This window comes from Gossypium hirsutum, chromosome D07, assembly GCF_007990345.1.
Source record: "Gossypium hirsutum isolate 1008001.06 chromosome D07, Gossypium_hirsutum_v2.1, whole genome shotgun sequence".
In the NCBI taxonomy this organism is placed as follows: Eukaryota; Viridiplantae; Streptophyta; class Magnoliopsida; order Malvales; family Malvaceae; genus Gossypium; species Gossypium hirsutum.
In genome coordinates this window covers 34,968,508-35,040,596 of record NC_053443.1, presented here as the reverse complement: position 1 = coordinate 35,040,596, position 72,089 = coordinate 34,968,508, and the positions used below count along the sequence as shown (strand labels likewise).

Genomic DNA, 72,089 nt, shown 5'->3' with positions numbered 1-72,089 from the left:
ACATCCAATTAGGACGTTATGAAATGCCCAAAAGAAGGGATGATGTACTCCTCATGACGTCCACTAGTGAGGGGACCTCGTACGCTGCAGATGATTGTGGGTTAGAAGATAACTCCGATATGGATCCACCTCGACAGCCCGGGCCCGATGGTGCAGAAGTTGGCTTATTTTTTGAACCGAAGCCTATTCTAATAGAACCTGAAGATGCTGAAATGAGTTCAGATGAAGAAGAAAATCCACGATTCAGAGTATACTCACCTCCAGCCCACATGTATAATGTTGATCTGTCTGCAGATGATGCGTTGGAGTTTTCAGATCTATTACACTAGTTGCGTGATCGTACAAGTTCGGGGCTAGATTCAGGTGAACTTGAAGTTGGTAATCAGTTTATCAACAAGGATAGTTTTATTGGTGCTTTGAAACAACATAGCATAAAAAACGGCGTTAACTACCACGTCGTTAAATCCAAATCTGATAAGTTTGAGGTGAAGTGTGCGGTGCAAGACGGCACATGTTCATGGAAAATCTACGCCTCGTTAAGGAAAAGGACAGGGTTGTGGGAGATTAAAAAGTACAAAGGTCCACATACATGTGCTGCAGGTACAGTATTGACAGTTTCTGAATAATACTGTTATTATGTAATGTTGCATTATTTAATGTACTCCGTTTATAGGTGTTTCACAAGATCATCCCAAGATGGATTCAACTATGTTAGCTAGCTTGATACTATCCACGGTGAAGGCAGATCCCAGGACTTTAATGCTAGTCTTAATTGCCAATATTCGTAGCCAAATGGGGTACACGCCCTCTTACCGCAAGGCTTGGATAGCTAAGCAGAAGGCGTTGGAGAAGATGCATAGTGGGTGGGACGCTTCACATAATGAAATATGGAAGTGGTGTCAAGTGCTAGAGAGATACATCTCAAGTGCCATCACAGACTGTGAAATGAAACATGCATACTACAACAGCCGATTGCTACGTGGATGCCAAGTGTTCAAACGCCTGTTTTGGACCTTTAAGCAATGCCGAGACGCATTTCTATACTGCAAGCCATTGGTACAAATTGACGGTACCTTTATGTTTGGTAGATATACTCATCGGCTATTGCTTGCAGTGGCACAGGATGGCGGTAGGAGAATTCTTCCAATTGCGTTTGCAATAACACTGGGGGAGTCGTCTGATGACTGGGATTTCTTTCTCTCTAGGTTAAGGAGGCATGTGTGCCCCCAACCTGATATCTGTGTTATTTCAGATCGGGGTACAGGTATACTAGTTGCATTTGATCGATAGGGAAGTTTACGGCAGCGCACACACCATCGATATTGCCTAAGGCACGTTGCTTCAAACTACTACAGGCAATATCCATTTAAGAGCGAACGTCGACAAGTGACCAACATGGGTATTTAGTCTCTATCTGTGTTATTTCGTTTGTCAATTTGAATTAGTTGTAAATGAAGATGTGGTATGTAATATTCGCTATGAACTTATTTTGACAGGGTATGAAATAAATAAAGACCGTTTTCATGAGATGTTGGCAATTTTACGTTCAATTAACGGAGAAGGGGCGAACTACCTTTGTAACATACGTTTCGAACAGTGGGCACAAGCATATGACGGCGGCCTACGATATGGTCATATGACCTCAAACCTGGTTGAATGCATAAATTCTATTCTAAAAGGAACGTGCCATCTACCGATAACATCGGTTTTGCGAGAGACATATTTTTGTTTGGCGACGCTATTTCCAAAGCGAGCAGCGAGTTATGTAGGCCAGATGCAGGGAGGCCATGTATGGTGCAGTAAGGTAGTACAAGAAATTAACAAGGCCAAGGTGCGAGCGAACACCATGCACACAGTGTGTCACGATCAAGACAACTTATGGTTTCGCATAACAGAGTTTGACAGACCGCACCAATGTGTTGTTGGCGGGCAATATCGTGTACACTTACGAAACAGGACTTGCGACTGTGGGATGTTTGATGCACTTCGCTATCCATGCACTCATGTTATTACAGCTTGTCAGAATCTTCATCTGGATCCGATGAGCTATGTGGACGAAGTGTATAAATTAGAAAACATGTACAACGTCTGGAGACACGTTTTCCCACCGGTCCTAGATGAACGTAAGTGGCCGTCCGTATCTCTTGCTACTTTTAAGCTGTTACCGGGTAGAGAATTACGTCGCAAACCAAAGGGTCGACCTTGCTCGACTGGAATACGTAACAATATGGATATCCGAGAAACAGCCAGTCAACAAAAGTTGTGCGGATGGTGTAAGAATCCAGGCCATACAAGTCGATCATGCCCTAATCGCAATAGTTGAATGTAATTGTAAACAAATTATATTTTTTTCAATTATTAATTGATAATTGTATTAATTGTTAGTAAAATTATCAAATTATATCAAATTATTAATTGTTAGTACCAGTCAAGGGTTAGGGTTAGGGTTTTTAAGTTAAGGGTTTAGGGTTTTTAAGTTAAGGGTTTAGGGTTTGTTAATTAAATTAAGCATTTAATTATAATTTATAAATTTATAAATTTTTAATAAATTAGTTTAGGGTTTTTAAGTAATAACTCAAAAAAATTTCTATTTTATTACATCAAATAATATCAAAATATTCAAAATGTTTGTACAAATATATTAAAATACATATCAATCTCCGTGCCCGCCAGGTTTAGTGCCATATAGTGGCCGTCGACGGTTACGCACTGGATTCCTCCTTTGTCTAGCTTCCGGCGGCGGTTGTGGTTCATCTGACGGGGATTTTGGTTCCTCCGGTAGGGCATCTAGTTGTCGGAGTTGGGACGATGAGCCACCTTGATAGAATAATGAATGTGGAGGTGTTTGCATCACCAACAGCGGCGGTGTTTGAAACCCATACGGTGGTGGGGATTGGTAAAAAGAAGAGCTCCCCGACGGCCACTCTTGCGATCCCTCGTGCCCCGCTGGACTATACATTGGTGGTCCACTCGGCGTAACAGGAAATGGAACTGAACCGGGTCACTGGCTCCAACTTGCCATAGGACTCGGAAAGAGGAACATATAAGGGTTAGGATACATAAAAGGGCTAGGAAACGCACCTGACATCATCTGAAAAGGCTGTGTCGTGGGTATCGTCGGTTGAACTGCTGGGTCGGGTGACTGTGTCGGTGCTCTCGTTGGGCTTGGTGATTGAATGGCCGCTGATGATGGGCCAGGTGAATGTCTTGGCCTCGTTGATAGGCTGGCGTCATCATCCTTTCGTATTGGATTTAAAGGCCCGCGTCTTTTCCTTTGGACACGTAATTGCCGCTGCCTCTCCTCTGCCGATAGTAAATACGGCTTGCCATGGATCCTAAACCATGGCATGTATTCCGGCACGCACGCTAACTCCGGAACGATGATGGGTTCCATAGTAGGTATATACTCATACCGATCTTCCCACATTTCGATGTAATGGGACCAGAATCTCGGCCAATCCATATGCAGTTGCTGTAGGTCGATTTTGTGGTGATCATCAAACACCTCAGGTGCTACGGGAATCGGTTGTCTACATCTAAATTGCCGTAACACTCTGTCTGACTGGTGCATCTCCATGGTCGCGTAGCTGATCAACGCGACTTTCGCATGCCAAGTGTTTGGATTTTCGAAGAACTCATCCGGAATTACTGCCCGAATTGCCGGATCCTCGTATGGTGTCCATTGAAATTATATGAACAAGATAAAAATATTAGTTATATACATAATACTAAATACTAAATATTAAATACCAATCAACTAGCGAATGATGGAAATATCAATTTTATTTAATACTTACATGTGCTTCCGACTGTTGGTCTAATAGAAGCCGTATATCTTTAAGAGAGGTAGGTAATCGAGCATGACTTGCCGGATGATTCCACCTAATTAAATAAATTTTTAGCATACTATTATTTTTAAAAATCTACATAATAATTGTAAAATATAATATAAAATTTACCTCGTTATGAGCGGGAATGTATATGGGTGGTCCACTCAAGGACGTAGAAATGGAAAGCGAAACCGTGCCCATGACTGTAGTAGTGACAGGCAACCTCCGATTTTTCTTTACTCAGTCGCGTCGCCCCACAGATCTCCCGATATAATGCTGCCAAGACGGCAGACCCCCAACTCAATTTACTAGCTGCTCTAAAATCAACGAGTTTCAGTAGTCATCTTAGATGTACGCGGCTCCGTGACAAGTCCGGCATCAAATAACCTCAAATTATCTGAAGAATGTATGCCCGAGCATATCAAATTCTTTCTACTTCGGTTGAATCATCATCCGGATCCGGGGATGTGTCTCGTAACTAGCTTATCTCTATCCGACCTCCGTCCATTTTCTCTAGAATAGCACCCAAAAGCTCGTAGCACACCACTCCCCAATCGGTAGATTGGACAGACCCGGTAACTGGGTACCCGTCCACCGACAATCCCAATTGCAGACTGACATCTTCCAAAGTGATAGTGCACTCTCCACATGGAAGATGGAATGTGTGCGTCTCCGGTCTCCACCTCTCGATCAACGCACTGATAAGTTTTGGGTCTAACTTGCATCCCCGACCTGCCGTCGCCACGTGCCAAAAACCCACTTCCCGCAAGTAGTTCTCTACCAACGGTGATAGAGGAGCATGCATATTCCGGATATAGCATTCCAATATCCGATCTACAGACTTTTATAACAAATAATAAATTAATAATTATCTAAAAATGCATAAATAAAAAAATCTTAAATAATATTTAAAAATTAAATTTAACACTTACCATTTTCATTTACTCGACGGATATGTGCTGCTTATTAAGACGAGTCAATTTTCAGGCCATTGCTGAAATCGTATAAATTTTTACGATTTAAAAAAAAATTTAAAAATATTTAAAAATAGGGATTTAAGAGGAAATTGAGAGCAAATTGAGATTAAATATAGATTTGAGAGAAATTTGGAAGGAATTTGAGAGCAAATTGAGAGCAAATTGAGAAAATAATTAGTTTGTGAAAAAATAAAGGGTGGGGGTATTTATAGATTTTTTTTTGACCGTTAGGGGGGGCAACGGTAAAAAAAATATCATTGCACTGTTCACGCGTGGGGAAATCGCGTCCCCAAGGGCGCGCTACGTGACATCAAATCGCGTCCACGTCAGCGTAATTTGCTGACGTGGATACAAATCGCGCTTACGTGGACGCGATTTGTTGCCATGTCAGCACAGCGCGCTGACGTGGACGCGATTTGCTGACACGTTCCCTGACTTTGCGTTGACGTGGACGCGCTTTAGGGGGAAAAGGACCTATTCCAGTAGATAATAAAATATCAGGCCCATTTCAATAAATTTAAAAAAATAAGCTTTTAATGGTAAATTGCCAAAAAAAACACATTCAGGTAAAACGACGAAATTAATAATAAAAGGAAACAAAAATCTTTATTAGAAAAAAAATAAACAAAAATCTTGGAGAAATTACCATTTATACATACCAAATATATCTTTCATGTTCCCCACTTCGACTGTAAAAAGTGTATAAAATCTAAGTGCAGGAGCTAGGGTTTCCATCAATTGCAAAAATGGAGGGATTAGTTTCAATGAAAACAGCTCCTGGAATTTCCTTTCAATCTATTCCTTCCCCTAATCAGCGACCTAATTTCTTCCTCAGACGCTCAATGGACCTTCAGCATCGGCGATTCCATTTTCCCTCCATTCGAGCTCAACAGGTTATTAATAATAATCATTTTACTTACATACATTGAATCTAATACTCTTCTTTCTAAAATAAAATTTGTGTGTAGTCGGGGACGATATTTCCGCGAAAAGAAGACGAGGAAGATTCTTTGAAGGTAAAGGAATGGGAAGTTGGAATGTTGCAAAACGAAGTCGCAGCGAGTCAAGGGATTAGAATACGGCGGCGTCCACCGTCGGGTCCGCCTTTGCATTACGTGGGTCCCTTCGAATTCCGTTTACAGAATGAGGGAAACACTCCTCGTAACATTCTTGAAGAAATAGTTTGGCACAAAGATGTGGAAGTTTCCCAAGTAAATTTTTTTAATTTTAATTTTTACAATTTTAATTAGGTCAAGGTATTCGTCTTTGCTTTTTTTTTTTTTGTAACTGTATGGTGATATAATGATTTTTTGGGTTTGGCAGATGAAAGAGAAGAAGCCTTTGCTTTCATTGAAGAAGGTTATCGAGAATTCACCTCCAACTAGAGATTTCGTCGGGTCTCTTAAAGCGGCACATTTGCAGACTGGATTGCCTGGTTTAATTGCTGAAGTTAAGAAGGCTTCGCCTAGCAGAGGAATTCTCAGAGAGAATTTTGACCCAGTTAAGTACCTTTCTTTATTTCTAGTCCATACTTTTTGGAAGAAAATTATCCTAATTTAATAATATACTTATTTTTATAAATAAATATATCTAATGGTACATTTATCATTCATCTAACGGCGTTTATGATACTAGAAATTTTGATACGAAAATTTGACTGGATTTGTCATAAAATTGAGGTTCTTCTCTCAACGAGATTGGAGGACTCATAAAATGTCCTGCGGATGAAAACCCGCTAGTGAGGTTTGAGGGTTAGAATTTATAAACACCATCTGGTATATTTATGATGTTATTAATGAATTAATCAGATATTATTCAATAAACATTTGTCAGCTTTCTACCTCCTGCATGGTTTATAAGATAATACAAGTATAGATACTCTATAAGATTAAAGTTATCTTCTTGGAATTATGGTTGGGAGGAAATTTTGATATTTTAGAGTATGTTTCAATCCGGGTAAAACCTTAGAGAAAGAGTGAACTAACCTTCCATATCTTTTTTTATATAAGATTGAAGTTGTCTTCTTGGAATTATGGTTGGGAGGAAATTTTGATATTTTAGAGTATGTTTCAATCCAGGTAAAACCTTGGAGAAAGAGTGAACTAACCTTCCATATCTATTTTTATTGTATCATTCTATTTCTTTTTATTACTGAGTAATTTGTGATATATTTATGTTTCTTGTGATAGGTTGAGATTGCTAGAGCATATGAGAAGGGTGGAGCCGCTTGTCTGAGTGTTTTGACTGATGAAAAGTATTTTAAGGTAAACATAGTCATTTTTATTTTTGTTTTTGAAGATTTTGTATCCAGTTGCTTAGTCTATTTATTAATTCTCTGACTTGCTACTCTTCAATCAAGGGAAGCTTTGAAAATTTGGAGGCAATACGTAATGCTGGAGTAAAGGTTTGTTGGATAAGTCATTTGTTATTTGATCTATAATCTTGATTTTTTTTCTTTTTATATACACTTGGTTAATCGGTATACATCTTGCCATCATAACGAATGCAGTGTCCTCTATTGTGCAAAGAATTTGTGATAGATGCATGGCAGATATATTATGCTCGAATTAAAGGAGCAGATGCTATACTTCTAATTGCTGCTGTTTTGCCCGATCTTGACATCAGATACATGATTAAAATCTGCAAGATGCTTGGTTTGGCAGCTCTTGTAGAGGTTAGACAGAGCTTTCTTTGTTATTATTATGGTTTCATCAGTTTTGAATTGTTCAGGTTATTTTTGGATTCATGAAACTTATTTCTTTTGGGAGCTAATTTTCATAGTTATCGAGCATTTTGAGGCCGTTCTTTTCCCTTCAATTGGAAATGCTTGTTATGCTTTTACAAGTTGTATGATGCTATGATTTGAACTTATGGCATCATAACCAGATTCTAACATTTGGTTTTATTAACTATTCATATACAATTTTTTCTTTCCAATATATGCTCTTTTTTTTTATTGTTTTCCTTTAGGTGCATGATGAGAGGGAAATGGACCGCGTTCTTGGTATAGAGGGGATTGAACTTATTGGTATCAATAATCGTAACCTTGGTAAGGTTTTTCAAGTTTTTGCAATTGCTAATTGAGTTGCCTCATTCTGATCATAGTTTAAACTTGTTTCTTTGATGTTGCCAACTTGTATGACTTGTTTGAGAAGGTATAAAAGTGTGGATCGGATCCGAATCACAGGCGTTCAAAATTGGTATTTTGAAAACTGGTTTTCTGGGGACAATGCTAGCCAGAGCAGAAGGGGGAAAATGAATTCAAAATAATTTAAAGATTAGTTCAGAACTCTATATACATATGCATATGATCACATCACTTAGAATATTTACATGGATATTATTTCCAATTGTTAAAATAAACGTGTGATAGAGTGAAAAGAGTTGCAGGGTTTTAACCCTTGCACCCACCAAATCTAGAAGGTGAAAAAGTAAATTCCAATAGAGAAGTTCTTGCTAACATCTTTGAAAAATTTTAAACTTGACCTGCCTTTGGATAATTCAAAAACAAGGCTATGATAACATGACCTAAATGTGGTTGTAGGATGTGATTTCATTAACCCCTGAATGATTTTTACTTTATAACAATACTAAGATGATATAACCTGTGTTATTGTACGAAGCATAAGGTTAACTTTTTGACATGTTAAATTTAATGTGTTTAAAATCTTTATATCTTTCAAGAAGGTTTAAATTTAATGTGTTTAAATTCTTGATTGCCTTTAGCCTTTCAGGTTTTGGTTTTCTCCCTACGTTTCTGCATTTTGTGTATATAACATTTTAATGCTTTAAGTATTAGGATTCAACAATTTTCATGTAAATCAACTTCTGAAATAGCTCAAAGTGTATCAATTACAATATTGTTAACAATTGAAGCATCTGTTGATCCCATAACAACAGTAACAAACCAGAGTCTATCAGAAACTAACATCTCTGCCATATCGACCGCAATCACAATTTGTGAGGCATTAAAAATTCATCCCTTTTTTTCCCAGAAACATTTGAGGTAGATATCAGTAACACAAAGAAGCTTCTTGAAGGAGAGCGTGGCCAGATGATTCGCAAGAAAGATATAATTGTAAGGGAGGCTTCAGAACATTCATTTATCTATGTATTGAAAGATAAAGTTAGTGCATGTCCATGCAAACATGTCATTAACTGTTCAAATAATCTTGTTAATTTTAACCATCAGGTTGTTGGAGAATCGGGGCTTTTTACTCCTGATGATGTTGCTTATGTCCAAGAAGCGGGTGTTAAAGCAGTAAGTTATGCAAGTTCTTTAGCATGTTGCATTCTTTGTTTGATATTAATCTTTTTTCCCTTCTGCTGCATATAGCTATGTTATAGAAGTGAAAGTATTTACATACAGAAAAATATTGACCAGTGCCAAGTGGCAATGGTTTAAGTTATATTTAAAGAAAGGTTTTTTTTTTCCCTTGAATTCAATAAAATGATCAAGTCTGTGACCTATGTGCTGCAAATTAGGTGAGAGATTTGAAGTTAAATTGTTATTGAAATCCATGAAATGCAATCTGGCAGGTTTTGGTTGGGGAGTCGATAGTGAAGCAAAGCGACCCTGGAAAAGGAATAAGTGGACTTTTTGGTAAAGACATTTCGTTATGAGTTCACACAGGGAAAAGTGGACTCTGGATGTGTGCTTCCGAGACTTCATTTACAATTACTACAGTGCAGTTAATCGATCAGAATCTTTCAGCATGTTGAATCCATATTTCCAAGTGGAGCATCTTTACATAATCTTTGTACCTTGATTATATAAATTATAATACTAATAGAATAAATTGCGGATGTGCATTTCTGTTCTTGTGTTTTTTAATCATTTACTTTTCCGTATCCTTCCCTATTATTATTTCTACTCTATTATTTTTATGTTTGCTAAATTAGTCATAACTAAAGACGCTAGTGGAGAGTCTGAATTCTAGAAACTTCAAATCCTCTTTCTTAACCAAATGGTTTAATATATTATTAATTCATATGATGTATATTGTTTTTGTCAAGTACCTTAGTTGATGTATAATTTTCTGTCACTATAGATACGTTTATGCCTATTAACTTTAGCATTCGTTTAAGAATATTTTTTTCTAGAAACGGGTTAAAGTTACGTCAATAAAGCTAATATTTATAGCTGACAGATGAATTTTTATGTTGCTACAGTTATTTTGTTACAGTGGTTTAAATATTTCTCAATATGAATTCTTGTCATCCTAAGTAACATTTTCATGTTTCTATAGTTACCTCGTCACTCAATAATGCATTAACAATAAACCATGACAATTTTGGTTTGAGGTAACATTCTCATCATTGTTAGGAACGTTTTAGGAGCAATAGAGTTTTTACAGGTTTAGTTATCATGTCACTATAAAAAGTATTTAGTAATGAGAGTTCACCATTTTTAGCAAGGTAGTTAGTATTTTATTGGTGGGCATACCTTTTTTGTCTTGGTATTGGTACGTATTTATATTAATATCGGCATGTTTCAATATACCGTTTTAAGTTTATTGACGTTTTTAAATATTTTTTCATATATACATTTTTCTAGTATAATTTTTAGTTTCTTGATATATTATATATACATTTAAAAGTTTCACATATATATTTATAGTTTTAGTTTTAGTTTCTTCATAAATAATATGTTTTTTGATAAAAAATAAATTATATATTATATATGCATGCAAATATATCTTAATTATATCCGTATAAATATATTTATATATAAATGTAAGTTTTAAAATTGTTAATTAAGTTGAATAATTCAATTTAATAACTTTTAATTTTAAATGTAATTATGGAGAAATTAAAATGGTTAAGATAAATTTTAAAATTAGTTTAAAATGTCAAATTTTTGTACCAATTGGTATGGGCCGGTATGTACCGATACAAAGTCGATATTAACTGAAACGGGTTGAAATACATCGCAATCGTCGAAACCCATTGAAATTTTGATTGAAATGGGATATAAACTACTTGGTACCAATTTAATATCGAAATGGTACGTACTGATCGATAACAACTACCATAAATTTTAGCGATGATTAGGTTTCTGTCACTGCCAAGAACTATAAGTTTTCAGACGCTAGGGACTTACTTATTAATGGATTAAATATTCGCCACTATAAAGGATATTACAACGGATAATTTTCTTGCTATAAATCTATAATGACTAGGATTCTATCATTGTAACAGGTTTTTGCAACGGTAAATATTTCATTACTCTAGTACTTACACTGACAAGTGCCATCATTTTAGCAGCAAGAACTTATGGCTATAGGTAAATTAGCAGTAAATAACGTCTTAAGCTGTGATGATAAAGTTGTCATGCAATCGTATTTTAGCAACGGGTACTGTGACAAGTTTGGCAGCTACATAAATTCTTAAAGGATGGGTAACTTTTCAACACTAAAGGGTTTTTAGATAGTTATATAGTTTATATTTATCATCGATATAAAAGAATCCGTTTAAATTTCTTTCAATGTCGAAAACTTTTATCTTTAATTAAAACTACCAACCCTTTAAGTGAAGACGGGTCAACGCATAAACACCACTGGGCTGCTCTTCTGTTTCAGGCCTAATTTTTTAAGAGGGTATAAATGACCAGGGTTTTGAAAAGGAAAACGGATTTGGGCTTGGCTGAGCCTAGTTTTATAGCTGGACCTCTAGACACACAAACGAGAGTGGGTGTTAGATCTACTAAGGTGGATTCTGGGCCCGTTGTTTTAAATGGGGTCATAGGGCTTTAAATTTTAAAATGTCTGAGTCAAAATTCAGCAGCTCACTATCCAATCGACAATTAATAACCCCACAGAATTTTCTTTTTTGCCGACTAAGGAAATTCCCAGCAGAGATACTGTTTTGTCTAAGCAAGGAGAATCCCATGACTTTGTGGAAAAAACAGGAGTAACGACTTTGAACTTGGATTGTCATTCGGTCATTAACTTTGTTGAAAATAGAAACCCCGATTGTTCCATCGGTAATAGGCTTCCTATTGTTTCTTCATAGACACAAGATGAACGTACTATTGTTTCGGCTGCGTTGAAAAGTAGAGATACCAAACGCTTAAGGAAAGGTTCCCATATCTTTCGGGGTAAAGGAAACAAATTTAAGGTCAGGGCTATTACTCGTGAATCGGTAGCTGAAGCGATGTCAAAGGTGGTTGAAAGAATAAGGTCTGAAAGTTTAATCATGGACTTAAATTATGTATAGGGGGTTTCGACGGATCCCAGTGAGGTGGCTACCTTGGATGTTTAAGGTGGGTCTGTTAGCTTGTTTTTTTATAACTATTATTGGATGTTACCAAGTATTTATGTTTGAAATTGTCAAGAGTGTGCGTCTCCTAAGTTTGTTCGAATTGTTAGAGAGTATTTTGTGGAGTTTGAGGTTGATATTGTTGCTTTTCTTGAAACAAGAGTTAGTGGTCCGAAGGCCGAAGGAATCATTTCAAAGATTGGTTTGGATTATTCCCATAGGATTAAAGCTCGAGGTTTTGCTGAGGGTTTGTGGATTTTTGGAAGAATAGTGTCCAAGTCCAGATTCTCCAAAATGACCCTCAGTTTGTTCAATGTCGATTGGGTAAGAAATAGGGTTCAAAATATTCTGGTGACGTTTGTTTATGGTTTTCTGGATAAACAGAAACATAAGGTCTTGTGGGATTGGTTGGATCTTGTTGCCCGTTCCGTCAATGAGCCTTGGGTTTTGATGGGGGATTTCAATTCCCTACTTTCTTTGGATGAAAAGAGAGAGGGTAGACATATTTTTTTTGGTTGTAAGTTATTTCGAAATTTTATTCTTAATAATGGTTTAAGGATCTTGGTTTCAAAGGTCTACAATTTACTTGGAGAAGAGGGGTTATTTTCGAAAAACTTGACTGAGCAATTGGGAATAGTGAGCGGTGTTGATCTTTCTCTAACGCGACTGCTTTTCATCTCTCTTGTCTCAAATCTGATCATGGGCCAATCCTGTTATCCATCCACTCTTCTAGTCACACTTATCACTAGGCCTTTTTTCCTTTTAGCTTCTTGGGTATCTCATCCGGATTTTTCACAATTTGTCTGTGATAATTGGGGAATGGGTCGGATTTATCTGTAATCTTATTTCTCTCAATAATGATCTTAAAAGATGGAATTATGAGGTTTATGGTCACATTATTCAAAGAAAACGGTCAAGCACTCATCGTATGGGAAGGATTCAGGTTACTTTGGATTGCAAAAGGGCTAGCTTTCTTCCAAATCTTGAGACCAACATGCGAATTGAATATGAGAAAGTTCTTGGTGAGGAAGAATTATTTTGGAAGCAAAAGTTGAGATTGGACTGGATTCAATTTGGGGATCGTAACACGAAGTTCTTCCATAACAAAGCTCTCATAAGGTAAATTTTAATAAAATTTTTTCTTTGACAATTGGCAATAGTTGGTGCTATGATAATAAGGCTCTCAATGAAGAGGCAGTTCATTTTTTCTTTTCTCTCAACTCTTTGGATGATTCACCTTGTGATCCGTTTCCCTTACATGGTTATTTTTTGAAATTTGATTCTAGCAATTGGGATTATTTATCTTTGAAAATTATTGATGAGGAAGTTCGGAATGTGTTGTTTAGTATGGATCTCTTAAAGCATTGGGTCCAGATGGTCTTCATGCATTTTTTTATCAAGGTCAATGGGACACGGTTGGTTTGGATGTGTGTTCTTGGGTTCGTGGTATTTCTTTTGGATAGCCTTTTAATTATTCTATCAATAAGACGCTCTTGGTTCTTATTCCCAAGATTACAAGCCATGAATGTCTATCGCAATATCGTCCTCTAAGCTTCTTTAACATTTTTTACAAGATTGTTACCAAAATTATTATAAACCGTTTCAAGCCAATTCTCCATTCCCTTATCACTCAAAATCAAGTTAGTTTTGTGGCAGGGAGGCAAATCACAAATAACATTATAATTGCTCAAGAGATTGTGCACTCGTTGCGTACCGAAAAAAAGAAGAAGAAGTCATGGATGACTATCAAAGTGGATTTAGTCAAAACATATGATAGACTCCGTTAGGACTTTATTGAGGAGACTTTATTGGATGTTGGTTTTCCTTCGAACTTGGTTAATGTCATCATGGAATGTATCACATTGGTCTCCATGCAGATTGTGTGGAATGGAAGGTTTTCTAATGAGTTTGTTCCTAAAAAGGGAATTAGGCAAGGCTGTACATTGTCTCCTTACATTGTTGTTCTTTGAATGGAGAGATTAGGTTTGTTAATTCACAAAAATGTTGAGGATAAGAACCCAAAACCAATTGTTTTAGGGAAGGATGGACCGTCCATCTCACACTTTTTCTTTGTAAATGATCTCTTCTTGTTCGCTGAAGTTGATGTTGATTAGATGCATAGAATTAAGGATGCTCTTAATTATTTTGGAGTGGCTTCAGGACATTGAGTTAATGGGCTGAAAACTACGGTGTTTTTTTTAAATATTACGTTATCAATGCTATTGCCATTTATAGAATTCTTGGTTTTCGCCACTTAGATGATTTGGGAACGTATCTAAGATTGCCTTTGTTTCACAAGTGAGTCACAAAGAATACCTTTAACTTTATTGTCGATAAAGTTAGGTGGAAGTTCGATAGTTGGAATGCTAGTATGCTTTTAATGGCTGGGCGGGTCACTTTTGTTCGGGTTGTTCTGTTGTCGATACCTAATTATTTCATGCAAACTGTGAAGATCCCTCATGGTATTTGTGCAAAAATTGAGAAAATTGTCAGGAGTTTTATCTGGGGGAAAATAGATCCTAGAAAGAAGATGTCTTGGGTTAATTGGGAAGATTGTTGCCGACCCTTGTCTAATAGGGGCCTTGGGATACGATGCCTTAAAGAACAAAATGATTCTTTTATGCTTAAGCTGGGTTTTAATCTCCTTACTAGTAAGGAAGCTTTATAGGTTAGAGTCCTCCGGTCCAAATACAAGATTACTGAGGTAAATCTAGACGACATCTATCGTAGTAAATGTTCTTTCATCTGGAGTTCGCTTTCAAAGGTTTGGCCTCTGCTACGCCAAAGGCCACTTTGGTCTGTTGGTGATGGGAATCTTGTGAAATTTTTGATTGATAATTAGATAGTGGATGTGGGTCCTGTTATTAATTTTTTTGTTCTCGTCCTTTATTGATGTTTCTATCACCTTGAGTGAGGTTGTTACTACAAATGGAAATTGGAACTAGGATTATTTATGTTGCTTTTTCGACAGTGATACTCTCTCTTATATTGTGGGAATCTCGACTCTGAATTCTCTGGTTGGACAGGATGCTCTTATCTCGAAATGGTCTCGAAATGGTGTTTACACATTCAAATTCGCTTATAGTATGCTTTTGAAAAATTCTCTTAACCCTCCGGATGACAAATGGAAGCTTGTTTGGTCTTTAGATGGTCCTCAGTGGGTTCATCATTTTCTTTGGTTGGTAATTAAGGAGGGCCTAATGTCTCACATGGAATGTTGTAAAAGAGGAGTTTTGACGGACACTTATTGTGCGATTTCTTCGAGAGACGAGGAATCTTGTATTCATGTATTAAGAGATTGTTGTCAAGCACAAGAGGTTTGGAAACATATTATTCCCTCTAGCCTTTTAGCTCAATTTTTTTCTTTCTCTTTGTAGGATTGAATTTTAGCAAACTTGAGGAATATTTTTGGCTTAAAATATCAAGATGTGACGTGGCAATTTTTTTTTGGTATGTCTATTGGAAGCTTTGGAAACAAAAGAATCTTACGATTTTCCAACGGGTTTATTTTGATTTTTCTAATATATTACAGTCTTCGTGGTGTTTGGTGAGTTACATTAAGTAGAGGCCTGGTAGGCCTAGTGGACCTATGAGTAATCGATGTAGGAATTGTTGGTGGAGTTGTAAAGGGATTTTTGTGCAAGTGTACACAGTCGTTCAAGTAATAAGTAAGTAAAATGAGTTATTATCTCCATAGGGAATGTGTATGTAATTGATTATTTGCAAAATTATAAACTCATAATTTGGTATAAAAACACAATAATTTGAGTGATGATGATTTAACTAGAATAATCTAACTAGATGCAAAATTGATCCCTAATGCAATTTTAAACTGAGTATGCAAAATCATCTAAATGTATGAATGAATTTTAGCAACAGAAACACAACTTCAACAATCAATAACATGTATAGGCTAGGATAATTACATTAATCAACTTAATTTATTTTCATCATGCTTAGCAGTATTCGGAAAACATTCCATGACAACTCGGTCTTTCATGAGTTTAGAAACCAAATTAAGTCCTTTCGGATCTTTTACTTAGTGAAACATGCATTTTACTAATCATATTAAACTAAGGGTTTCTTAGTATTTATGCAAGGTAACAGGGACAATTAAGTTTGAAATAGTTTAATCACATAAACCTAAAAACTATGCAAGATAATATAGCTAACTAAAAATATTATGAACCTCTAATTTAGTCGGGTTTAATGATCTAAATTGAGCATTGCACTTTTCAATTATGTGTCTACCAGCCGTCGTCTGGTTAGGATCGCTCAGCTAATCTGAATGCATCCAATCATGTATGAGTGAAATACATCTTGATTTTAATTGAAAACATGATCGACTAAGGCACAAACACGTCAAACATGAATCAAAAAAAATATTATTGAATTAACATAATCATCCTAGCTAAACAAAATTAAGCTATCATTGTTGATTGCAAGATCGATAAACACTTAGCAAACATGTTTAAATTAAACAACAAGGAGGAAAGAGTAAACTCTAATTCAATTCAGCAGCCTTTCGGATATTTCTGACTGAGGTGTTTCTCCGATCTGCCCATTGCTCCTTTGTTAAGGGTTTCTCAAGGTGGTCGGCCAAAATATGGTCTTGTCAAGGCTTTTGTTGGCTAAAGAATGTAAGGGAAAATGGAGTGGCTAGGCGTGGAGGGAAAAGGAAAGGGAAATGGAATGAGAGAAAAGAATGTAGAATGAGAGATGTGTTATGAATGAATGGATGAAGAATGAGGGATGAGTAGTGTGGTATTTATAGGTGAAGGTGAGGGTGAATTTTACTAAAAATAGAGTTTAAAATCCCTCCATCTTATTCATTGCATGGCCGGCCATAAATTGGGGAAAGGGATGTGGTTTGGTTGATTATTTCAAACATAAAATCATGTTATAATTAGCATAGAGTGGACGATTTCAAAGGCATAGTTTGTGTGCCGATTTGTGATTAAATTACAATTGCAAGAACCTCCAATGAAATATCCCAAAGATGATTTTTTTGGCAACCATATACTTGTGCTGAAATTGGTCTTGACTCCCCCTTGTTGGATGAATTCATGATCCAAAATTTAATCAGACATGTCCACTTTGTAACACACTTTAATTGGGTCAAATTAGCATCCTTGTGACCCAATTTTGCATGATATTACCGTCCAAGTAATGTGGATGTGTACATGCATCCTTATGGTAATCTCATCTTCCATGGATCCACTGTATAATAAAAATCACATATTAATAATTAACATGAAAATAATATAATTTATGCAAAAAAAATATGTAATAAAGCATAATTTCACGTACTTCATAAATTCATGTCTTATATTAACATTTAAGCAAAATCCACTTAATTAATTAACAATTACTCAAGATTAATATAATTATTAAGTCAAAAGGTGGTAAAAATATATAGAAAAATCCTATATAATTTCAAGTTTACACACCCTAAACTTAAACCATTGCTCGTCAGGAAAAATGTTCAGGCACATCACAACTTTTGCTAAGGCAATTTTGCAATATGATAAAGCAGCATCAATCTTTGCACATAATCATGCATAAACTAAATCATGCTAAAAAATGCTTTTTATTGATAAGTAGCTCAAATGAAAATATTATTTCCAAACTTTATACTAAATACAACATATTGTCAACATGAGTCATAGTATGCATGCATTTCAAAGTCATATATAACATTCACCAATCAATAAACTTTCCTTCTCAATCTAAACATGGCAATCACAAGGTTTAATTAGTGGTCTTCATATGTTGAACATAGAAATTCCTTTCCACTAATGTAGTTGGTATAATCATAAAATGAATAGGTCTTTTATTAGGTTATAATAAGGCTAGGCTAAAGGTAGGGATAAAGAGAAGTGAATTTTTAGGTTCAATCATCTTAACCCTAACATTATCTTGGATCTTTTTGCGTCACAACCTTCATACAAATAGGTCTTTGAAACACCCTTAAACTTATTTCAAACTCATGCTCAACCTTTATTTTTTAGACTTTGAGCAAACTTCTTATAATATGGCTTATAATGTAGGTAATTTGCAATATAAACAGGCCATTGAGCTCAAAAGCAAAGTTTCAAGGGTTAATTTAATAAGGTCGACTTGAAATACTCAAAAGATCTAAAGAAAACGTGCCTATATCATGTTTAGATTCTTATACCTCTTAGGATTTCGGAACAAGAAAATTACTAAGTCAATTTTAAAGACTTAAACCTTCATGCATGTCTACTTCCAAAGAAATTAAATTTTCATGGCAAATACTACATAAGACTAACGAGCATACAAGCATTCCATCACTCATTATTACATAAGAATAACTTAGATAAAATCAGAAATCATGCTTATATTTGAACAAACTTATGAACAAAAATTCTCTCTGAACATTCATTCATTTTAACATACTTAGGTAAAAAGATTGAAACATACTTGAAAATTTTAAAAATTCATGCTGCAAAATATTTTCCTTTGCTTTACCACCCTTTAAAAAGAAGCAATGTCCTAATTGTAAAAATAAAATAATGAATGAAAACTGAACACTAGGTAGGGTTGTAAGAAAAGAGAGGTGAGTCATAAAGACTGCTTAAGTACCAAGTCTTTCTCAACAATCCAATCCTAGACATGTTCATTCACATTACTAAATCACTTTGCTTTTCCTAACAAAGAAGAATAGAGCTTATTTTATTCATGCTTGCAATTTATTATGCGAAAGCAAAATTCTAACTAGGAAATAAAAATAAACACACAAAAAGAAATAAATACTAAAGACAAGAAGTTCCCCTTTTTATTTTTTTGACTTATCCTCCTTGTCTTCCTCCTTTGATGCTTTATTCTTGGTTTCATCCTCATCTTCCTTCCATGACTCAAAGATATAATCTAGGAACTCAAGAACAAAATTGTTAGAGATATTTTTAACAGTATTTCATACAGAATCATCTCTAATATTCGCATATTTCTAATAAGCCTGTTGTTGGTTATGCATAAATTTCATCATATCCACCATAATTGAAAATTTTAATTTCTTCATAGTATTTGAAGAAGTGGGCATAGGAACGATCAACTTAGGATCAACACATGGTTCAACGGGATCATCAGCATTCGTCTCCTCTCTTGGTTTAGAAATTTCTGGTTCCTTTATCGGTTCTAGATTGTTCGGTTCTTCTTCAAATTTTGGTTTTTCTGTCTCATCAACTGAGTCAGCTTCCAGTTTGGATTTGTTCGACGACTCGTCAGTTTCTAGTTTGGTTGGTTCATTTGGGTTTAGCTCATGGACATTCTCTGCTAACCTTTTAAGATCATGGGCTGTAATGCAACCTTGAACATACGAGCCCTTCAAGTTTGCTTTTGTTTTAACTTGGGCCCTTAAGCAAAGTGAAGTTATCAATGATGGGAAGTAAGCACTTAATGTCTTCTTTCTAGCACAATTGTAGACCTCCTTAAGAATAATCTTCCCAATATTGATAGACCTTTTTGTCATAATTACTTACAACAAAAGATTTTGCTCCATCGAGATGGTGGAACTATGTGAGATAGGCATGAAACTATATTGAACAAAGTAGAACCATACCTTAGCCATTCATTTTAGATATTCCCTTCAGCAAGAATGACTATCATACTTTCTTATAATCCATTGGGATCCTAGATTTGTCATAACATGAAGCACTTGTTGAATAAAATCTCAATTTATATTTGTCATCATGGAAAAGTACTCAACTTCTTCAACATCAGGTAGGTTAAACAAATCATTAATGGACTTAAAATTTAGGGGTACCTTCTTCTTTTGAATAATAACTTTAGTAGCATCTGACATAGTTAGGTTGGCATAGAACTCTCAAACTAAGTCCTCTTCGGGCAATGGTCATGCATCGCAAAAATAGTTCCAATTGAGGGCATCAATTGTCTTTCATATTGGCCATGACACAACCATCTTATCATTGCTCTCCAAGTTGAAACCTTTTTCCGGCATCATGGGTTGATTTTTAAAGATGGAACCAAACCTTTCTTTTGCTTCCTTATCTTGGATCACAATTGGATTTTCGACAGAGGTCTTAGAAGATCTAGTTCTTTTGTGAGACATGATGAGCTTTCCTGAAAAATAGGAAGAATTTTGGCCAAAGGAAGAGAAAAGAAATCGACAAGGGATGGTAGCAAGATGTTTGCCGCGATGATAGGCATGTGGTGGCGATAAGGTTGCTCCAACAAAAGACTCGCGACGACAAATAACAATGGCTTTGTGACGAGAGATGGAAATTGGGGAAATTTTTTGGGTTTTAGACTGACGGCTAAGAGGAAAAAGAATGAGTGGCTAGGGTTTAAGCTAATTACTTGAAGGGTTGTGAAAATTATTGTGGTAGAGATGGGTTTATATAGTGGTGAATTAGGGAAAACTTGTAGTGGAAATTTAGCTACAAGGGTGACTTGGGTGGCTAGTATAGAGGAAGGGAGAAAGTGCTGGCAAAATTAGGGGTTTTAGGTAACCCTTAGACGATAATGTGGGTAAATTTCTCTTCTTCTTTGTTTTAGGCCTTGAGCCCAACTGTATCACAAACTAGATTGCTTAAGATAAAATAAGCTGATTAGTACTTGGGCCAATTTGACCCCTTTATTAAACAAATTAAATTAAATTAACATTATCATTAACATGAAAAAAATATTAAAATAAAATTTTCAAAGTTAATTAGAAAATTTCTTCTCAAAAAATTACATTAAATTATTTCTTAGGAAAGGTTGGATGGGTCACAATAGTCCCGCTTAAGTTCCAATCTCCTTAGGCAGAATTGATTAAATGTACTAATTTAAGAAAACTAATTTATAATTATTTATTAAAAAGTAAGATCATAAAAATTGAGGGTCTATTAACTTGAATGAGATTTTAATTCGCTCAACTTTACCATCCCAATAGTGCTTGAGACGTTAACCATTAACTTTAAATGTACCTCCATGGTTGTCATACAATTTTACAACTCTATACGGATAAACTTTGCAGATAGTATAAGGTCCTCTCCGTCCGGATTTGAGCTTCCTAGGGAATAACATTAGCCTCGAATTAAACAACACTTTCTGACCTTTGAATTCACGAGGTTTTATCCAACTTTCATTCCATCTCTTAGATTTTTCTTTACACATCTTGGCATTCTCGTATGAAAATAACCTCAACTCTTCCAATTCATTAAACTGTAGCATCCTTCTCTCATCAGCTTCCTTGAGATCCAAATTTAATTGTTTCAAGGCCCAATAAGCTTTATTTTCCAACACAAGAAGCAAATGACATGCCTTTCCAAAAACTAGCCAATAGGGAGTCATTCCTAACGATGTCATAAAAGTAATTCGATAGGCCCATAGAGCATCATTGAGCCTTCGAGACCAATCTTTTCTGTTAGGGTGCACTACCCAGTCAAGAATACCTTTGATTTCACGATTCACCCATTCAACTTGTCCATTTATCTGTGGCTGATAGCTAGTAGCAATTTTATGTTTCACATCTTACTTGTCAAGCAACCACTTAAGCCATTTATTCACAAAGTGAGATCCTTCATTGCTAATTATAGCTTTAGGAGTCCCAAATCGTGTAAATATATGCTTATGTAGGAATCACATGACTACCTTAACATCATTTGTTGGGTATGCCTTGGCTTCAACCCACTTGGATACATAATCCACAACTACCAAAATATATTTGTTCCCATAAGAAGAAAGAAACGGGCCTAGAAAATCAATGCCCCATATGTCGAATAGTTCTACCTCTAAAATATTTGTCAAAAGCATCTTGTTCCTCCTTGATATGTTTCTGGTTCTTTGACATATATCGTAGTTTTTCACATATGCACACACATCCTTAAATACTGTAGTCCAAAAGAATCCTACTTGCAAAATCTTTGCTGCAACCACCAAAGTGTCCCCCACTTAGAGATGAATGGTAGTGGTACAAAATCTCACCAATCTCACTTCCAGCTACGCACTTCATGATTATGTTATTTGCACATTGTTTAAACAAAAATGGATCCTCCCAGAAACAATACCGACTATCATGAAGGAATTTCTTCCTTTGTTGGTATGTCATTTCTCGAGGAATTATTCCACATGCTAAATAATTGACAAAACCAGCAAACCAAGGTGTTTCATGAATTCAACTTACCTCGAAGATATGCTCATCAGGAAAATTCTCATTAATTGGAACCAGTGAAAAAGTTACCTTATTTTGTTCCAGCCTCGACAGATGATCAAGTACTTGATTTTCAACACCCTTTCTATCTTTTGATCTCAAGGTCAAATTCTTGGAGTAAATGTATCCAAAGAATTAGCCTCGATTTAACATCTTTCTTCGTGAGTAAATACTTAATGGCTGCATGATCGGTAAACACTGTAACTTTAGTACCTATAAGATATGAAAGAAACTGGTCAAAAGCAAAAACTATAGCAAAGTGTTCTTTTTTAGTCCCGTATAATTGAGTTAGGCTCCTGTCAAAGTTCTGTTTGCATAGTAGATAGGATGAAACACTTTTTTTCTTCTTTGACCCATCACAGCTCTAACAGCGAAATTGCTTGCATCACACATCAACTCAAAAGGTAAGTTCCAATCAGGTGTAACAATTATTGAGGCTTGGATTAAATGGCTATTTAAATTTTCAAAAGCTTCTAAACATTCTTTGTTAAAATAAAAAAAACAATATCATTTTCTAAAAGCATACACAAAAGTTTAGAAATTTTTGAAAAATCTTTGATAAACCTACGATAAAAACTAGCATGACCTAAGAAACTTCTAACTCCTTTTTGTAACACCTTTAACTCATCTCCGTCGCCAGATTAGGGTTACGGAGCATTACCAATCAATCAAAAATCATTTAACATCATAACATTAAATAGTTTAACCTTATTAAAAACCAACCAATCATATGCATTTTGTCCCTAAATCGAGCCTTCGAGGCCCTAAAAATAGCTTAGAAACAGTTCAGGACTAATTTGAAATAAATCGAAAAATTTAAAAATAGGGGACACACGGCTGTGTGACCAGGCTGTGTGGAATGTCCCATGTCGTATAACTTTCAAAATAGGAACACAAGGCCATATCTCAGCCTGTGTCCCTACTCGTGTAACTCATTGAGTAGGGCTACACAACCGTGTCGTAGGCCGTATGCCAGACTGTGTAACTCTCTAACTTGAGACACATGGCCGTGTAACACACTGACTTAATGCACACAGTCGTGTCCCAGGCCATGTGCACCTAATTGAACCTTAAATGTCAAGTTTACTATTTCAAGCTTTCTTGGACACTAAACAATATTGTAAATGACATTAAACAAGCTCAAACCATACTATTTCAACCATTCTAAGTGCCTAACCAATGTACCCTCATTGGTACCACAAGTATACACAATTATACAATAATAGATTTGGGTCTTACTTCACCTATCCCCAACAGTTTGAAAATAGATTTGGGCATGAAGTTGATGCTTGCTCTAAGGTTGCACAAAGCGTTACTGCAATAAGATTCTTCGATGTTACAGGGTATTGTAAAGCTTTTAGAGTCTTTCAATTTTAGAGGTAGCTTGTTTTGTAAGAATGCATTGCACTCATTCGCCAAAGCAACAGTCTCATACTCGCTAAGCCTTTTCTTGGATAGAATATCCTTCATAAACTTCACGTAATTAGGCATTTTCTCTAAAGTCTCCACTAGCGGGATGTTAATGTGAAGTTGCTTTAGAACATCAAAGAACTTCTTGAATTGCACCTCTTGTTTCTGCTTATGCTACTGAAGTTTTTGAGGATATGAAACTTTAGTTTGAAATGGAAAACTTTTCTGAAGAGGTAAATCTACAAAAAAAAGGTGTTAGCTTTTTAGAATTCACTAGTTTAGGGTTTACCTCATCAAAATTTTCAGCATTTGATTTTTTCAGTGTAGGAACTTCAACTGTTGGTTGACTTTCCTCTTTTTCAATAGACTCATCTTCAATCACAACCTCCTTGGGTTCTAAAATCTTACCACTTCGTAATGCAACTACCTTGCAATGTTCCTTAACCAAACTCCTTGGATTTTATGTATCACTCGACAAAGCTCATTGTGGTCTACTACGAAGCTCAGTAGCTAACTGATCCATCTGGTTCTCTAGATTGTTCAGTGTTGCTACTTGATTTTGGATCAAAGCATCATTTTTTGCCATTATGCCTTCAAAACGTCCTCCAAAATGTTTGATGACTCATCTTGAGGTGGTTTTGCAGTTTATTGACTAAACCATTGGGATTGATTGGGTCTATGGTGCATATGATTATTTGGTCCATTTCTTTAATTACTCCAGGAAAAGTTCAGATGATTCTGCCATGATGGATTATAGAAGTTGGACTGTGGTCCTTGTCCAATTCTATTTTGATATTGATTCCTTACATAACAAACAAACTCGGGGTTTGAAGGGTAATTCTTGAAAGAATAACCATCCCCACAATACATACATGAAACAACATCATACTGACTTGGTGATTGAGTTGCAAAATTATTCAAACCATTAATGGTAAACTGTTTTAACATTAAGGAAATAGAAGATACTTGAGTAGAAAGTGAAGTCAGTACGTCCACTTCATGCAATTCAGCTACTCGTCTTTCAAAAATTGCTCGATTTGTCGACCATTGGTAATTGTTACTAGCGGTAATTTCGATGATCTCGTTATAAGACTTAGAAAAAAATCAAACCATTCGTAGAAGCATCTACCATTAATCTTGTAAGTGCATTGAGATCGTTATAAAACGTCTCCAGTTGGAAACAATGAGGAATCCCATGATAAGGACACTTACGAAGAAATTCCTTAAATCTTTCCCATGCCTCGTATAAGGACTCGTCATCCAATTATTTAAAAGTAGTTATCGCATGTTGCAACTTTGCATTCTTACTCGGTGGAAAATACTTTACCAAAAACCTTTATGCTAATTCTCGCCAAGTAGATATTGAACTTGGTGGCAATGAATTCAGCCATGCTCGTGCTCGATCACGCAACGAGTATAGGAACAACTTCAACCTTAAACACCTAATAAACAAATCACAAATAAATAATAAATTAGTATTGTTAGAAATTTAATAAAAACTAAACTTTAAAAATAATTTCACAAAGAATGATTAAGGCAACAGTCCCCGGCAACAGTGCCAAAATCTTGTAACGGGGTTTTTGTGCAAGTGTACACAGTCGTTTAAGTAATAAGTACGTAAAATGAGCTATCATCTCCATAGGGACTGTGTGTGTTAATCGATTATTTTTAAATTATAAATTCACAATTTGGTATAAAAACACAATAATTTGAATGATGATAATTTAACTAGATACAAAATTGATCACTAATGTAATTTTAAACTAAGTATGCAAAATTATCTAAATGTATGAATGAATTTTAGCAACAGAAACACAACTTCAACAATCAATAACATGTATAGGCTTGGATACTTACATTAATCAACTTAATTTAATTTCATCATGCTTAGCAGTATTCGGGAAACATTCCATGGCAACTCAGTCTTTCATGAGTTTAGAAACCAAATTAAGTCATTTTGGATCTTTTACTTAGTGAAACATGCATTTTACTAATCATATTAAACTAAGGGTTTCTTAGTATTTATGCGAGGTAACAAGGACAATTAAGTTTGAAATAGTTTAATCACATAAACCTAAAAACTATGCAAGATAATAGAGCTAACTAAAAATATTATGAACCTCTAATTTAGTCGGGTTTAATCATCTACATTGAGCATTGCACTTTTCAATTATGTGTCTACAAGCTATCATTTGGTTAGGATTGCTCAGCTACTTTGAATGAATCCAATGATATATGATCGAAATACATCTTGATTTTAATTGAAAACATGGTCGACTGAGGCACAAACACTTTAACCATGAATCAAACAAATATTATTGAATTAAGATAATCATCCTAGCTAAACATAATTAATATACCATTTTTATTGCAAGATCAATAAACACTTAGCAAACATGTTTAAATTAAACAACAAGGAGAAAAGAGTAAACTCTAATTCAATTCAACAGCCTTTCAAACCTTTCTGACTGAGGTGTTTCTTCGATCCGCCCGTTTCTCCTTTGCTAAGGGTTTCTCAAGGTGACCAACCAAGAGATGGTCTTATCAAGGCTTTTGTTGGCTAAAGAATGAAAGGGAAATGGAGTGGTTAGGCGTAGGGAAAAAGGAAAGGGAAATGGAATGAGACAAAAGAAAGTAGAATGAGAGATGTGTTATTAATGAAGGGATGAAGAATGAAGGATGAGTAACGTGGTATTTATAGGTGAAGGTTAGGGTGAAGTTTACTGAAAATAGAGTTTAAAATCCCCCGGCCACAAATTGTGGAAAGGGAGGTGGGTTTGATCGATTATTTTAAACATAAAATCATGCTATAATTAGCATAGAGTGGACGGTTTCAATGGCATAGTTTGTGTGTCAATTTTTGATTAAATTGCAATTGTAGGAACCTGCAATGAAATATCCCAAAGCTAATTTTTGGGCAGCCATATACTTGTGCCAAAATTAGGCTTGACTCCCCCTTGGTTGACGGTTTCATGATCCAAAAATTAATCAGACATGTCCACTTTGTAACACATTTTAACTGGGTTAAATTAACACCCTTATGGCCCAATTTTGCATGGTATTACCGTGCAAATAAGGTGGATGTGTCCATGTCCATGCATCCTTATGGTAATATCATCTTCCATGGACCCACTGCATAATAAAAATCACATATTAATAATTAACATGAAAATAATATAATTTATGCACAAAATCATGTAATAAAGCATAATTTTTCATACTTCATAAATTCATGTTGCATATTAACATGTAAGCAAAATCCATTTAATTTATTAACAACTACTCAAGATTAATATAATTATTAAGTCAAAAGGTGGTAAAAATATATAGAAAAATCCTATATAATTTCAAGTTTACAGGAGTCCACCATCTACTGGTTCTTTTAAAATAAATGTTGATAGTGTCTGCAATCCGTCTTTGGGTGTTGCTTTTTCGGCAGCAGTGGCAAGAGATGAGTATGGTAGGTGGCTATGAGGGATTGGGAGAAATATTGGAAGATGTAGTGTTAAACAAGCTGAACTTTGGGTTATTTATAATAGCCTTCATCTAGTATGAGATTTCAAGTGGAATGAGGTTATCCTTGAAACTGATTGCGCTCAAGCTATTAAAGGTATTCATGGTGGCCTTAAAGGACAAGCGAATAGAGATTTGATCTTACCAATTCAAGAACTATGTAGACGTGAATGGAAAGTGGTCATTAAGTAGATTCCAAGATAAGCGATTTTTGCTCCCCACATTTTGGCGGGTCTAACGAAAGAGTTTCCGCTTGGGCCCCATGTTTTTCATGTTGCCCCTACTAAAAGTGCTAATCAGATCCAATTATATAATCGTTCCTTGTTGTGTAATTCTAATGGTGTCTCTGTTTGTTTGTAATTGATTCTCTATTATTACTACAAAAAAACTATAACGATGGACTTGTCATATTAATTGTAAGAATAAAAAAAATGCACATTCCTTTATAATTGAAAAATGTAAACAAATGAATTTCAAATTCATAAAATCTTCAAAACTTCTATTTTCGGAATTGCTAAGTGTAAAAATGATTTAAGAAAATAATTTTCATAAAAAGCTACATTTCAAAATTTCTAAAAATATTTCCTATAGTTAATCTTTCTTTAAAAAAATCTAACTTTTATAAACTTAAATATAGTAATTTTTTTATTTCTTAACTAAGGTTCACTTGAAACTTATTTTCCAAAATATGCTATTTTAAGGACTATCTTGATACTTGTGGGTATTGAGTTTTTTTTTTTGAATAACTTTGCACTAAAATATTTCATCACCATAATAGATTCAAAATAATTACGTAATGATTAACAAATCTAGACACTCACCAGTGTTGAATTAAATTTGTAATGACCCGAAAGTTTGTGGTGTTGAAAAGTGTGGTCTCGAAATCTTGTTTCCGTAAATTAGACCCGTAAATATTATTAAACATTTACGAAGTTATTTTGGAAGTGAATTTAATTTTGGATAGGTAAATTTATCGAATTAGGGATTGATTTAGGGTCTAGGGACTAAATTGTAAAAAAGGTAAAAATGAGTTACTATAGAATTTTAATTGGGAATTTAGGTGAAAGACTAATACGAATTGTAAGTGGACGATAATACTTAAGCTATATGTATATATATAAGTTATAAAACATAATAATAAACAAGTTAGTGGAAAAAGTGAGTGGAAACAATAACATTTTATCTATTCTCATGCAAAAACTGAATTAGGGGAGATAGAAGAATAGGAGGACCAAGGATTTCAAAGTTTAAATATTCAATTAGTTAGTGCAATTTAGTCATTTTCTTGTAATTTTTATGTTTTTAGAATCTTGAAATCTTAATCTAGTTGTCCCATGTTGTATTTTTCGGTACTGTTAAATATTGTGGATGTTACAATTGTGAGATAGTTGAAATTTTTTGTGATATTTTGATAGATTTTAAGTTTAGTGTTGAAAAAAAGACTAAATTGTAAAGTCAATTGATGATTTTGTACAATAGGGACTAAATTTCAAAAATTTCAAAATTTGTGGTAGAAATGAGAAATAGGAAGTTAAATTAGGCCTAGAGTGAAATCGACATAAAAAATGGAGGTTAAATGTGAAAGTTATGGTAGTCTTGATTTTAGGGGCTAAATTGAATAAAATGCAAAAGTTGTATAAAATAACAATTGAATATGAAAATGGTTTTGTATTGATAATTTTATATGTTTATTTTAATCTGTAGCTAACATCTACCCGGATTCTTCGAAAAAGAAAGGGAAAGACAAAGTTGTCAACGAATAGTTTAGAGTTTACGTTTTGTGTTTCTATAATCCAAACTAAATAGTAATTGTTGCATATTGACTTATTTGTGCATGGTAAGAATGTAAAGTGAGATCCTTATTAACTCGAGATGTATTGGATTGATTTGAAATGATTGATGATTATAAGGACTAAATTGAATATATTTGAAAACTATGTGTATTTATAAAAATGTGAAATTGAGTATATATTGAGATGATTATTTCTTCCATATGTTGGATAAATGTGTACATGATGTAAATTGATATAAATTGAGATATTGTATGATAATGAATTGACTAATGAATGCTCTATTAACTGTTCGAGTAGAGTCGGATATAGTTGGCATGCCATAGGATAGGAAGAGTTCAGGGTTACTTTGACTACGATCCGATGAGGCATTGGGTGCCAATTTGCTTATGTTATACCAATGAGATACTGGGTGTCAAACTTGTTGATAAGCGTTGGGCTCAACTATTTGCTTCAGATTTATCCGATGAGGCACTGGGTACCAAACTGGTGTGTTGGTTGGATCTGTGTATCCGTACGAGTTCGAGTGATGTTAATACGGGGAATAAATGATAAAAATAGAATGTTTAAAATTGAAATGTTGTTGATGTTGAATAATCCCTCACAATCCAAGTGCTTGAACAATCTATAAGAGATGTGAAATTGATATTGAAATGGCAAATGGTTAGAGAATGGAAGTGATATGAGGAAAGGAATGTGTATTTGTGAAATGTACATTGGAAATTGAAATGGTATGTGTCATGTTATGAATTGAAATGTCAAATGATATGTGAACTTGTATTTGTTTTGATTCAAGAATATGATAAATGGTTAGATGACATGTTAAATTGCATAAAATCATTCATTTTTAACTAATTCTACTAAAATGTCTTATGTTATGATTTAATGTTTGAATTATAAAAATACCACTGAGTTATACTCAGTGTACAATTTTGCTTCCCGTGCACAGGTTAGGTACTTTATGATTCGATCATTGACTTAGCATCCAGAAGCAATCCTAGACTCAAGTGTTAGTGTTGTTTCTATTCTATTTTGGTCTTGGCATGTACCTAAGAAGACTTATGGTTATATAATGTTCATTTTGGGTTATGTTGGCATTTTAAGAATCATATGTATATATTCATGTGTGTAATAGAAATGATCATGATAATGAAATTTTGTTAAGTAGTTGATGTATATGTTATTTGCTTATAAGGTGGTATGCCTTGAAATAGATATAGAAATATGATGCTTATGTCTATGCCATGTTTGCAATGATTTGGTAGGTCTAGTGCAATAGTTAATTAGATGATATGGAGTCAATTCTAAGATGGTTTGAATGGTTAAAAGAATGTTTAATTGGTTTGTTATTTTGAATTTCCATTGAAGGCATGTTTGCAATTTTTGATTGAGGTGCCAATTGTGGCATATAGGTTAGGCACTTAGGATGATTTTTGTAAGTGATATTTTTGGTATGATTTTGATGCTTTTGAATTAGTTGAGAAATGGTTTAATGGTTACTTGAGACCTAAGTGATTTAAGGTTAGAAAACTTGTATTGGAAGACATTTTCAGGTACACACGACATGACACACAATCGTGTGCCTTACACAACATAAGACACGGTTGTGTGGTCTATAGGTTTTGGATGATTTTTGGTGCACACGGTCACATTCTGCTACACGGCCCAGCGACATGACCGTGTGACATATTTTTTTAATATTTACACTTTTGACCCACACAACATCAGTGAATTACATAGTTTGTTCACACTGCCGTGTGATTCCAACCCTATATGGCATTACGCTATTGCACGGCTTGCCCAGACGGCCATGTGATCTACCCTACATGGCCTCAGCCTTCCACACGGTTAGGGAACACGACTGTGTGACCCTGTTTTTAAATTTTCCTATCTTTTTTTTGTCTCAAATTGATCCCTATTTGATACTGGATTGGTTTTAAGCTTTCGTAAGCTCGTAATAAACCTGAAATTGATTGAATTACACGTTATACTTGATCAGTGATGTAATAATTTTTAATTGTGGTTTTGATTTATAAATTATATGTAATTGTATTGTATTTTTTTGTAATATCTTATTACTCAGGTTCGGCGACCAGACCGGGTAAAGGGTGTTACAAAATTTAAACCAAATCAATGTATCTATATGTAATAATTACCTTTCATATTTTAAAATTTTATTTAACATATAAGGATGTAGGTATCCGTGGATGTCAAGTTACCTTTAATATGTAATATATATACAATTATCTCTTTTATCAATGGGGAGTTAAACCCTAATAAATAAAAAAGACCTCGACACCCATTGTTGTTAATTTTAATTTTCACCATTTATCATAAACCTAAACCTAAAACTAATAAATTCTTTCTGTGAAACTTGACACTCATAGGTGTTGCGTTAAGTTATATTTGAATTTTCATCATTTACCTAAACCTAACCCTTATAAATGAATGTTAACCCCCAAGAGAGTATATTACTTTAGAAACTTTTATCATGTTTATAAATACCCCTTCGCTCATTTTTTTCCCACAAGTAAAATTTGTCTTCAATCATCCTTTTATGCTATTTAACACGCGAGTAATATAGTGATTTCCCTTTTTGTGCCTTGACGGCTTCCTTGTTTTCTGTCCTGGCGGACTTTATATGTTGCCATAGCCTAACTATGGTCTTACACTATATGATGTCACGTTTACTTTCCTGGTGGATTTCATATGTTGTTATAACTCTGCTATGGTCTTACACAATATGGTGTCATGTTTATTGTCCTGGCAGACTTCACATGTTGCCATAGTGCAGCTATGGTCTTACACAACATGGTTTCATATTTTCCCATGGACCTTTGATTTCGAATAATTGGTAAATCTCTTTTGAGGTGTTGCCGTGATGGACCAGTCAATAACCATCGTCATGGTGTCGCTCCATATAGTTGATAGACTGTCATCATGGTGTCGCTTTAGTGAACTAGTAGATAACCATTCCACGATGCTACCAAACTCCCTTGAATCTCATAACAATCCGCCTATTCCTCTATTTCACCAATTATTCCTATCTTTATCTACCTCGTCAAGGTAAATTCCTCCATACTCTGCATACATTATAATCATGCATTTCACGTAAATTAAGGTACTTACTACATAACAGATAATGCTCTATTTATTTAAACATCATGTCATAACCATTTGATATTGTAGCATCTCGCCCAGCGAAGCCCTAGCGGTTGGGCACTGTTTATAGAAGTAAAATATGTAGAGTAAGTTCTGAGTGAGTAAGGTATTAAATTTGGCTAAGTATATGAAATCCATGGATGCACCTTCGGGCAAAGTCTCCAGTGGTTAGGTGAATATGTTGAATCTTTCAAGTTAAGCTCTTAGAGTTAAGTCCCAGTGCTAAGTCCTCAGTTTAGAGGAATCGTCTGTTATATTATTATTTTATTATTTTGATTGAATGATTTAGGCAGCCTGATGAGAACCAGTTAAAATGGGACAAGTTACTGTAGATTTCTGAACACACATTTAAGATGAGAGAGAAAATTCTTAGTCATGGGTACTGAAGGAATGGTAGTAGGGTAATTTAATGTGCCGACTAGGTTTACCTTCTGTGTATTTCTATATAAAGCCATCCTTGACTTCCTGAGCAAGTTTATGCTTTCTTTGGCCACAATATTTTCCTCCCAAAACTTTCTCTACATTTTTCTCAAAAACCCTAGACCTAAGGCTTGTTGGAAGATTTGGGTCAGCTGTACTTAGCCAACTCCATTGATGTTAGCACCTAGTAAAGAAATCTATGAAACTCAGGTTATTTCATGGTTATTTATAAGGCCTTAGGGTTTCATGTTTTTGGGTTAGATTAAAGTGTAAGGAAGGAAACTTCCTTATTCTAGGTTTCCTATTAATGTTCTTGTAACTTGCATAGTTTTCTATTAAAACGATCTAAAAAGGTGAACTTTTTATATGATAGCTCAAGATACTTCTGAAGGCTCTCAAGATAAGGGCAAAGGTCCTGTTGTGTAACCTAGGTTCACTTTTCTGGTGAGTTCCTTCTTACTCCATGAGTGTGCATGCTTTCGTTTATGTTTGGTTTAAGGTAAATATACCTATCTTGTGAAAATGAAATGTTTGTGTAAGTGAGACAGAAGTTGTCAATATTCTGTTTGGTATATCTGTGAGAAAGATGTAAAGGCCTTTCTTTATGTTAAGCGATTACCCCCTTTTTCTTCTAAAATGAATCATATGGTTTGAAAGGAAAAAGGAAATGAATTCATGGCGATGCCTTCAATAATGAGCATTGAACTAACAAATTGTGATACATGAAAATGGTTGTGTAGCATCTGGTAGGGCAAGTGTTATTGCAAACCAAATTGGTAAGGCATGACAAAAGAAAAGAAACAAATGAATGATATGACTCTAAATATGGACTAGGGTGTTTGGCTAACATAAAGAAGGTTGTCTATATGACTGCATGATCGTAGTGTACATGCCAAATGAATAGTGTCCGGCATAATGTCTATTTGTGTTTGGTATTCACCAACTGGAAAATTTTGTGATTGTGCTAGGATGGAAAGGCTTACTTGAATTGTATACGATTATTAAACTGTTTACCTTTGGAACTCACTAAGTTCTTCGAGCTTACTTAGTTACCTTTCTTGCTTAGGCCTGTTGACAAAGTAAAGGGACCTCCAAAGACTACGCTAGAGGATAAATCACTGCTGTGAGATTTATAAGTATTTTGTATCATGTATGGAATTGGGGTGTTGTCATGACAATATCCTTTTAAAGAATAAATTTTGTATATTTGAGCTTATGCTTTTGAAACTCTAGATCCAATGAAAATTCAATAAAGTTATTATGTTTTATATAAAGCCTAAATTTAATTAACTTTGATTGACCAATGTTCCACGTCTCTTAAAAATAGACATATATATATATGAACATGAGTAACGCTGTGGTTAAGTTGTGGTTTGTGCCCAACATGGTTTTGGAGTGATAGTGATCTCAAATTAATAACTCACCATTCCTGTATCCTCCTTAAGGGTCGGGTTTAGGGCATTACAGATATTCAGCAATCAAACTTACAAACGCTCACATACTTGTATAGGGTTATGCATTCAAAACATACTCAGTCACCATTATCATACACAACAGTGGATTCAGACAACTTAGAACAGACACAACACAAATCACTCAAGCAACACATTTTCATCAACCACCCAAAGGTAGAGTACAAAAACTCACCTTACATCCTTTGTCCTTGCCAACTTAGCTTGTCCAAATGCCAAAGCCTCCTTCGTCCTGGTAGCTAAACATGACACCCATAATAAAAATTAAACCAAAAAAATTCATACTTTAGAAACCAATATCTAGTAACTTGTAAAAAACTTTCAGAATTTTCCCATAAATTCTTATCTTCATTCTCTTTTTTTTCAAATCCATGAAGGCGGAAAGGTTAAGAATCTTACCAGGTTACACAATTCTTTATTATTAAACCTTAAACTTCAATTTCAACTCTCTATGTAGAGCTTTCCCTTAAACCCTCTCTTCTACGGAGCAAACTCAAGAAGAAGATGAAGAAAATGAAACAGAAAATGAGAAGAACTCCCTTATAGAAAGATATTTCTTATATATATATATCCCCAATACACGACCATCAAGGACCCGATCTAAACCATTTGTCATTAATCATTATGTTCCTTGCTAAGGAATCAGCCGATTCCAACCCAATAGAACCAGAATTATATCTCAACTAATTTCCAACTAGCCACAAATTTTATCAAGTTTCCCACTAGAGCCCACTAGCTTACTATTTATTCAATTTACTCTCATCGCTCCTTTAATTTTTGATACCTTAAAGAAACTTGGGTATGATAGAGTGCCCCTCTATATACATGATATAGCTACAACGCCATTCGTGTGGACTTGGCGGTGTCTGGCCTAGTCCCTCCACATTCCTTGACCTTGCATTCAAGGTAAAGTTCTCGTAATTTTGAAAGAACTTTGTGAGAATCTATACAACAATATTGGTAAGTAACTTTTAGAGTCTCGAGTAGCAAGGAAAAACTAATGCATATAATTAAACTATCTGAGTTTCATAAGGAATTCCTTAGTTTGACTGTCGTAGACAGCACCCATACGTTCCTCTTGGTCAAGTCATTAGTGGACATATCGAGCTGATTTGGACACAATTGTACTCTTGCTAACACCCCTTTCTGAGTCTTGACTTTTTCTAGATTTATTTCAGACTTTCATTCTACCTTTCTGGTTTGACTCATCAAAAGAAAACCATGTAAGAAAATATGCAGATTAGCGACTACCTTTGGAAGACTTGCAGGTATCTCGCCACAATGACGGTTTCTTACCCTGATCCCTTCATTCCACATTGAACTCAACACCAAGTAATTGTATTATCTCAATTTTTAACATCTTATAACTAGTTTGTGCATGTACCCTTCCAGAGGAAAATCCATTTACTTACATCCTTTTATGTGACCTTCAGAACATAAGTTTTGGTGGATAGTTAAGCTCCACTCTTTTCTCGCAAAATCATACTTGTAAAATAGTCCCACTAGACTTTTCCCCTATTTGATAGTTCGAATGAACATTTCCTAAATTAGATAGTCCTAATGGACATCCTAGCCACAATAGTTCCCAATGGACTATCTCCTCGTTAGATCGTGTAGGGTAGACTTTCCATTTATAAGATGGTCCTTAGCAGACTTCTCACGCTAGACAATCTCAACGGATATCCTCTTCCTTTGTTAATCCCTTGCAAACATTCGATGTAACAGCCCAAAATTGACCCTGGTCGGGAAGTGGTTTCGGGACCGCTAAACCGAGTCACCGAAAGGTTTGAATGTGATGTTTATTGTCTAGAATATGTAATCATGAATGTGTGAAAATTTCAAGCTTCGATTTAGTCGATTGCATGTGAATTTAGTCAATAGGACTTATATGAGAAAATTTTAAAATGTGATAGGTCAATGCATGAGGACCTATTAGTGCATGTGGAAGAAAAAGGGGACTTGCATGTCAAATTCCCCCTCCCTAATATGTAGTGGCCGGCCATGCTATGGGTGGAAACATGTTGGGAACATGTTGGCCTAGTGAGGTATGTAGGATAAAATATAATAAGAAGTATGGGGAATAAAGAAATGGAAAAAGGAAAGGATGTGTGTAATTGTTTCTTCCCCTCCCCATTGCCGTGAAAGTAAGAAAGAAAGCAAATGAAAAAAAGGCTTCATCCTTGTCTTCTTGGCCGAATTGAAGGAAGGAATAGGGGCAAAGAACTTTCGGCCATTTGAATGCTTAATAAGGTTAGTATATCGTGTTAAAGTTGTGAAATTTTAGCTTGTTTTAGGTTAATTATCATGGTTCTTACTTAGACCATGCAAAATTTTTAACTTTGATGGATGGATGGAGCATTCGGCTATGGCTATTAAAGAAGGAAATTTGATTACTTCCTTAAAGTTTTGATGAAGAATGTGTTGAGGAAAGAAATTGATCTTGCTAAAAATATAAATTCTAAAAGCTCATATATGTAATACCCAAATAAAAATGCTTGATGTCTTGAACAAATATTGTTTCGATGGGTGGAATGAGTAATGTCATGTATAGGTTTCGGCTATGGATTTTCATGTTTAATATTTTTATGTTGGTGTTCAAATTGAAAATGGATGTTAGTTGTGCTATAACACTCGCTTAATGATGAAAGGATCATGAGCTTAGGACTTGAGAGGCATTCGGCTTTGGAGTAAAAATAATAGAAATGGTGTTTAGTCAATGCAAGTGTCCATACTTGTAGAATGTATTGAGTGTTGCAATCGGCCTTAACATAGACATGTGTGTGTTCGGCCACATAAATGAGCACCTAAGTTGATGTGTATGTTCGGCCAAAGGTAAGCATGTTGATGGCTTTATCTTGACTTAGAAGGTTCGGCTAAAGGGAAAATTAGCCAATATGTCGAATTCGATTCGTGAATTCGTACATATGTGACTCTAATGTCTAATGTGTATATGGACTAAGTACCTTGAGGTTCTCTTTTGATGTTCGAGTGAATTGTATTGAATCATTTGATGTGATTAAAAATGCATATGACCATTGTGTATTTGAGCTAAAAGGTGGCCATATGACCCATCAAACTCCTTGTCATATTCGGCCATAAGCTAGCAAAATGAGACTTTAATGAGTCAAATTTGTTTGATTTAGCTCAAGGAGTTAAAGGAGGTGAATCGAGCAAAGGCAAAGAAAAGGTCATCGAGTAGCCGAGTTGGAACCGTCTTACCCAACACGAGGTAAGTCATTAAGCATGTAGTTGGTATTATTTCAAATGGTCATAATGTTTATGTATTGATGCTGAATGGAATGAATAAATATACATATATATATATGCATGTACGTATGTGATGATGAAATTGTTGAATGAAAAGAAAAGAGGTAAGATGTACTGAGTTGTTGATCTCGGCACTAAACGTGCGGGTATAACCATTTATGACCATGAGATTGGCGCTAAGTGCGCGGGATTAAATTGTACAGCACTAAGTGTGCGATTTGACTATGTTGCACTAAGTGTGCGAAATGAATATGATGCACTAAGTGTGCGAATTGACCATGCGGCACTAAGTGTGCGAGTTTGACTATGTAGCACTAAGTGTGCGATTTGATTACGTAGCACTAAGTGTGCGAGTTGATTATATAGCACTGAGTGTGCAGACTCAATATGCATTCGTGAATCATTATGGACACTATGTGTGCGACACTATTGAGTCGATCGCGGACAGCGGATCGGGTAAGTGTCTTGAGTACATGGCTAATAGGTGCTATGCTTATACTTGGTGTTGAGCTCGGTAAGTTTGAACCTATGTGACAAATATACTTGAAGTCACGTACATAAAATTTATCGTAGGATGGGTGAAAGGCCGTTTAGTCGTTTGATTGTAACGAAAATAAATTGATTTATGAAAATGCTTCAATGTCCTATTGATGAGTATATGGAACGTGAATGCATGAATTGATATGAAATTGAATCGATAGGTTGGAGGAACTATGGTATGGTTCGGAATGGATGGAGTAATTAGCCTCATTCCATTTTGTTTTCTCTTGTGATAATGTTATTGATGGATGGTAGTGCATAGCTTATGACTTACTGAGTTATAAACTCACTCGGTGTTTCCTTGTCACCCATTATAGGTTGCTTGGACTCATCTATTTTTGCGGGGTCAGGCCGTCATCGAAGTCATCACACCGGATAGCAAGTTTTGGTACTTTCTTCTTAGTTGGCTTAGAAGAACATTTTGGCATGTATAAGCTATTACGTTGTGTTTGAACTTTGGCATGTAAACTTTAAGCCATGCGAAAATGGCACGAATGTTCGATTGAGTTGGATCAAGGGTAGGCATGAAATGGACCTAGTTACTTTCGTAACAGATGCTGGCAACAGCAGTGTCATGAGATTGAAAAATCACTAAAAATAGTAGGAGTGTAATTAATTGATGAATAAATTATGTAATCGAAGCTCGATGAGTCTGTTTTCATGAGGAAGTAACGAAAAGATCATATGGGCAGTATATTAAGAGATAATCAGATTTTTGTGGGACAGGGCCAGAACGGTTTCTGGATTCCCTGCTCCGACTTTGGAAATTCAATATAAATTAACCAGAGATAATTAGGGGTCGTACCATATATGTACAGATTCCTCTCTGAGTCTAGTTTCCATAGAAACAAACGGCATCAGTATTGAAGCTCTGTGCAGAGAGATATCCAAGTCGTAATGGGAAAAGGTCAGTGTAGTAGACCCCTGTAACATGGGAGACTTTGACTAATAAACTGTACTAATTGGCCTGACCAAAAATTCTAGAAAAAAATACATAGGTGGGGACATGAGTCTAGTTTCAGGGAAAAATTACAAAACTGATTTTCGAGTTGTGGAACTCAAGATATGATTTTTGAAGCGACTAGTACTCAGACTGGGCAGTGTCTGGAAAAATTTTTGAAAGTTTGTTAACATCTCGTGTCCGACTCCGGTGTCGGTCTCGGGTTCGGGGTGTTACATTCGACCTAAGATAATCTTTGACAAACATTCCTCTTAAGGTAGTCCTTGGAGAACTTTTCACTTTTCTAGTGACTTCTTTACCAATAAACACTTGTAAATAGGATCTGAGAACCGTCTTGCTTTCTTATAAACCATGTTGGCTTGTCCATCTCCTCGGTGGACTCTTCATGGCAGATAAATATTTGCATATACTTTGAGAGAAACCCCCTAACTCTACACATATACACGCGTACAAGGCACTTCCACTTGTTCCTCTTACCTCACATCTTGGTTAGACCTCTTATCAGCATGTTTACTTATGTTCCCATACGCACCATGACCGTTATGTCAAGCTTTTCGTCATGCGAATCATACAGTGATCTCCACTTATATGCCATGACGGATTTCCCCGTTTACTGTCTTGACGGACTTCAATTCATTATAAGGCGTACTTGTCCTCCACTAGATCATGCCATGGCTCGCCTGTTAGGAAATGTGCCCATGTTGTACTAAATATGTAACTATTTTCTATTTATTTGAACAATGAATAAATAAATAAATAAAGATAATTTCATATTTCACTATTATGTCTTTTTTATTTTTTGTCTTTTATATTTTGCATGCATAGCAAAGTTGTGACAAGAAAATATTAGCTCATTGATTGTCTAAGTTCAAACTAAAATAAGTGGCATTGTAAGAATGTTTACACTACGAGAAAGACAACTTACTTCAATAAATAATCTAAATGAGTTCGTAATCCCATAAAAGAATCAAAGTGAGCATTTGATTCAAATACTAATAAGAATTATTATGTCGTCTACAATTCCAATTAGAGAGATGACTAATCTTGGCTATTGGAGCAGTTGACTCCACGAGTAGAGACATAGATGTATTCATTGGTAGAATGATACATTAGACTGGACCCAAGATGAATTAATTCTGAATCCATTTGTGAATTAATTCACTTGTGACGTTCATGGTGTGATTTACCTAAATCCTGATTTAGTCACTGACTATGCGTATGCAACTCATGTGCTTTGATATAAGTGGAGGCTTATGCTCTAAAGATAATCGAGCCCATAACCGATATGTTGGGTACATGACTTGTGTATGGCATGGCTTTACTAGCAACAGTGGAATTCATAGCTCAATTAAAGAGTTAAATGATATCCTCTTATTGGCATTGTGTGGATTGATAAATATGAAACGTGACCACGGGTTGCTTGTTCTTGAACAAGCAATTCATCACAGACATTTGTTGACAGTGATCATATTAATCATTAAAAAGACACAATAGTGACAGTGAGATAAAATAGGATTGTATTGAGTGAAATGATTTAACTCAAAGGAATCAAGGATATCATACGAGGGTAACACACACATGACGAGGTCATTGGAAAAAATAGTTGGATGAATTGTTTTCATAAAGAGTATACAATAAGGAGTTTTCAATCATAGTACTTCTCGTGAACTGACTCCATGATTAAGTAATTGCGAATTATCAGAACGATACTTCTAGACATAATTGTAATTACTATAGCCTAATTGTATATGTCTGATTGGTCCCTCTGCTAGCTTAACAAAAGCTCAATTAGACTGTATTTGAATTAGAAAAAAATTCTATGACTTTGGAAATAATGTAATTGAGTCGATTTATTCGATGTGGAATTAAATTAGGTGGTCGTGAGAATTGTTCAACTAGAGAATTTGATTAAAGAATTTTCTTGAAAAATTAATTTTGATCAAGTAAAATTAAATTAATCAAAATAATTAAAATTAATATGATATTTTTGGTAATTAATTTTCAAGTCAGATAATTGGCCCCAATGGGTAATTGATTTTTAAAATTGGACCTAAGATTGTAAATTGGGCATGAGAGTCCAAAATCGAGACCAAGACCCAAAAATTTGTCTCATCGGGCCTGGTATGTGAAATTGAGTCGACAGTCCAACCAGTGGCTAGACCGGACCAGTCGGGTTGTCACTGACCCAGATTGAACCGGTAGTAATCAAACAGGCTCGGGGTGCCATAAAGGTGTCGCACCTACATCACTGAATTTGGCGATTGCGATAGTGGTGTCTTGGTGGCCGGCGACAATTGGTTTTTGGTGGTTGAGTAGTTGAAAAGTTACACCGGGACTCTACTAGAGAATTTGATTTCAAATTAACTATTCTAAAAATAATATTATTTCAATAGTTTAATATTAAATTTAGTTTCATACTTTTCTTAATAATATTTTATTAGTTTAATATTAAAGTGATTATCTTAATATTAAATTAAATTTAATGTTTATCTTGTAGATAAGTATTCTATTATTTTAATAAGATTTAATATTAAATTTAATAAATATTATATTAATTTAAAATTAAAGTGATTAAGTTTAATCATAGTTGAACTCTCTAAACTCTCCCTATATAAAGAGAGCATTGGGCCATTATTTTACACACACTTGTAAGAGAAAGTTGTATAGAGAAAATTCTCTAAAGAGATTATTTTAGAAAATTTTTAAAGATATTTTTCTGATTTACAACTTAACACAAAAGTTTAGAGAAATTGTGAAATTACCCCACTGGTAATTTTGTAAAAAAATTTCTAATTCGAATCGAGCCCACACTCTACAGACGTGAGCTTGAGGATAGCAGAGAAGACTACTCGATCGAAGCGCTCATCCTAGACGAATAAAAAAGGTACAATTTTGATTAAGTGTTTATTACTTTAGATATCACACTCAAGACCTTGTTTTGGAAAAAAAATTAAAACTTTGTTTTCCCTAAATTTATTTTTCGTTGCATTTTCCAAAACCGTTTTTCTCCAACAACACCAAGGTATTTTGAATCCAAAAAGCTAGTGAACCTCTTTCAAGGTGTCACTCCATAGAACCTGTAGACTATTTTCATGGTGTCGCTCCGTAGAGCCAATAGATAATAATTCTCATAGTGTCACTCCATAGAGCCAGTAGTTAACCATTCTCATGGTGTCGCTTCGTAGAGCCAATAGATAACCATTCTCACGGTGTCGCTCTGTAGAACTAGTAGATAACCATTCCACGATGCCGCTAAACTCCCTCAAATCCCTTTTCAACCCGTCAATTCCTCCAATATGCCAATTTTTCCTATCTTCAACTAACCTTCCAATACTTCCCTCTGCACTTCGCATTTTATAAACATGAATATCATGCATATCATCACATTCACTAACATAGCATGGAGTACGCCATATAACAATTCATAGATACACAACCATGTCATACATTCAGAGAACATATTGCAACAATCATACAATCGCACAACCATATGCAAGCATAACCTTTTTAGTTAGCAATGATCATATATGTAGTCAACAGACTTAACTAAACTCAGTGTAAAACAAACAAACAACATAACAACCAGAACAACCTAAAGCAACACTCAAACAGTTGAATATAGAAGCTCACCTACTATCATTCGTCCTCTCCAACTTAGCTCTTCCAAATGTCAGAGCCTCATTCGTCCTGACAACTAAGCATGGCAACCCATACACCAATTAAATCGAAGGTATTCAAAACTTAAACCCCAGGATCCATTATCATGCAGAAGCTTTTCAAAGATTTTAGAAATCCTTCTCTTTTTTGTTCCCTCAATTTCACGAATACATAGAGATTAAGAATCTTACCAGCTCACCGGATTCTCTACTTTCTAGACTCAATCCTCACGATCACTACCCTATACAAAGTTGTCCTCAATTTTTCTTTCTCCAGAACAACCAATGAAGATGATGTAGAATAGAAGAAAATGAAACATAAATGAGGAGTATTTTGCATGCAAAATAACTCTTCTCGCTCATATATGTAACCTTTCATGCACAGTTACTAAAGCCCCAAATAGCCATCCATCGATAATCATTCTGCCTACCATTGAGGAACTAGCCGGTTCCAACTTAATTAAACCAGAAGTGAGACCCAACTATTACCAACCAGTCACAAAAATTCCAAGACTTTTCAATAGAGTCCATCGAACTTATTATCTCTTTCAATTAACTCCCAGCTCTACTTTAACATCGAGATCTTAATGAAAACCAGGTGTGACATTTTTTATTAACTTTTAATTTTTTTTGAAAATTTTGAAATTTATTTAATATTTTTATAAAATTTAATAATTTTTTTAAAAAATATATTTTTTAAAATTTTTAAAAAATTTAAGCTTTGAAATGAATGAACCTATACAACCATATGTCCAGTTCAATCCAGTAAAAAAATTAAATATTCCTTTTAATTTTTTAATTTCTAAAAGAAAATTGTTTTTTTTACTGGTATGCAGTTGATGTGGTAGTAATTGTTGTTGAAATGGAGCGCCACATCAGCACGATTAATGGCCATATCAACGTTGTAACGGTCAACATTGGTCAAAAGACCTATTTGACCAGTTTTGCTAATTCAGAGGTTCAATTGAGTGCAAAAAAGTCGTAGGAACTTAATTGATTTTTAAAAAAAATTCAAGGGCCTTTTACACCATTAAATTTTAAAAAGAACTTTTAACATATTTTATGATAGTAAATTTATATCTTAATAAATATAATTTATTAAAATTATAAGATTAATAGTAAATAAATATTATTTTTACCAAAGGTAAAAGCTATCATTTTAATATATAACTTAAATCATTTTATCCAACAAAATAATATAACTATTGCTCATTCATTCCATTCCCCATCAAATAACTACAATATTCCTACTTTATTGGAATTAAATAAACCCTCAGGTTTTGTTTGTTAATTGAAGTAAAAAATGTGACAATATCTTATTATGTTAAGTACGTAGTGGTAAAATAAATTGTACTTTCATAAAAGAATTTAAGTTCGAGTTTTGAAAATAATTTTATTGAAAGAAACAAGGATGAACTGATTTAGTATGTCACTAAATAGAATTCTCTGCTGAACCATGAGACTAGTACATTCCCTTGCAACAAAACAAGGAAAATGTTCTGATAAAACGGACGTGTTTTGTTCCTTTCTTGGGATTCATGTCTTTGCTTTTTGGATAAATTTCTATGAATACATTGTCAGAATGTTACATTGGGACATGAAACACTTTCGTGCAAGTTACCTAGGCTCAGTTGAATTCCATAGGATTGACGCTTGGATCGTGAAAGAACTTCCCCAGATATAAACACCAAGAACAGAATACATGAAGAAAATCTTTATTTGAAAATGTTTCGCAATCCATCGAAGATTCTTAAAGCTCTCAGTTCACCACTCCTCATATCCCTCAATCTCGTCCTCAGTATCTGAAACCATCACACAAGCAGAATGAAGCAAAAGAATTAGGCCGATCAGGAAGTTGCATGTAAGCATTTATTCCAAAGTAGCGCATGCATGCATGGCAACCTAGAACATGCAGCACACACCGATGAATCCTTGGCATAGTGAAAATAATTGATTGGATTCGATGACAGAATATAAGGCATTTAATTTTCAAGCAACCAAAAATGGACAACTTCGGTCAGTAGCTAGGGAAAAACACTCAGCCTAAGCAGATTACAAACTGAAAACTTAGCATACATTGAGGGAGTTTAAAGTTCAAACCAGAGGATATAAGTGATCAGTTGTGAAACACACATCAACAGTGATGGATTTAAAACCTTAAATAGAAATATGAAAAAGCGAAGAAAGTGTAGTCTTACATATTGAGCGCGAAATAGTATTCTCTGCTCACTTGTACATAAATCTACTGCTAGCTGTTTCAGAAACACTCTTCGATTCAACTGCTTTGGAGTTGTCACATCCAAATCCATAGAGCCACTTGCCTATAGAAAGAAAAATAATAATAATAAGTACGACTTACTGACTTAAAGGTATATGAAGCTCAGGTTGAACTCAGTCCTTTAGAATAAAAAATTTTCTGCGGTTGAGGTAGTTCCAATTCATGAATAGTTTTTTAGGTCATAAAAAAGATTGTTTCCTCACTTGCAAAAACTTGGAGTACTTTGATATGCTTGATTCACAACTATCGAGAATAAATTGCAGTGCTTTTTCTTCAATATCAGGGTATCTTAAGTCCTTTTTGATAGTAGATTTATTTGATGCTGCAGCGGCGATCTAGAGAAGCAAAGGCCAACGAATTCAGTAATGGAACTTCTTTAAACTCTGTAAATTAGATGGTAGAGTTCTCAAACCTCATCAAACTGCTTGCTCATGCTTGGGGGACTGACTGCCAAGTAAGCATATGCCATTAACTCCAATGGCCAACCAGTGATTTGTATGGGATAACACTGAGAACTGCCAAAAAGGTTAAGATTTTAAGAATAAGAAATTAAAATGTAAGAGTAAGTTATATAAACAATGAAATAAATCGTACATAATGTTGCAGAATTGAATTTAAGCTTTTTCAGAAGATAAAGATATGATTTCCAATATGTTTAACTACATAGATAAGAATCAGAATAACTTCAAATTAAGTCCTCAATGAATCAAATCTAATAATCCTGGAAAAATATTTATCCAGCTTACGTAGATAATCCATGCTTCCTCAGAGCTTCCAACTTCTCCTTATAGCATTTATCAGATTTTTTAAGGGATAGAGGTAGCTCTACTGAATCACTAGGATTAGCGCCCTCCTTTGGAACAAATCCATAAGATAACAACAGCTCTCCATTAGATTTTTTTCCGTATGATATGAAAACCTGCATAAAATTATGTAACCCATCTTTAGACATTTGAAACTTTGTCAACTAGCATGACATTATTGATCCAAACTCCAAACTTTGAAGCTGCACATGCATACAACAGGTTACCACTGGAAATCTATGATCATTAAGAATAAATTACATAAAATGTTACTCCTAAGGTTCTAATATATATCAAGCAAATATAGTGTTAGTGAGAAGTGTCTAAATATGGAGGAATATAGGATATATGTAGTGTGCTTGCTTGCAAACCACCACGAGCATGTATGCTCATAGGTAGCTGGAATATATATATGCAAGCCTTTTTTCCCCCTGTGAAAAAAAGTATATTTTATGCGAGAATCTCATGTACCTGCTCACCAGGCTGATACGCTCGATCTGTTGTAAAGACAACACCTTGTGATGATTTGTCGTAATCCAAAAACGTTTCCACCTTAACCAGAGAAAAACAAGGTACTTGGATTAATTACATATTTCATATGCATACTTAACTGAGAAAGATCTTTCTATACCTCACAGCTGTGATTGAGCATATCTGCCCAAGGAACCAAGGCAACTTTTCCATCCATTGAAGGTAGCCTTACCTGAGTTATAACAGAAAAATAGAATTTAAGTTCTTAGCTTTTCCGTCCTTCTAAAACAACCATCCATATACCTTTTCTCTAAACCTTACAGGACATTTATTATGAAGAATTTTGTAAATGAAGTTGCATATATAAGTGGTTTAAAAGGAAGCTTGAAAAACATTGCGATTTATTTCCCTCTGAGATTAATTTTTGTGGCAGAGATATATAATTTCACATACTTATTCTTTAAAAAAAGAAAAAGAAAGAATCTAGGCTTCTCAATCATTTTAATAGTGCTTCTTGCATGTGTAACCATTTCCCAAGTAACCAGGTCTATAATTTATAAAAGTAGAGAGCGATAAGAAAACATAAAATTATGAATTTGCTTACTTTGATAAATCACTTGCCATGTTTCGAATTGCAAACACAGAGCTGATTACGTAAACATCCATTTCTAAATAAGCTTACTTACCAATCGTGAGAAAAGAATGCCAAAGGACCATCTGAATGTCTCCATATTGAATACCTGCAGATTTATAGTCAAAAATAAAAAGAGGGCTCTTTCATGAACCACAAGAAATAAGCAGAGTCCTTGAAATTCAGATTCAATGCATTGGGGTTGAATCCAACGTCTCTTCTCAATCTAAAACCTTAATTTAAAGAATGCAGGATACTTGCAAAGAAAAGTTCGTAATACAATATTTATACAAACAAACTTAATTACCCTACTAATTTTGCTCAAGTATAAAAGCTCGGATAAGAAAGTGATATTTGCTTGTGATTGAACTTAAAGACCTGCTATCATCTACACATAAAGATGTTCATAGAGCGGCGGCATCAGCAGATGAATGTTTAAAAGTACACTAACATAGCGGAAAAGTAGTTGTTGACTATAGAGTAAGTACCTCTTCCGGGAATATATCAGGATACTTGGAAAATATCCTAAGTCTTAAATCATTGTATCTACATGAAACATGAGATCAAATGGTTAGGAGCAAATTGGAACTCTGTATACTCGGGATATGTCAGCAGAAATAGAAAAGCAGAGACCAATAAGAGTAACAGTAAGGAGACATACGTTCCGATAACATCAGTAACTCTTTCGATAGCCCGCTGCCTTATCTGAGATGCTTCAAGATACCTGTCTAGCTCTGCACGTGTCCTGAAACAATACAGAGAGGCTGTAGAGAGAAAATCTGAGAGTAGACCCTTTTACTGTAGCAAGATAAAAACTCTTTTTAAGAGCTCTTCCCATGTGAAAGAAGTACTGAATTAAGATAAACTCACCAGTATAAAAGAGAATAGGGTTGCCGAGGAAGGGCTGAAATATAATTGCACCACCTTGAAGATTTTTGGGCACTTGCTTCACTAATAAGATAGGTTGCTAACAAGGGCCAATCTGGAACGGAATACTGTTTTAATACTAGACCAGCCTCAGGGGAACTCCACTCCTGCCACACAACAATCACAGCAACACTTGGAAACTAAATTAAGAACTATGAACTTCAAACCACTTAAACAGAAATATTTCAGAAAGGAACTTTTGGACCCATGAAAGGATATAATACCCTAAACCCAAATTCTTTTTGCTAAGAAAAGATGGTTAGGGAAATTAAAAAAATTGGTGCTGATATCTTACTGAATCTGCAGTGATGAAAAGCGAGGGAGGCACAAAGAGAAGCTTCTCACCCTTCCTGATGTTCTTCAAAGCAACCAATCCTCTCTCCCCTACTGCCACTTTGTCTATGGCCATCTTCTGGGGAGGCAACCCTGAATTCGAAAGCCATTTCTGAAGCGCCTCTGCGTTCTCCAAGGAATCAATGTCGCAGCCCCAAGGCACTTCCTGGGTCGCATTCGACGACGTCGATTTGGTTTCGCTTGTGGAAACTGAGCATTGAACTGGGCGTGGTGCTTTCTTGAGAGAGAGTGAAGGGTAAACGTGAGAATTGTAACATGGCTTGCTGAGTTGTAGAGAGAGTGTTGGAAAGAGTGTTGAATGGAAGATTCTAGAAGCTTCCGCCATGGCGGGGAACTGAGAAGGGATTACCTTATCTGATAGAGAAGGAAAGGTTGGGAAAGAAGAGAATCCCAAGCGAGAGGCTCTGATTGGGCTTTGGTCGTTTTCCATTATATGCGCGGTTTTAACTGTTCTCAAACGACGCGTTTCATTTTTCATTTCCTCTCTTTTAATTTGTTTATACCTTGCCTTTTTTTTTTTTTTTGGTTATCGAAACACAAGATGATAAAGCAGATAACAGAAATATAATAACCAATGTTTTAAAAATCGTACAGAAGGTTGAGCCGCTCAAGTCTTTAAAATACTAACTGTTTGACTTTTAAACTAGTTCCTATTTGTATTGTTAATGATATAATAAATTTAGCTCCATGGCATTTATATGTGTTCGTGGGGAGTAAATTTTTCAAAATTGTAGTTTTCTTAAAACAATTATTGCATTCAGCTATATTTTCTAAAAGTTACGGGTATAAACTGAAAGAATGAAAACACTTTTTGGAAGCATTTTTAATGAAGTTATAAAAATACTTCTAACTAAAAGCCTTGTTGTCCTCAATATTTTTTTATTTGTTTGGTATCAGCTCTTGTGAAAATAAATATTACAAAAAGAATTTTTACATTGATCCAAAATTTCATTTCTTTTGTTTTCATAAGCGACGTGGGATATAAATTTATATGGACTCATAATTCATTTGCAATTTGATGATTACTTACTCTTTTGACTAATAACATAAAATTAAAGACTATATTTAATTTTTAAAAATTAAAGAAAAACTATTAAACTCTAACAAAATAAAATATTATAAACTCTTATACAAATATTATAGTTGTAAAAAAGGTTCAATAAAAAAAAAGGAAGACAAACTTACACATATAGTAACACATAATAATAATATATATATAGATATTAAAGTGCAAAAATTAATAGAGATAATATAGTGATGGATATTTTAGTTTTTATTTTTGAATATGTTAAATATAAATATTATTTTGTCAGTAATTATAGATATTATTGTATTAACCCGATATGTTTATTTTTACATTTCTCTATAGTAAAAAATACATTAGTCAATAAATAATTCGGTGACAAATAATTTGTATTATTATTTAGTCTTCTATTAACACATAATTTTAGATTCAAACATGAAGCAATTCTACCTCTCTTCCTATAAAAAATAAAATAAAAGAATAATGTAAATTTAGTGTCGAGTTGAGACTAAATCAATCAAGAAAATTACTTAAATGATTTTACATATTTACAAAAAAAAAATTATGAGAATATTTTTATTTTTTTCTTATTTGTAAAAAGATAAAATTTTGCAAGTGTAAATAATATTTTTAAATATAAATTAATACATAATTATAAAATGAAAAATAACACAAATACAGTACGAATGTATAAAATTTCATGATAAAAAATAAAAAAATAAAAAATTATAAAATAAATAACATGAATTATTTACCCGAATTACCCCAAAAATAATTTAAAGATAATAATTAGTTGTCTAATGACCAACCTCCTCAAATTATAATCTAAACCATCTAAAAAATTAGCATTTAAAGATAACAAAATATATTTTATTAGAGTTTAATATTGTACAAAGTTTTGTCTTTAATTTAAAAGAATTAAGTGTAGCATTTAATTTTACGTTGTTAGTTAAAAAAAGTAAGCAATCTCATATTGTGGAACAAATTGCAAATGGCTTACGAGTCTATATAGATCCATATCTCACATCGCTTAAGAAAACAAGAGAAATGAGGCTTGGGGTTAAAAGTGTCCATGGGTCGAGCCCAACCAAAATTTTAGGCCCGTTTGCATGCATGAGTCAAAAAATGGGTCTAAAATTTTGTCCAAGCCCGACCTAAATAAAAATGCTAAAACTCAGGCCGGGCCCTCGACTAGCCCATATTAATTTTTTTATATATATTTTTTAAAAAATATAATATATCAAAAATAGAAAAAACATTAAAATAAATGTTTCCCAAAAAATTGAAAATAAATTAAAAAACAATATGTATACTTAAATAGCACTAAGATAGGTGCAACTTAACAAGCAAATGTCTCTAAAATAGTAACAAAATTAACAATAAAACAAGAGTTATACAATATCCAAACAATAACAACATAATAGTAGCAACATAACAATGAACATGTAGCAAAATAGTGAAAAAAAAAACAAGAAAATAGCGACAAAACAGTAAAAAATATTAAGAAAACAGTAAAAAAATAACAATTTTTTTGTATATTCGGGCCGGGCTCGATCCAAAAAAGCCTTACTCGAGGCTTGGTCTATTTTCTAAACGTGACTTATTTTTTTTCCCAAGCCCATTTTTCAGGCTTATATTTTTATCCAAACCCTCTTAGTTTTCAGGCAGGCCTTCGAACCGGGCCGAGTGGCCCATAGATAGCTCTACTTGCGGTCTATATAAAGATCTATTTTGTAAATTTTATTTTCACAAGAGGCGGCACCAATAATAATAATAATAATAAGATATTAGGGTAGAAAGCGCTTCCAGCTAAAAGTGTTTTATTGCAAATTTGCTGAAAGTGTATTCGTTAATTCCACCTAGTTCAGTAATTCTTCAAAAAAAAAAAAACTTAAGCCAGTAATTTAAAAAGAAAGGTATTTTTGGGAAATTTACACGTTTGCTACTTGGATAAAAGAGTTATTAACTTCCCGAGACAACACTTTCCAGTTATTATTATTAATACTATAAATTTTCACACATAGGTGAATAAATTTTTTTATAATTAGTGTAGTAGTAAGGGTTTTTTATTATATAAATTTGATGGTTTGATGTTCGATTCTTAAATAATGATTTAAAATTATTTTATTTGAAGATTATATAAAAGTATGAAAAGATAAAAATATTCTTTTTAATAGTTTAATTATCCTTTAAATTAAGAATATTTTAATAATTTCACAGTTAAATTACTGTGGAATTAACTTGTGCACTTTTCGTACATCATAGATAATAATGTTACAAGTCCAAGATAAATGGATGTACATAGCCCCTCAAATTTATCCTATTGTAACTTTTAAAGAATGAATGTTCATAACCCCTAAATTCATTATCTTATAACCCCTAAATTATTTATATGGTACATTAATATTTGTCCTTAATGCTTTGTAACTTATGATACTTGAAGCCATATAAATAGAGGGCATGTACAAGCTTATTGTATCCTAAATAAAAATTGAATCTTCTTTTCATTTCTTTATCTTTCTTTCTCTCTTAATCTTTATATTCTTCTTTTAGTTTTATAATATGTTATCAACATAAGCCTCTACAAGTTCATAGTGAAGTTTATTTCATTGTGACTTGATATAACTTGCTTGTAAAGCTCCTGTTAAACTATATACGATATACGTATTTTCATCATTATTTTGATTTGTTCATCATATTTCTATAAAAAAGAGAAATATTCAAAGCATACAAATCAATTTTATATACATATTATAATAATTATATATACATATTTTTAAGGTTACTAAAAAAAATTTCAATTATTTCAATTTGTTTTAAGTTATTATTATGACTATTCCTCTCTATGCTAATATTTGACACATATCATTTTTTCGTAAATTTGATATAAATATTTAGATTGTTTTACTATTGAAAATGCTTGTTATTTTTCTAATTTTTTTAAAAAAAATTAGTGATTATAATGTCAAATCTTGCCAAACTTGAATTTGAGGCCCTAGACATCTCAAGTAAGAATTACATGTTATGGGTGTTAGCTGCTAGAATTCACCTAGATGCTAAAGGTATAGGGAATACTATATTAGTAGATGAAGAAACATCTAATTAAGACAATGCAAAAACAATGTTTTTCATCCGTCAACATCTACATGAAAGATTAAAAATCTCACTGTGAACGATCCTATTAAGTTGTGGAATAATCTAAAGAATAATTTGACCATCAGAAAAAAGGTGATACTCGCTAAAGCTCGTTATGATTGGATGCACTTATAGCTGCAAGATTTTAAGATTGTAAGTGAATACAATTCGAAACTTTTTAAAATTAGTTCTCAACTAAAATTATGTGGAGAAGACATAGCTGATGAGGACTTGCTAGAGAAAACTTTTTCAACCTTTCATACTACTAATGTGCTCATACAGCAACAATACCGTGAAAAAAAGTTTTAAAAAATATTCTGAATTGGTTTCATGCCTTTTGGTGGCTAAACAAAATAATGAGTTGTTTATGGAAAACCATAGAATTCGTCCCACTGATTCTTCACTATTCCTTAAAGTGAATGTAGCAGTACACAATAATTATGAAAATGGAAAATATAGAGGTCACTGTCGTGGCCATGGTCATGGATGTAGTGGGGAATGTGACCGATGACATACTAGTAACCGTTATCATGGTGGTCATAACAGTGGTACTTCTAACCACCAAAAAAAGAATAAAAATGAAGGACAAGAATGAATACATCTGAACCTTTACTAAAATTTTATCAAGCATCCATTAAAAGGAAGGAAAATAATATTTAGACAAATTTTATATCTCAAAATGATGAAATGGAGGCAAAAGATGAAGATATTCACTGTGATGTTAAAATTGACTTTCATGGCCTTAATGATATAACTCACCTAGATGTGGAAGATTTCTTTTAGAATAATTAGAAAAGTTGATATTATTTTGGCATTTTTATGTTGTTTTAAGTATGTTTTATTTTATTGCGTAAAGAATAAGTTATATATATTCAATAAATATTTGCAATGTTTTTAATGTTATTTCTTGTTTAGTTTTATGAAGAATATGAATATTCAACAAAATTTTATTAGATCAAATGTAACATCCCTAACCCGTTTCCATCACCGGATTAGGGTTACAGAGTATTATAGTACAATTTAAATAATTTATCATCAAACAAAAACTGTTATTCGAATTAAATAAAAACATTCAAATACACATTTCATTTATATCCTAGATGCACTTATGAGCCTTAAACTGAGCTTACGAGACCCTAAAAACAGTTTGGGAACAATCAAGAACTGATAGATCGTGTGACGTGGCTGTGTGACACAACCCAGACCGTGTGGCACAGGGACATGGCCATGTGCTCAACCGTGTGATAGACCGTGTAACGTTCGAAATGATTGCACATGATCGTGTCACAGGCTGTGTGTTAGACCATGTTAAATTTGAAGTTGTGTCTCATGGCTATGTTCGCAGGCCGCACAGCCGTGTGAAGAGACCATGTGCAGCACACAGCTGTGTGCACCAACATTTGCTTCTAAAACAAGGCAAATTTCACACCTATCTTAGGTACCAAGCCAATCCTAAAACCAACCTTTATTAAGCACAAAAAAAATACCTTCAAACAAGTCATAACATGTCAAATACATACATCTTATGTGCCTAACCAATGTGCTCTCGTTGACACCACATTTCAACTATTAAATATACATGCATCCAAACTCAATAGATTCATACCTTTTATTCATTCAAACAACAACAAATAACAACATTTTGATCACAATTTGATACCATATAATAACATAAGTACCATTTTAACTTGACTTGATCACACATTACCAAAACAACCAAAAGTTACAATTCATAAACACTACTTTACATAATCAAGAATTAGTAACCAAATACAAATTATGTCCAAACATTCACAAAATAAACATCCTATTTACATGCCATATATAACCACCAACCAAGACTTCAAAAATCTACCGATGATAAACGATGATTGTGTGAGCTCCAACGATCTGATTGACACTCTCCAAAAGTTCAAAATCTATAGAAAACAACAAAAAAGTAAGTAGGTGACCTACTTAGTAAGTTTGCACATTTTAACAAATAACTTACCATACTCACTTAAATGTTAATTACACAAAGCAAACAACTTCAACCTTATCACAACACGTCCAACAATTTCATGTTAGTAGCATTTAACAGTACAAATAATCAAATTTTGTAATCCTCAATTTCGTTGAAATAGTTTCGTATAAATTAAATTTTATTCTTCCGATGGGTCTTTGTAAAAATATTCAAATACATGAGTCTAGAAACAAACAATGCTCGTATGAGCTATTCAGATAAAGATTAAATAGCCAGATTACCCATCTGGGCTATACCAATGATGTTATAGATAAACTAGCCTGGCCAGGGCTAGGTATACAAGCAAAATGACAACGAATTACTAGTCTAGGCTATATCCATGTAATAGCCCATTTTTAGCGATGTCGTAAAAAGTGGTTTTGGGACCACAATTTTGATGAGTGAGTTATTATTTTAATATTTGTTTAATGTCTACGGGATTATTTTAAGGTCGTATTTGTTAAGAAATTTTAAACTTTAAAGGGTTAATTAAGTAAAAAAGACTAAATCGTAAAGGTTACAAAAGTGAGTATCTATTAGTTAAAAGAGCTAAATAGCTAAGGAAAGGAAAGTTAATGGGCTTAGATGATAATTATACCATATATGTTGATGGTGGACAAATATGGACATGAAATAGTTGTTTTATAAGTTAATAACCAAGGTTAAAATGGTAATTTAGTAAGTAAGTTAAAACAAAAGAAATTAAAAACATGTTATCATCTTTTTATTTTTTTCAGCCGAATGTAAAGAGGGGAGAAACTTCATTGTTGAATGCTTGTTTCGGCTAAGCTTGTTCTAGGGTATGGTTCAACCCGTTTTTAATGATTTTTATGTTTTTGAGTTTGTATTAGCTTAATCTAGCTAGCCCGGAGGTTAATTTGCAAAGTTATTAAAGGCTGAGGGACTCACCATGATTTTTTAATATTTTTTATGTTAGCTGGTAGATTATTAATCTTGGTTGTAAAACAAAGTTGTTTTGTTAAGTAAATTTTGATGAATTTTGAATTAGGGATTAAATTATTGAAAGTGTAAATTCATGAGTTTTATTGTGATATATTGGTAATTATGGGTTGTTCCAAGGTCCCTTGTAGCTTTGGTGAATATGGATTTAGGTTAAAATGAGTAATATTCAAGTTATGAGCTTAAGGACTAAATTGTAAAAAAGTTAAAGTATTAGTGGTAATTTCATAATTTTATATAAATATGAATTATGGATTGAATTGAATACTTGAAGTACTTAATTGAATGAAATTATCTATTTAGATCAAGATAAACCACAATCCGACTTAAATCGAGGGAAGGCAAAAACTACGAATTAGTCTCAAATTCTACTTCTACGACCATAGTTATCGAGGTAAGTTCATATGAATTATAATCGTATTAATGTTAGTTATATTGACTATCTATTATATTGTGTTGGATATAAATGAACTTGAATATATATGTATTGGTGCTATGAATAATTGATGGATAAGGAACCCCGTTTGAACCTTAAGAATTTTTAGAATACGAATGACATGTCATTAGGGATTTCATGTTTCGGGTGCTAGTGTTGAATGTCCTACCGATGGTTGAGGTCCTTTATTTGTTGTGGATTCTTCACAGGTCATGTGAGTAGCAACGTGTAGTTAACATTCTGACCCACAGCTCGTATGAGCACTATTGTAAAGGAAATGTTATGGTTATATGGAAAGGCACACTATGTGTATGAGAATTCCTGAGTATCTGATGCAATTCTAGATGGTTCAACGAGTAAGTAATGGAATGGCATGGTAAGTATATAAATGAAATGGTTCATGATCTTATGAAAAGGTTGATGAATTAAATGATGTGTATATGAAATCTACTTATATTATGGTTGAATTCACATGTATCATGGATGAGCCTACTAACTTGTGAGTTTGATGGTGCTTGTATAGGCTTTTGCTAAGCTTAAAGTCTCGGTTATGCTATTATGCTTATTCTACAGTTTGTACTAAAGAAGTGGTAAGTTATGTTTGAGTTTATACGAGCTTTTTAAGCACTAGTTGCTTACATGGTTACTTGCCTTTGTTTTATAGATTATTGGAAGCTCGATCAGTTGGAAGCTTTTCGGAGATAAATCACACTATCCAGCAACCATTTCGGTAGTTTTTGTGTATTTTGGCCAAGGTTATAAATGACATGTATAGGACCTTTTGTAATGGTAGTTCTTGAATGTGTAATGGATGTTTTGGTATGCATATGTTTTGAAGCATATGTTTGAAGTTTTTATTTGGTTTGATGAATTTTAATGCCTTACGAAGTTAGGTCATTTTGACCACTTTTAAGTACTTGTATATAATATCCTTTTTGGTATGTTTGTGATGGCATGTAAATGGTTTTATGTGATATCAATTGGTAGAAAAAAGAACTAGGTTCTATGCTTGAAATGTGGTTATGTTGCTTGGATTTGATCAATGATGTTTTGACACAAATGTGGTGCCTTAGAATGACATATTGGTTAGATGAATTAGGATGTTTGAAATGGTAAGTTTAGGTGTATTTGAATGATGTTTTAATCTCTTGAATGTGTGCACAAATTGGATGGTTTATTAGGTGTGTTTGGCTTTGAAATGACATGTTTTTAAGGTCAAAATATGAATCACACAGCCTGGGACACGAGTTTTCACACGACCTGGCGACACGGCCGTTTATCATTTGTAAATTCCTAGTGTTTTAAGTCAGTGAGTTACACGGCCTAGCACACAGTCTGCCACATTGTCGTGTGTTGCAACTCAAAAAGTTACACGGTCTGGTACATGACTTGCGACATGGCTATGTGACCCAACTCAGTGTTATGAATGCTTTATTTTAGGTACAAATGGCTTGTGCATAAGATATGAGTTTGGGTGAGAAAAAGGGCCTAGAAATGACCTATTTTTCGTCCACACGGGTAGAGACACGGGCGTTTGTCTGAATCGTGTATGTCACTTGGCCGTGTGTCCCCTGTAGCTTTCAAACGGTTGCAAGTTAGGCTGTTACATGGCCTAGCACATATAAGTGTGGGGTTATTTCGAAGGGTACATGACCTGGCACATGGGCGTGTGGCTTGTCTGTGTGACCCAAGTCAGTGTTACACGGGTGCGGACACGGGCTGGGACACGGTCGTGTGTCCCTATTTTGAATACCCATAAAGTCCAAGGCATGGGCGTGTCTCTTGGCCGTGTGAGTCACACAGCCTGGCCACACGGTTGTGTGACCCTTGTAGTTTGAAAAGTTTTAACTTTTTTTGAAAAATTTCATATGTTTCCAATTTAGTCTCAATTTGTTTTTACTATCTTTTTAAGGCATCGAGGGCTCGTAAAAGGGACTGTATGTATGAATTTGGTTGATGTTGTTATGATTTATGTGATGAATTGTTAATGTTAAGTAATTGTACATTGTATGACGTTATGCTCGAGTAACACTCTATAGCTCTAACCCGATAATGGATACGGGCTAGGGGTGTTACAGTTCATGATCTTATGAAAAGGTTGATGAATTAAATAATGTGTATATGAAATCTACTTATATTATGGTTAAATTCACATGTATCATGGATGAGCCTACTAACTTGTGAGTTTGATGGTGCTTGTATAGGCTTTTACTAAGCTTAAAGTCTCGGTTATACTATTATGCTTATTCTATAGTTTGTACTAAAGAAGTGGTAAGTTATGTTTGAGTTTATATGAGCTTTCTAAGTACTAGTTGCTTATGTGGTTACTTGCCTTTGTTTTATAGATTATCGGAAGCTCGATCGGTTGGAAGCTTTTCAGATATCAATCACAATATCCAGCAACCATTTTGGTAGTTTTTGTGTATTTTGGCCAAGGTTATAAATGACATGTATAGGACCTTTTGTAATGGTATTTCTTGAATGTGTAATGGATTGAATTATATACTTGAAGTACTTAATTGAATGAAATTATCTATTTAGATCAAGATAGCCACAATTCGACTTAAATCGAGAGAAGGCAAAAGCTACGAATTAGTTTCAAATTCTACTTCTACGACCATAGTTATCAAGGGTTATTAATTAAACTTGGTGGCCATAAAATTTGAAAGGATATGTTATAATTCACCTTAACAAAATGTTGAATTATGCATGCTATTTTTGACATGCACGGTGTTTGAAATGCATAGTTATATCCCGATGACCCATTTGATAAAAGGTTGTAATTTTATAAATACGGCCTGCGTGTCGTGCCTTACTACTATTCTCTTGAATTTCTCTTCTCATCTTACGCCCTTGTATGTAAAACGAGTTTTTGCATATTGTAATTTGTAAGACTTGCTGTGGGCTAAGACGAGAAGGAAGATGGGCCAACTAGTGTGGATCGATAGCTTGTGAAACGGCTTACACCTTTACGTTTCCTTTTGGTTCTCCCATTGGCTTGGGTTGCACCACCTTAGTTTATAGGCTATAACTATTGCATTTATTTATTGCTTTATTTATTCGTGTATGAGATGCTATGGATGTCTAAAGCATGCCAAATTTTAAATATGTTAAATTTTGATAATAATGAACCACATTAATTGATGAGATCAATTAAATAGCTAAATGGACTAAAGTAAACCATAATTGGTGAGATGGAACAACCTTAACAAAATCCCTCTATTAAAATATTAAGTCAATATAGCCTTCCAATTTTTTCCTCATTAAGGCCTCGATCAATACTATGTAGGTTCTGCTAAAGCGAAGTACTAGTATTTATCTCGATTAAACGCGAAGAATAAACAAGTGATATTCGTTGGTTAAAATTGATTAATGACTTAACTAGGTTATTCTAATAGGATTAGAAACCTAAAGGCAAGTAACTTGGATAAATCATAAGATGATTAGAAAAAGAGTTGTTCGCCAAACTTTAGGAGTTACATATGATGTAATTAGCAAGTGTTGCTTACCTAGATAACCATAATCTTGAGAGTAAAGCCAAAGCTGACTTAAGAGGAGGTGAAATATAGATCATTAACCCACATGAAATACTTTTCGAGAAAGTCTTTCCGAAACTAATATATGAGGGATATTAATTTTGTAATAAAATAGTGGGAACATCATTTAATAAAGTCCTTTTAATGATTGATATAAACTTCGTAAATTTACACACGCATATTTTATTGTTGTAGATATATTATGGTTACAAACACTAATACACTCTCATTGCGATCGATCCTTGAGAATGACAAATTGAATGGTTTGAATTTTCTTGACTGGTTCCGTAACTTGAGGTTGTCCTCAAAGAAGAATGGAAATTATATTTCATTAAACAACTGCTTCCTAATGAACCACCTGCTAATGCCTCGAGGGCTGATAAAGATGCTTACAAGAAGCATCCCGATGACATGGTAGACGTTGGATGTCTTATTCTTGCCACTATGAATCCTGAGCTTCAGAAGCAACATGAGGACATGGTTGCTTATGAAATGATTGAGCACCTGAAAGAACTTTATCAGAGGCAAGCACGGCAAGAGAGGTTCGATATCTCTAAGGCCCTATTCCAGTGTAAGCTGGCTGAAGGAAGCCCAGTAGGACCTCATGTCCTTAAGATGATTGGCTATATTGAAAGCCTGTCTAAGTTTGGTTTCCATTGAGCCAAGAGTTGGCCACTGATGTTATTCTGCAATCGTTGCCAGATAGCTACAGCCAGTTTGTCCTCAATTTCAATATGAATGAAATTGACAAAACTCTGCCACAGTTGCTTAGTATGTTACGAACTGCTGAAGGCAATATGAAAAAGGTTGGACCCAAGCCTATACTGGTGGTTTGTAATAACAAGGGCAAGGGAAATGCCAAAGTTCAGACAAAGCCCAAGGGCAAAGGTAGGCCCAAGCCTGGAAAAGTAAATGCTGCATTGAAACCTAAAGGTGGGGTGGCTAAGGAAGGAAATTGCTTTCATTGTGGTGTGACTGGACATTGGAAGCGCAACTGCCCTATCTATCTTGAGGAAGTCAAGAAGGCCAAAATAAGCAGAACGTCTGCTTCAGGTATTTATGTTATTTATATTAATTTATCAACTACTACTTCATAGGTTTTAGATACTGGTTGTGGTTCTCACATTTGTAATTCTATACAGGGACTACAAAGGCGTAGGACTTTGGCTAGAAGAGATGTGGACCTGTGAGTTGGAAATAGAGCAAAACTTGTTGCATTAGCTGTGGGAACATATAATTTATCTTTGCCTAGTGGACTTGGTTTATGTTTAGAGGATTGTTATTATGTGCCCAGTTTAACTAAAAATATTATTTGAATTTCTTATTTAGACAAAATTGGTTTTGAGATAATTATTAAGAATAATTGTTATTCCTTTTATCTCAATAATGTTTTCTATGGTTCGACACAATTGATTAATGGCCTCTATATTTTAGATCTAATGAATCCCATTTACAACATAAATACTAAAAGATCGAAAATAAATGACTCAAATCAAACTTATCTATGGCATTGTCGTTTGGGCCATATAAGTGAGGAAGCATATCCAAGCTCCATAAAGATGGTCTCTTGGATTCATTTGTTTTTGAGCAATTTGAAGTATGTGAATCTTGCTTATTGGGAAAAATGACTAAATCTCCTTTTACTGGTAAAAGTGAACGAGCTAGTGATTTATTAGGCCTAATACATTCTGATGTATGTGGGCCAATAAATACACAAGCTAGAGGTGAATTTCACTACTTCATTACTTTCACTGATGATTTCAGTAGATATGGGTATGTCTATCTCATGCCCCATAAGTCTGAGTCCCTTGAAAAGTTTAAGGAATTCAAAAATGAAGTACAGAATCAACTAAGCAAAACTATCAAGACACTTTGATCTGATCGAGGTGGAAAGTATTTGAGCTTAGAGTTTGATGATCTTTTGAAGGAATGTGGGATTGTCTCACAACTTACTCCTTCTGGTACTCCTCAATGGAATGGAGTTTCTGAGAGAAGAAATCAAACTTTGTTAGACATGGTTCGATCTATGATGAGTCATACTAATCTGCCGACTTCCTTTTAGGGACATGCACTTGAGACAGCTGCTTTCATAATAAATCGTGTTCCATCTAAATCGGTTCAAAAGACGCCATATGAGATGTGGACTGGGAAACGTCCCAGTATGTCTTTTATGAAAATTTTGGGTTGCGAAGCTTATGTTAAACATCAGAAGTCTACTAAGCTTGAACCCAAATCTGAAAAGTGTGTTTTTGTCGGGGATCCGAAAGAAACCAAAGGATATTATTTCTTTAATCCCACTGAGAACAAAATACTTGTTGCTCGAACTGATATCTTCCTAGAGAGAGAATTTGTTTCTAGAAAAGGAAGTGGGAAAAAGATTAAACTTGAAGAAATTCGAGAATCACAAAATACCACTGAACCAGAGATAGAACAACAGCAAATTCCACAAGAAATTGAGGAACGAGTAACTGCTGTAAAAACACAACCACCGCGTAGATCTTTAAGAGAACGCTAAGCACTTGAGAGATATGGATTTCTCATTACAATGCATGGTGACGTTCTTCTTATAGATCAAGATGAGCCTAGGACTTATCAAGAACCAGTGACGAGCCCAGACTTTGAGAAATGGTTAAGGCTATGAGATCTGAGATGGATTCCACGTATGAAAACCAAGTATGGACTTTGGTTGACCCACTCGAAGAGGTTAAACCCATAGGGTGCAAGTGGGTTTTCAAAAAGAAAACTGACATGGATGGGAATGTACAAACATACAAGGGGCGATTAGTCACTAAAGGTTTTCGCCAAGTTTATGGTGTTGACTATGATGAAACCTTTTCTCCTGTAGCTATGTTTAAATCCATCAGGATCTTGCTCGCTATAGCTGCATTTCATGACTATGAAATCTGGCAGATGGACGTCAAAACAACTTTTCTTAACAGGAAACTTGAAGAGGATGTGTACATGACACAACCTGAAGGTTTTGTCAATCCAAAGGATGCTAGAAAGGTATGTAAGCTACAAAGATCCATTTATGGATTAAAGCAAGCTTCTTAAAGTTGGAATCTTTGTTTTAACGATGCAATCAAAGAGTTTGGTTTTATCAAAGATGAAGATGAGCCATGTGTTTACAAGAAAGTTAATGGGAGCACTATAACATTCTTGGTACTGTATGTGGATGACATACTTATCATAGGAAATGACATACCTACCTTCCAGTCTATTAAGACTTGGTTAGGAAGTTGTTTTTCTATGAAGGACTTGGGCGAAGCCACTTATATCTTTGGAGTGAGGATTTATAGAGATAGATCAAGACGAATACTAGGTCTAAGTCGAAGTACATACATAGATAAAGTACTGAAAAGGTTCAGTATAAAAGAATCTAAGAGAGGGTTCCTACCTATGAGACATGGTATTTCACTCTCGAAGGAAATGTGTCCTTCAACTCCACAAGAGAGAGAACGCATGAGTAAACTTCCATATGCTTCCGCTATTGGATCTATCATGTATGCCATATTATGTACCCGTCCAGATGTCTCATATGCCTTAAGTATGACGAGCAGGTACCAAGTAGATCCCGGTGAAGGTCACTGGACCATAGTCAAGAATATCCTTAAGTACTTAAGAAGAACTAAGGATATGTTCCTAATATATGGAGGTGAAGAAGAGTTAAGTGTAAAAGGTTACACTGATGCCAGCTTCCAAACCGACAAGGATGATTCTCGATCACAATCAGGTTTTGTGTTTTGCCTTAATGGTGGTGCTGTGAGCTGGAAAAGTTCAAAGCAAAGTACAGTAGCCGATTCTACAACAGAGGCCGAGTATATTGCAGCTAGTGAGGTAGCAAAGGAAGCAGTTTGGATCAAGAAGTTCATTACTGAGCTAGGGGTTGTGCCTAGCATATCAGATGCTATAGAACTCCGATGTGATAACAATGGAGCCATTGCACAAGCTAAAGAACCTAGATCTCACCAGCGATCCAAACATATACTTAGGCACTACCTTCTTATTCGAGAGATTATCGATCGAGGGGATGTAGAGATATGCAGAGTACCTATATATGATAACATTACTGATCCCCTTACCAAGCCTCTGACACAGCAGAAGCATGATCGCCACACTAAGTCGCTTAGTATTAGATATATAAGTGATTGGTCTTAGTGCTAGTGGGAGATTGTTAGAGTTTGCCTAAAGATCAATCATGAGATGGTTGTAATAACATACTTGATTTATCATGTTTATTAATATAAGGCGTTACCATTATTATTTCAGTTTCTTTTTTGTGTGTATAAATAAACTATTTTACAATAATGTCCTGAGAATAATATGATTATTCTTAAAAGGTCCTTAGTCAAGTATTATTGTTGGCTAGGACAACAATAATGCATTAAGACTAACATGTAGTTGATTGATGATAAAGAGTTGTCATTGATATGGAATGTCAAAATCAATGCATGAATATGTGTGTTAGAGAACAACATATTGGACTGACCCGTTATGAGTATGTTTCTTGGATTATCATGTAATTGTCACAACATTACTCATAGTAATTAATGTTAGAATATGCCCAAAGATCAATCATGAAATGGTTGTAATAACATACTTGATTTATCATGTTTATTAATATAAGGTGTTACCATTATTATTTCAGTTTCTTTTCTGTGTTTGTAAATAAACTATTTTATAATAATGTCCTAAGAATAATATGATTATTCTTAAAAGATCCTTAGTAAAGTATTATTGTTGGATAGGACAACGATAATGCATTAAGACTAACATGTAGTTGATTGATGATAAAGAGTTGCCATTGATATGGAATGTCAGAATCGATGCATGAATATGTGTGTTAGAGAACAACATATTGGACTGACCCATTATGAGTATGTTTCTTGGATTATTATGTAATTGTCACGACATTACTCATAGTGATTAATATGTATATGATCCTTAGACTTGAGATCATCATAATCCCAACATCGTGAGTAGTATATTTTGATACAGTCAAACGTACACCGTAACTGGTTGTTCTATAAAGGCTGATGTTGGATATACCACAATCGATGTAAAGGGATATGGTTGGTCGATATAGAATAAGTCCCTCCTACATAATGGGAGTAATATCTTTAGCCACTTGATTAAGTGCGACTAGAAATGCATGGTCATGCTCAAATAAGTTGATATGAGATGTCATACATATTTGTATATCGTAGTCTGCTTAAGATATCAAGGAACATGGAATGGACTATGCAAGTGTGACTATTCCACGACTTGTGTCCAATCCAGAGATAAAGGACTTAAGGATTATTACATAAAAGGTTAATCATAAAAAGATTATGTCGAATCATGATCTCTTTTGACTTAGGTAGCAATGATGCATTGCTAGATGCCACTCATTGTTTGTAACATTTGAATCGTTCTAGTATTATTGCTAACATTATAGGAACCTACAGGGTCACACCCTATAGTTGAAATGAACGGAATAAACCATAGTTGGTATTTTTTTAGGTGTCGCTTGAATTAAATTAATTCTATAATTAATTTAATTCGGTAATCAAATTTCCAACACATTATGTACAATGTTGTTGTACGCATAATGAGGACATGAATTTGGTTAGCATATGAATTCAAATAAATATATGGTTTACCGAAATTATATTATAATTAATGTAATTTTAATTTTTGGTTTAAAATATTATTATATTTATTTCCTAAAAACCCTAAAATAAAAGGATATATAAGAATCCCGTTTTTCTTTGTTTTTAGGTCTAGCAGCCGTCAAAGAAAAATCACACTTAAAAACTGTTTTGGGGATTTCTGATTTCTTCCGTTAGTAGTCAACTGGGTGGATTACGTAAAGGTCGGGGTCTCGATAGATTGCGGCTTGGTTCGACTGTAGATCTGACTACACGTTGTTGAGACGTTGCTGTCTACTCAGAATAAACATTCAGTAATTTCGTAACCTTTATCACCCCGATTCGTTCCTCACACATGGATCTTTGGTTAGGATCGTCGGATTTTATTTTTTTCGCTGCGCCATAAGGGTGCCGGCGATCCAACAATTTGTAACAGCCCAAAATTTACCCTAGTCGGGAAGTGGTTTCGGGACCGCTAAACCGAGTCACCGAAAGGTTTGAATGTGATGTTTATTGTCTAGAATATGTAATCATGATTGTGTGAAAATTTCAAGCTTCGATTTAGTTGATTACATGTGAATTTAGTCAATAGGACATATATTAGAAAATTTTAAAATGTGATAGGTCAATGCATGAGGACCTATTAGTGCATGGGAAGAAAAAGGGGACTTGCATGTCAAATTCCCCCTCCCTAATATGTAGTGGCCGGCCATGCTATGGGTGGAAACATGTTGGGAACATGTTGGCCTAGTGAGGTATGTAGGATAAATATAATAAGAAGTATGGGGAATAAAGAAATGGAAAAAGGAAAGGATGTGTGGTAATTGTTTCTTTCCTCCCCTTTTGCCGTGAAAGTAAGAAGGAAAAACAAAAAAAAAGTGTCCATCTTTCTTCATTTCCCCTTGGCCGAATGTTCTAAAGAAGAAAGAAAAAAATTTGTTCATCTTTTATCATCCTTGGCTGAAAATGCTAAGAAGAAGGGGGAAGGGGAAGTAAGACATTCGACCACTCCTTCTAGTCTTGAATAAGGTATGTAATGCATGGTAGCTTTTGGAAATTGTTGAATGTATTAAGCTAGTTACTAAGTCCCTTACTTAGCCCATGTTCAAATCTTGAATATTGTTGGTAACATGAGCAATCGGTCATCTTAAGTCACTATTAAGGTAAGGAAGTATGTACTAGCTTTTGAAATTTTAGTTGATATTGAGTGAGTTATCAAGTGATTTTTGTAAACCATGTTGAAATTTCGATTTTGGGGGTGAGTATGGTTTTCGGCTATAAAAGATTAATAAGGGTGATGATGGTGTTTCATGCTAAACTTAGATGAATAATGGTAGTTGCTCACATCTTGATATCTATGAGTTCCTTTCTTGGTTCTACCATAGACCCCCAAAGTATATGTTTATTGGGTGTTGTTGGAGGTTTATGATAGAAGCTAATGAGTGAGAGTTTGATAGGTACCATGAGGTTAAACTTCATGAGATTGTAAGCTTGTAAGTTGGATGATGAAATTCATGCTTTGTGAAGGTAAAAGGAGTAGAAGGAGCATTCGGCCATGAAGAGAAAAAAGAGAGCAAAGGGGGAAATTTATGATGAATTAAGTGTTAAATGGAATGAAAATGATATTATATGGGGGTATGTATATTCGGCCATATGAGTAAATATATAGATGATGTTAAATTTGATTATGTATAATGGGCATTAAGATGTGGAACATAAGAAATGTAGTATATGTGGACCTACATGATGTTATAGTTGACATTGTGCATATACACATGCATTCGGCCATCTAATTGAGTATGAAGGTGGTGTTAAATCTAATTGTGATGCCCATTCCGAAGTATATATATATACATATATATATACATAAGTATGCCATTCGTGATGTTACCTTTAATTATGTGTGTAATCGACTAAATGGGTAATTAGTGTGGATGGTTGCCGAATATACAAACATACATATGCATGTGTAATTGAATTATGAATGTTTAACAAGATGGTTAAACTAGTTAAATTATTGATTAAGCTCAAGGAGTTAAAGGAGGTGAATCGAGCAAAGGCAAAGAAAAGGTCATCGAGTAGCCGAGTTGGAACCGTCTTACCCGACACGAGGTAAGTCATTAAGCATGTAGTTGGTATTATTTCAATGGTCATAATTTTATGTATTGATGCTGAATGGAATGAATAAATATACATATATATATATGCATGTACGTATGTGATGATGAAATTGTTGAATGAAAGAAAAGAGGTAAGATGTACTGAGTTGTTGATCTCGGCACTAAACGTGCGGGATAACCATTTATGACCATGAGATTGGCGCTAAGTGCGCGGGATTAAATTGTACAGCACTAAGTGTGCGATTTGACTATGTTGCACTAAGTGTGCGAAATGAATATGATGCACTAAGTGTGCGAATTGACCATGCGGCACTAAGTGTGCGAGTTTGACTATGTAGCACTAAGTGTGCGATTTGATTACGTAGCACTAAGTGTGCGAGTTGATTTTATAGCACTGAGTGTGCGGACTCAATATACATTCGTGAATCATTATGGACACTATGTGTGCGACACTATTGAGTCGATCGCGGACAGCGGATCGGGTAAGTGTCTTGAGTACATGGCTAATAGGTGCTATGCTTATACTTGGTGTTGAGCTCGGTAAGTTTGAACCTATGTGACAACTATACTTGAAGTCACGTACATAAAATTTATCGTAGGATGGGTGAAAGGCCGTTTAGTCGTTTGATTGTAACGAAAATAAATTGATTTATGAAAATGCTTCAATGTCCTATTGATGAGTATATGGAATGTGAATGCATGAATTGATATGAAATTGAATCGATAGGTTGGAGGAACTATGGTATGGTTCGGAATGGATGGAGTAATTAGCCTCGTTCCATTTTGTTTTCTCTTGTGATAATGTTATTGATGGATGGTAGTGCATTGCTTATGACTTACTGAGTTATAAACTCACTCGGTGTTTCCTTGTCACCCATTATAGGTTGCTTGGACTCATCTATTTTTGCGGGGTCAGGCCGTCATCGAAGTCATCACATCGGATAGCAAGTTTTGGTACTTTCTTCTTAGTTGGCTTAGAAGAACATTTTGGCATGTATAAGCTATTACGTTGTGTTTGAACTTTGGCATGTAAACTTTAAGCCATGCGAAAATGGCACGAATGTTCGATTGAGTTGGTTCAGGGGTAGGCATGAAATGGACCTAGTTACTTTCGTAACAGATGCTGGCAACAGCAGTGTCATGAGATTGAAAAATCACTAAAAATAGTAGGAGTGGAGTTAATTGATGAATAAATTATGTCATCGAAGCCCGATGAGTCTGTTTTCATGAGGAAGTGACGAAAAGATCATATGGGCAGTATATTAAGAGATAATCAGATTTTTGTGGGACAGGGCCAGAACGGTTTCTGGATTCCCTGCTCCAACTTTGGAAATTCATAATAAATTAACCAGAGATAATTAGGGGTCGTATCATATATGTACAGATTCCTCTCTGAGTCTAGTTTTTATAGAATTAAACGGCATCAGTATTGAAGCCCCGTGCAGGGAGATATCCAATTCGTAATGGGAAAAGGTCAGTGTAGTCGACCCCTGCAACATGGGAGATTTCGACTAATAAACTGTACCAATTGGCCTGACCAAAAATTCTAGAAAAAAATACATAGATGGGCACATGAGTCTACTTTCTGGGAAAAATCACGAAACTGATTTTCGAGTTACGAAACTCAAGATATGATTTTTAAACGACTGGTACACAGATTGGGCAGTGTCTGGAAAATAAATTTTATAAGGGGTTAAAGCCAGTTAACACCTCGTGTTCGACTCCGGTGTCGGTTTCGGGTTCGGGGTGTTACATTTGATTGGTATCAGAGCTATGGTTTAGTCGGTTCTAGGACTACCATAGCGCGTATGAGTCTAGCTATACATGCCGAATGTTAATGTTTAAATGTGTGATGACTTCCGACGGTTGAAATGTTTTTGTTTTGATTAGTAAATGGACCCCGGTGAAGAAAAAACCCTAGCGGATGACATTGAGAGCGTAGCGGCTGCTCCTGCACAAGGGACGCCGCCTGTTGAACCTCAGTCATCTGCGAATAATCAAGGTGAGGGGGCTAAACAAGCCTTCTTTACCATGATGAATGAGTGGGTCGCGCAATATGCCCGAACCAACCCGGCTGTCCAACAATTCCCAAATTTGAATAATCCACCCCAAGAGCCTGTAATGCCATCAGTTGCTGATCCTGTGAGGCTGAGTAAGCCACCTGTAGACTTGATTAGGAAGCGTGGGGCCGAGGAGTTCAAGGCCATAGTAACTGATGATGCCGAAAGGGCCGAGTTCTGGCTTGATAACACCATTCGGGTGTTCGATGAATTGTCATGCACACCCGACGAATGTCTAAAATGTGCTGTATCTTTGTTGCGAGACTCAGCTTACTATTGGTGGAGGACCTTGATTTCCATAGTCCCGAACGAGCGAGTAACTTGGGACTTCTTTCAAACGGAATTCCGAAAGAAATTTATTAGCCAACGGTTCATTGATCAGAAGCGTAAGGAGTTCTTGGAACTCAAGCAAGGCCGTATGACTGTATCTGAATATGAACATGAATTCGTAAGACTTAGTAGGTATGCCCGGGAGTGTGTAGCTGATGAGGTTGCTATGTGCAAAAGATTCGAGGAAGGATTGAGTGAAGATTTAAAGCTACTAATGGGTATTTTGGAAATAAAAGAATTCGTAACACTAGTCGAACGAGCCTGCAAGGCGGAAGAACTTGGAAAGTAGAAGAGGAAGGCTGAATTTGAAGCTAGAGATTATCGTAAAAGATCGACGGGTAAAGCTCCGTTCTCAGCTGTAAAGAAGTTCAGGGAGGACATTAATAAGTCGAGGGCGACTGCGGGAATTTCCATCAGGGCAAGACCATCGATAGGCTCCCGAGCTACTTCGGTAGCTAGTGTGGGCAATAATCGTCGCGAGAAACCTGAATGTCCCCAATGTGGAAGACGACACCTAGGTGATTGTTGGGGCAAGTCTACTAGCAGGGCCTGTTACGGATGCGGTTCGAAGGACCACTTCATTAGAGATTGCACGGAGCTGGATGAGAAGAATAAGATTCAAGGTGCAAGACCTAGTGGAGTGACATCTAGAGGAAGACCACCGAGAATTTTAGGAGGCAGGGGTGGTAGTCAGAGGGGGGCCTCTGATACGGCCGATCGAGCCGAGAACCGTACTCCTGCTAGAGCATATGCCATTCGCGCACGAGAGGAGGCATCCTCCCCCGACGTCATCACTGGTACCTTCACTCTCTTTGATACTAATGTGATTGCATTGATTGACCCTGGTTCTACTCATTCATATGTATGCGAAACCTTAGCAACCAGTAAGACTCTACCTGTTGAGTCTACTGAGCTCGTAATTCGAGTATCAAACCCGTTGGGTCAATGCGTACTTGTTGATAAAGTGTGTAAGAGATGCCCTCTAATAATCCGAGAATCCTGTTTTCCGGCCGATTTGATGCTTTTGCCGTTCGACGAGTTTGATGTTATTCTTGGTTTGGATTGGTTAACCGCGCATGATGCGGTTGTGAATTGCAAAAGCAAGACTATCGATTTGAGGTGCGCAAATAACGAAATAATCCGAGTTGAGTCTGCGGACTTAAGGGGGTTGCCAGCTGTAATATCAGCAATGTTGGCCCAGAAATATGTAAGGAAAGGGTGCGAAGCATACCTCGCGTATGTACTTGATGACAAGGAGTTAGAAAAGAAACCCGAATTGGTGCCGGTGGTTTGTGAATACCCGGATGTTTTTCCTGAAGAATTACCGGGTTTGCCACCTGTTCGGGAGGTAGAGTTTGGCATTGAGCTTGTACCTGGAACTACGCCAATTTCGATCGCTCCGTATCGTATGGCACTAACCGAGTTAAAAGAGTTGAAAGCTCAGTTGCAAGAATTGACGGATAGAGGTTTCGCTCGACCGAGTTTCTCACCTTGGGGTGCACCAGTATTGTTCGTGAAAAGAAGGACGGAACCATGAGGTTGTGCATTGATTATCGTCAACTGAATAAAGTGACGATAAAGAATAAGTATCCGTTACCGCGTATTGATGATCTGTTCGATCAATTAAAGGGAGCATCGGTGTTTTCAAAGATAGATTTGAGATCGGGTTATTATCAGTTGCGGATTCGAGATTCGGACGTACCCAAAACTACTTTCAGAACGAGGTACGGTCACTACGAGTTCTTAGTGATGCCGTTTGGGCTCACTAATGCCCTGCGGTGTTTATGGATTTGATGAATCGGATCTTCAGGCCGTATTTGGATCGGTTCGTAGTTGTGTTTATTGATGACATCTTGGTCTATCAAGAGATGAGACCGAACATGCTGAGCATCTGAGGCAGTGTTGCAAATTTTGCGGATAAGCAGTTATATGCTAAGTTCAGTAAGTGTGGTTCTGGTTAAGAGGTTAGCTTCTTGGTCATGTGGTATCCGCATCGGGTATTCGAGTTGACCCGAGCAAAATTTCAGCCATACTTAACTGGAAGCCTCCGAGAAATGTTACCGAAGTCCGGAGCTTCTAGGGCTCGCGGTTATTACCGACGATTTGTCAAGATTTCTCGATGATAGCCACACCAATGACGAAGCTACTTCAAAAGGATGTTAAGTTCGAATGGACGGAGAAATGTCAGAAAGCTTCGATCAACTGAAAACTCATTGACTGAAGCTCCAATTGGTGCAACCAAATCGGGTAAGAGTTGTCGTTATAGTGACGCATCCCTACTTGGGTTGGGTTGCGTATTGATGCAAGAAGGTCGAGTTGTGGCCTATGCATCGAGACAATTGAAGCCACACGAGAGAAATTATCCGACCCATGATCTCTAACTAGCCGCCATTGTGTTTGCATTGAAAATATGGCGACATTATTTGTTTGGTGAGAAGTGCCATGTGTTTTCGGATCACAAAAGTCTCAAATATTTGATGACTCAACGAGACTTGAATCTGCGACGAAGACGTTGGCTTGAGTTGTTGAAAGATTACGAGCTTGTCATTGATTACCACCCGGGAAAGGCTAATGTGGTTGCGGACGCCTTAACCGGAAATCACTGTTTGCTTTGCGAGTGATGAATGTACACTTGTCTGTTCTACCTGACAATGTGTTAGTAGCTGAATTAAAAGCCAAACCATTATTGACTCATCAAATTCGTGAAGCTCAGAAGGTCGATGATGAATTGGTTACAAAACGAGCTGAGTGTGTTCCGAACAAGGAATCGGAGTTTCAGATTGATGATGATGGTTGTTTGAGGTTTAGAAGTCGTTTGGTGTTCCAAGGAATTCGAACTCATTCCGATGATTCTGAACGAAGCCCATTGTAGCCGAATGTCAATTCACCCAGGGAGCACGAAAATGTGCAACGACTTGAAACGTCGGTTTGGTGGCATGGTATAACGAGACATCTCG

At 35.1% G+C, this 72,089-nt stretch overlaps 2 protein-coding genes and 1 non-coding gene across 3 annotated transcripts; 2 read left to right on the top strand and 1 right to left on the bottom strand.

Annotated features, from left to right (window-relative positions):
* The first annotated feature begins 5,421 nt into the window (after positions 1 to 5,421).
* LOC107954750 (indole-3-glycerol phosphate synthase, chloroplastic) lies at positions 5,422 to 9,627 on the top strand. Its single transcript, XM_016890406.2, has 10 exons — positions 5,422 to 5,700; positions 5,776 to 6,018; positions 6,131 to 6,307; positions 6,997 to 7,071; positions 7,167 to 7,211; positions 7,317 to 7,481; positions 7,778 to 7,856; positions 8,803 to 8,885; positions 9,000 to 9,068; positions 9,347 to 9,627. The coding sequence occupies exons 1-10, from the start codon at positions 5,554 to 5,556 to the stop codon at positions 9,428 to 9,430; spliced, it is 1,167 nt and encodes a 388-aa protein (XP_016745895.1). The 5' UTR covers positions 5,422 to 5,553; the 3' UTR covers positions 9,431 to 9,627.
* Positions 9,628 to 24,844: 15,217 nt separating this feature from the next.
* On the top strand, positions 24,845 to 24,950 carry LOC121219644 (small nucleolar RNA R71). The gene has a single exon (XR_005916534.1). It is a non-coding gene; the product is annotated as a small nucleolar RNA R71 (small nucleolar RNA).
* An 18,858-nt stretch (positions 24,951 to 43,808) lies between these two features.
* Positions 43,809 to 48,432, bottom strand: LOC107955306 (ribulose-1,5 bisphosphate carboxylase/oxygenase large subunit N-methyltransferase, chloroplastic). Its single transcript, XM_016891043.2, has 12 exons — positions 47,841 to 48,432; positions 47,489 to 47,652; positions 47,280 to 47,363; positions 47,107 to 47,164; positions 46,674 to 46,727; positions 46,148 to 46,219; positions 45,988 to 46,068; positions 45,460 to 45,632; positions 45,126 to 45,228; positions 44,917 to 45,048; positions 44,634 to 44,756; positions 43,809 to 44,237 (listed from the first exon to the last, which is right to left on the bottom strand). Exons 1-12 carry the CDS (start codon positions 48,375 to 48,377, stop codon positions 44,151 to 44,153), a joined length of 1,668 nt encoding a protein of 555 aa, XP_016746532.2. The 5' UTR covers positions 48,378 to 48,432; the 3' UTR covers positions 43,809 to 44,150.
* Positions 48,433 to 72,089: the final 23,657 nt, after the last annotated feature.

Excerpts from the sequence above, each read along its gene's own strand:
- LOC107954750 (XM_016890406.2), top strand. The coding sequence starts at position 5,554 with ATGGAGGGATTAGTTTCAATGAAAACAGCTCCTGGAATTTCCTTTCAA. Across the intron at positions 8,886-8,999 it reads TTCGCAAGAAAGATATAATT|GTTGTTGGAGAATCGGGGCT; the intron begins GTAAGGGAGGCT and ends TTTAACCATCAG. Across the intron at positions 9,069-9,346 it reads AAGAAGCGGGTGTTAAAGCA|GTTTTGGTTGGGGAGTCGAT; the intron begins GTAAGTTATGCA and ends GCAATCTGGCAG.
- LOC107955306 (XM_016891043.2), bottom strand. The coding sequence starts at position 48,377 with ATGAAAAATGAAACGCGTCGTTTGAGAACAGTTAAAACCGCGCATATA. Across the intron at positions 45,229-45,459 it reads AGGAAGCATGGATTATCTAC|TTCTCAGTGTTATCCCATAC; the intron begins GTAAGCTGGATA and ends CCTTTTTGGCAG. Across the intron at positions 44,757-44,916 it reads AGTACTCCAAGTTTTTGCAA|GCAAGTGGCTCTATGGATTT; the intron begins GTGAGGAAACAA and ends TTCTTTCTATAG.